This window comes from Lissotriton helveticus, chromosome 3_1 (assembly GCF_964261635.1).
Source record: "Lissotriton helveticus chromosome 3_1, aLisHel1.1, whole genome shotgun sequence".
Taxonomy (NCBI): domain Eukaryota; kingdom Metazoa; phylum Chordata; class Amphibia; order Caudata; family Salamandridae; genus Lissotriton; species Lissotriton helveticus.
In genome coordinates this window covers 32916481-32988569 of record NC_136061.1, presented here as the reverse complement: position 1 = coordinate 32988569, position 72089 = coordinate 32916481, and the positions used below count along the sequence as shown (strand labels likewise).

The window sequence follows — 72089 nt, the reverse complement described above, 5'->3', positions numbered from 1 at the left end:
CCCCAGTTGTTTAATGTTTAAAAAATGTTTGTTTCATTTTATGAGCACCTGATAGTTGCAAACTGCTACTGGATGACTCCTCTCTTTATGATTTGCTTTCAGTGCGGTGCAACTTTTGTCTTAAATGTATTGCTCTAAATTTCGCATTCACCAACGTGGAATGGTAAATTAAAAGCAAACAAGCATTGGCATAGCCAATAGGTCTCACTTTTGGGACTGTATAAGTATTTAGCTATGCAGCACAATATCCTTGGTGCAACAACATCAACTGTTGCATGGCTAAACACTTATTAGGTCCCAAAGGCGAGACCTGTTGGCTATGCCAATGCTTGTTTCTATTTACTTACCTATCCAACTTGGGTCGGGGGGAGAGTGGTGTGAATGGCAAAGCAACACAGGGTATTGGGGGGGCGAACAGCAAAGCAACACAGGAGGGGATGCACAAGCCAAGGGTCTCGCTGTTGAGGTGAAGGGCGCAAAAGCACTTGGAGGCGAGGCTGGGACCAAAATCAGCACATGGGTTGGGGGAAAGAAACACGGAGGACGAGGATGGGGAAAGTAATGAGGAGAAATAGATAGGTGACTGCAAGATGAAGGAGGGCAGGGAGAAGCAGTCGAGTAAAAGAGTTAACACAGGGTGCAGAGGGAGAAAGGTACACAAGGAAGATGGCTCGAAACAATAGGCACACTGATGGAGGGCTTCACACCAAATACCAGCACTGCTTGAAAAGCAAGCCGTGGAAGCAGCAATGCTAACCAAGCAAAGTGACGGTAACGTGGCAATGCTCCATGGGAGGGACATACACAAGACTGACAAGCTGGCACACGAATAAGAGGTAGGAAAATGAGTGTGAGAATCAAAGCCAACCAATGATGATCAATGGGTGATCTCCAACCCTCTCTGTGTTCTTGGTAAGCCGCAATATGACTCGCAACAGACAGCATAAACTGTCAAGTAGGCTCAGCCTCAAAATGTGGGAGCTATTAGGCACGCTAAACTTGATTTTACATCCCAGATAAGCTCAAGCAAAGGCAACTGCGCCTTGAGGTTCCGTTCATCACAAAGGGTCATATCAGACACGGGCAAGGCACGCAGCAACACTACATAAGCAATGATGCTGTTATGTTCTTCAGAGAAACCTGAGTCCACTCTTGTACACCTTTTGGACTTTGTTTTATGTTTTTGTTCCTGAACTTCAGGTGGATGCGTGGGCTGAATCCTCTATACCTTCAGCGAAAGCTCGTGCTGATTGCTCAGCTGATCCCACATCTGTGCCCATGCTGATGCATTGAGAAAGGCTTGGCAGACCAATCCTAAAAGGCCTTGAGGCTTATTTGAATTTTAATTAAAATGATCATCCCTCGACACACAAAGAGATAGCGCCGACTTAGAAAACCGACATCGGAAGGATAACCTTTGCATGTTTGTCCTACTGGAGGGGTCTGAGGAGGATGCAAACGCTTGTGTGTAGAATTTTCTGAGACTTAGCCCCCAAAGACTTTGATCATTTGATTCTACTGAGATTTTAAAGCAGAGAGGGTTTATCGTGTTGCATCCGAAAAACCGAAAGGCACAAAATATCCAAGTGTGCCCATCTTTCACCTGTTAAGATTCCAACTTCCATGAAGGAAAAACAGCATGTCGTCTGCGATGGCTCCAATATCGGTATCTTACCAGATTGGCTAAGGAAACTGAATGACTCACCAAAGATTTCTTTGATCTTCAAAAAAGATTGAGGATATGAACCTTGCTCTGTCCCTTGTGGACCCCTCAAGCTTCAGGGACACATCCGGAGATAAGACCCACTTTCTTCAGAAGACCTGGAGACTTCCCTGAACCACATCTGAGAAACAGTCGCGGTCACAAAAAGAGGAACTGGGAGGTCTGCTCTGAGGTGGGGACATGAACAACACATCTTTTTAGGAATATGTTAATCTGAGTATGTTAAGGCTTTCACACAAAGGTTGCTGCAGGTTAATCCTTCACTGCATGGTTCATCCTCCATCAATGGTTAGGGGACAGCTGGCCACGAGCCAGGGATGAAGCGAGGATCATTGCCAGCTGCATTTGTGGTCTGTTGTGAAGAAGGGAGGGTGCTCCCTCACAGGACTACATAGATCTACATATAATGAGAGGTTTGAGGGGCTGGCTGAGGAACGAAGAAGGGGTTGTGGCTTGTTTACCGTATGTTTGCTGATTTATCTGACCTCTTTGCATTGTTATTTCATTTCAACAGGTCCAGTTGGGTTACACATGGCTTGCATGCACTCTTCGTAGAAGGTCTGGCTGGGTTCACAGCGGAGAGATTTTTGGGAGGGATCTGGCCATGGTCGCCGGATCATAATCTTTGGCCCTTCTTTCAATTAGGTTTTTTCGAGAGCGCCCTATCCACAGTTTCGGTCAATTCTTCGAAGCTTCCATGCCAGGATGTCCTGAATACCCCTTGTAGAAGGGTAGAAACATCTCAGTCATAGTGAAAATTGATTAGTTTTGTATTTTAACCAAACTAATCATCATCAAGCCCCACCCTGCCCCACCGCTCTTACCTGTGCCAGCCGTGCCTGGTGTAACACACGCTTCTCCCCACCAAAGACGGGAACCAGCTCTTGTGGAAGCAGGGTGTAACACACCGTGTATCACCACCAAAGACGGGAACCAGCTCTTGTGGAGGCAGGGTGTAACACACCGCATCTCACCACCAATGGATGGAACCAGCTCTTGTGGAAGCAGGGTGTAACACACCGCATCTCACCACAAAAGACTGGAGCCAGCTCTTGTGGAAGCAGGGTGTAACACACCGCATCTCACCGCCTATGTATAGAATCAGCTCTTGTGGAAGCAGGGTGTAACACATCGCGTCTCACCACCAAAGGCTGGAACCAGCTCTTTTGGAAGCAGGGTGTAATACACAGCATCTCACCACCAAAGACTGGAACCAGCTCTTGTGGAAGCAGAGTTTAACAGACCGCGTCTCACCACCAAAGACTGGATTCAGCTCTTTTGGAAGCAGGGTGTAACACACGCTTCTCCCCACCAAAGACTGGAACCAGCTCTTGTGGAAACAGGGTGTAACACACCGTGTCTCACCACCAATGGATGGAACCAGCTCTTGTGGAAGCAGGGTGTAACACACAGCGTCTCACCACCAAAGACTGGATTCAGCTCTTGTGGAAGCAGGGTGTAACACCCGTCTCACCACCAAAGACTGGATTCAGCTCTTGTGGAAGCAGGGTGTAACACCCGCCTCACCACCAAAGACTGGATTCAGCTCTTGTGGAAGCAGGGTGTAACACACAGCGTCTCACCACCAATGGATGGAACCAGCTCTTGTGGAAGCAGGGTGTAACACACCGTGTCTCACCACCAATGGATGGAACCAGCTCTTGTGGAAGCAGGGTGTAACACACTGCATCTCACCAGCAAAGGCTGGACCCAGCTCTTGTGGAAGCAGGGTGTAACACACAGCGTCTCACCACCAATGGATGGAACCAGCTCTTGTGGAAGCAGGGTATAACACACCGCGTCTCACCACCAAAGACTGGATTCAGCCCTTGTGGAAGCAGGGTGTAACACACAGCGTCTCACCACCAAAGACTGGACCCAGCTCTTGTGGAAGCAGGGTGTAACACACAGCGTCTCACCACCAAAGACTGGACCCAGCTCTTATGGAAGCAGGGTGTAACACACAGCGTCTCACCACCAATGGATGGAACCAGCTCTTGTGGAAGCAGGGTGTAACACACAGCGTCTCACCACCAAAGACTGGAACCAGCTCTTGTGGAAGCAGGGTGTAACACACCGCGTCTCACCACCAAAGACGGGAACCAGCTCTTGTGGAAGCAGGGTGTAACACACCGTGTCTCACCACCAATGGATGGAACCAGCTCTTGTGGAAGCAGGGTGTAACACACCGTGTCTCACCACCAATGGATGGAACCAGCTCTTGTGGAAGCAGGGTGTAACACCCGTCTCACCACCAAAGACTGGATTCAGCTCTTGTGGAAGCAGGGTGTAACACACTGTGCCTCACCACCAATGAATGGAACCAGCTCTTGTGGAAGCAGGGTGTAACACACTGTGCCTCACCACCAATGAATGGAACCAGCTCTTGTGGAAGCAGGGTGTAACACACTGTGCCTCACCACCAATGGATGGAATCAGCTCTTGTGGAAGCAGGGTGTAACACACCGTGTCACACCACCAATGAATGGAACCAGCTCTTGTGGAAGCAGGGTGTAACACACTGTGCCTCACCACCAATGAATGGAACCAGCTCTTGTGGAAGCAGGGTGTAACACACCGCATCTCACCACCAATGAATGGAACCAGCTCTTGTGGAAGCAGGGTGTAACACACTGTGCCTCACCACCAAAGACTGGATTCAGCTCTTGTGGAAGCAGGGTGTAACACACCGCATCTCACCACCAATGGATGGAACCAGCTCTTGTGGAAGTAGGGTATAACACACCGTGTCTCACCACCAATGAATGGAACCAGCTCTTGTGGAAGCAGGGTGTAACACACTGTGCCTCACCACCAATGAATGGAACCAGCTCTTTTGGAAGCAGGGTGTAACACACTGTGCCTCACCACCAATGGATGGAACCAGCTCTTGTGGAAGCAGGGTGTAACACACCGTGTCTCACCACCAATGAATGGAACCAGCTCTTGTGGAAGCAGGGTGTAACACACTGTGCCTCACCACCAATGAATGGAACCAGCTCTTTTGGAAGCAGGGTGTAACACACTGTGCCTCACCACCAATGGATGGAACCAGCTCTTGTGGAAGCAGGGTGTAACACACTGCGTCTCACCAGCAAAGGCTGGACCCAGCTCTTGTGGAAGCAGGGTATAACACACAGCGTCTCACCACCAAAGACTGGATTCAGCTCTTGTGGAAGCAGGGTGTAACACACAGCGTCTCACCACCAATGGATGGAACCAGCTCTTGTGGAAGTAGGGTGTAACACACCGTGCCTCACCACCAATGGATGGAACCAGCCCCTGTGGGAGCAGGCTGTAATAAACTGCGTCCTACCAGCGAAGACTGGGCCCAGCTCTTGTGGAAGCAGGGTGTAACACACCGCGTCTCACCACCGATGGATGGAACCAGCTCCTATGGAAGCAGGGTGTAACACACTGTGCCTCACCACCAATGGATGGAACCAGCTCTTGTGGAAGCAGGGTGTAACACACTGCGTCTCACCAGCAAAGGCTGGACCCAGCTCTTGTGGAAGCAGGGTGTAACACACAGCGTCTCACCACCAATGGATGGAACCAGCTCTTGTGGAAGTAGGGTGTAACACACCGTGCCTCACCACCAATGGATGGAACCAGCTCTTGTGGAAGCAGGGTGTAACACACTGCGTCTCACCACCAAAGACTGGATTCAGCTCTTGTGGAAGCAGGGTGTAACACTCTGCGTCTCACCACCAGTGGCAGGTATCAGCTCTTGTGGAAGCACGGTGTAACACACCGCGTCTCAACACCAAAGACTGGAATCAGCTCTTGTGGAAGCAGGGTGTAACACACTGCATCTCACCACCAATGGATGGAACCAGCTCTTACTGAAGCAGGGTGTAACACGCCGCGTCTCACCACCAAAGGATGGAACCAGCCTCTGTGGGAGCAGGCTGTAATAAACTGCGTCCTACCAGCGAAGACTGGGCCCAGCTCTTGTGGAAGCAGGGTGTAACACACCGCGTCTCACCACCGATGGATGGAACCAGCTCCTATGGAAGCAGGGTGTAACACACTGTGTCTCACCACCAATGGATGGAACCAGCTCTTGTGGAAGCAGGGTGTAACACACCGCATCTCACCACCAATGGATGGGACTAGCTCTTATGGAAGCAGGGTGTAACAGACCGCGTCTCACCAGCAAAGGCTGGACCAGCTCTTGTGGAAGCAGGGTGTAACACACCGCATCTCACCACCAATGGATGGATTCAGCTCTTGAGGAAGCAGGGTGTAACACACCGCATCTCACCACCAATGGATGGACCCAGCTCTTGTGGAAGCAGGGTATAACACACAGCGTCTCACCACCAAAGACTGGATTCAGCTCTTGTGGAAGCAGGGTGTAACACACAGCGTCTCACCACCAATGGATGGAACCAGCTCTTGTGGAAGTAGGGTGTAACACACCGTGCCTCACCACCAATGGATGGAACCAGCTCTTGTGGAAGCAGGGTGTAAAACACTGCGTCTCACCAGCAAAGGCTGGACCCAGCTCTTGTGGAAGCAGGGTGTAACACTCTGCGTCTCACCACCAGTGGCAGGTATCAGCTCTTGTGGAAGCACGGTGTAACACACCGCGTCTCAACACCAAAGACTGGAATCAGCTCTTGTGGAAGCAGGGTGTAACACACAGCGTCTCACCACCAAAGACTGGACCCAGCTCTTACTGAAGCAGGGTGTAACACGCCGCGTCTCACCACCAATGGATGGAACCAGCTCTTACTGAAGCAGGGTGTAACACGCCGCGTCTCACCACCAAAGGATGGAACCAGCCCCTGTGGGAGCAGGCTGTAATAAACTGCGTCCTACCAGCGAAGACTGGGCCCAGCTCTTGTGGAAGCAGGGTGTAACACACCGCGTCTCACCACCGATGGATGGAACCAGCTCCTATGGAAGCAGGGTGTAACACACTGTGTCTCACCACCAATGGATGGAACCAGCTCTTGTGGAAGCAGGGTGTAACAGACCGCGTCTCACCAGCAAAGGCTGGACCAGCTCTTGTGGAAGCAGGGTGTAACACACCGCATCTCACCACCAATGGATGGAACCAGCTCCTATGGAAGCAGGGTGTAACACACCGCGTCTCACCACCAAAGGCTGGAACCATCTCTTGTGGAAACAGGGTGTAACACACCGCGTCTCACCACCAAAGACTGGAACCAGCTCTTGTGGAAGCAGGGTGTAACACACCGCGTCTCACCACCAAAGACTGGAACCAGCTCTTGTGGAAGCAGGGTGTAACACACCGCATCTCACCACCAATGGATGGAACCAGCTCTTGTGGAAGCAGGGTGTAACACACCGCATCTCACCACCAATGGATGGATTCAGCTCTTGAGGAAGCAGGGTGTAACACACCGCATCTCACCACCAATGGATGGAACCAGCTCTTACTGAAGCAGGGTGTAACACGCCGCGTCTCACCACCAATGGATGGAACCAGCTCTTGTGGAAGCAGGGTGTAACACACCGCATCTCACCACCAATGGATGGATTCAGCTCTTGAGGAAGCAGGGTGTAACACACCGCATCTCACCACCAATGGATGGAACCAGCTCTTGTGGAAGCAGGGTGTAACACACCGTGTCTCACCACCAATGGATGGAACCAGCTCTTGTGGAAGCAGGGTGTAACACACCGCGTCTCACCACCTATGGATGGAATCAGCTCTTATGGAAGCAGGGTGTAACACACCGCGTCCTACCAGCGAAGACCGGACCAAGCTCTTGTGGAAACAGGGTGTAACACCCGTCTCACCACCAAAGACTGGATTCAGCTCTTGTGGAAGCAGGGTGTAACACCCGTCTCAGCACCAATGGATGGAACCAGCTCTTGTGGAAGCAGGGTGTAACACACCGCATCTCACCACCAATGAATGGAACCAGCTCTTGTGGAAGCAGGGTGTAACACACTGTGCCTCACCACCAATGGATGGAACCAGCTCTTGTGGAAGCAGGGTGTAACACACTGCGTCTCACCACCAAAGACTGGAACCAGCTCTTGTGGAAGCAGGGTGTAACACACAGCGTCTCACCACCAATGGATGGAACCAGCTCCTATGGAAGCAGGGTGTAACACACCGCGTCTCACCACCAAAGGCTGGAACCATCTCTTGTGGAAACAGGGTGTAACACACCGCGTCTCACCACCAAAGACTGGAACCAGCTCTTGTGGAAGCAGGGTGTAACACACCGCGTCTCACCACCAAAGACTGGAACCAGCTCTTGTGGAAGCAGGGTGTAACACACCGCATCTCACCACCAATGGATGGAACCAGCTCTTGTGGAAGCAGGGTGTAACACACCGCATCTCACCACCAATGGATGGATTCAGCTCTTGAGGAAGCAGGGTGTAACACACCGCATCTCACCACCAATGGATGGAACCAGCTCTTGTGGAAGCAGGGTGTAACACACCGTGTCTCACCACCAATGGATGGAACCAGCTCTTGTGGAAGCAGGGTGTAACACGCCGCGTCTCACCACCAAAGGATGGAACCAGCTCTTGTGGAAACAGGGTGTAACACACCGCGTCTCACCACCTATGGATGGAATCAGCTCTTATGGAAGCAGGGTGTAACACACCGCGTCCTACCAGCGAAGACCGGACCAAGCTCTTGTGGAAACAGGGTGTAACACCCGTCTCACCACCAAAGACTGGATTCAGCTCTTGTGGAAGCAGGGTGTAACACCCGTCTCAGCACCAATGGATGGAACCAGCTCTTGTGGAAGCAGGGTGTAACACACCGTGTCTCACCACCAATGGATGGAACCAGCTCTTGTGGAAGCAGGGTGTAACACCCGTCTCACCACCAAAGACTGGATTCAGCTCTTGTGGAAGCAGGGTGTAACACCCGTCTCAGCACCAATGGATGGAACCAGCTCTTGTGGAAGCAGGGTGTAACACACTGTGCCTCACCACCAATGAATGGAACCAGCTCTTGTGGAAGCAGGGTGTAACACACTGTGCCTCACCACCAATGAATGGAACCAGCTCTTGTGGAAGCAGGGTGTAACACACCGCATCTCACCACCAATGGATGGAACCAGCTCTTGTGGAAGCAGGGTGTAACACACTGCGTCTCACCAGCAAAGGCTGGACCCAGCTCTTGTGGAAGCAGGGTATAACACACAGCGTCTCACCACCAAAGACTGGATTCAGCTCTTGTGGAAGCAGGGTGTAACACACAGCGTCTCACCACCAATGGATGGAACCAGCTCTTGTGGAAGCAGGGTGTAAAACACTGCGTCTCACCAGCAAAGGCTGGACCCAGCTCTTGTGGAAGCAGGGTGTAACACACCGCGTCTCACCACCAAAGACTGGACCCAGCTCTTGTGGAAGCAGGGTGTAACACACAGCGTCTCACCACCAAAGACTGGACCCAGCTCTTGTGGAAGCAGGGTGTAACACACAGCGTCTCACCACCAAAGACTGGAACCAGCTCTTGTGGAAGCAGGGTGTAACACACCGCGTCTCACCACCAAAGACTGGAATCAGCTCTTGTGGAAGCAGGGTGTAACACACCGCGTCTCACCACCGATGGATGGAACCAGCTCTTACTGAAGCAGGGTGTAACACGCCGCGTCTCACCACCAATGGATGGAACCAGCTCTTACTGAAGCAGGGTGTAACACGCCGCGTCTCACCACCAAAGGATGGAACCAGCCCCTGTGGGAGCAGGCTGTAATAAACTGCGTCCTACCAGCGAAGACTGGGCCCAGCTCTTGTGGAAGCAGGGTGTAACACACCGCGTCTCACCACCGATGGATGGAACCAGCTCTTGTGGAAGCAGGGTGTAACACACCGCATCTCACCACCAATGGATGGGACCAGCTCTTGTGGAAGCAGGGTGTAACACACCGCATCTCACCACCAATGGATGGAACCAGCTCTTGTGGAAACAGGGTGTAACACACAGCGTCTCACCACCATTGGATGGAACTAGCTCTTATGGAAGCAGGGTGTAACACACCGCATCTCACCACCGATGGATGGAACCAGCTCTTGTGGAAGCAGGGTGTAACACACCGCATCTCACCACCAATGGATGGAACCAGCTCTTGTGGAAACAGGGTGTAACACACAGCGTCTCACCACCATTGGATGGAACCAGCTCTTATGGAAGCAGGGTGTAACACACCGCATCTCACCACCGATGGATGGAACCAGCTCTTGTGGAAGCAGGGTGTAACACACCGCGTCTCACCACCGATGGATGGAACCAGCTCCTATGGAAGCAGGGTGTAACACACTGTGTCTCACCACCAATGGATGGAACCAGCTCTTGTGGAAGCAGGGTGTAACACACCGCATCTCACCACCAATGGATGGGACTAGCTCTTATGGAAGCAGGGTGTAACAGACCGCGTCTCACCAGCAAAGGCTGGACCAGCTCTTGTGGAAGCAGGGTGTAACACACCGCATCTCACCACCAATGGATGGAACCAGCTCTTGAGGAAGCAGGGTGTAACACACCGCATCTCACCACCAAAGACGGGAACCAGCTCTTATGGAAGCAGGGTGTAACACACCGCATCTCACCACCAATGGATGGAACCAGCTCTTACTGAAGCAGGGTGTAACACACCGTGTCTCACCACCAATGGATGGAACCAGCTCTTGAGGAAGCAGGGTGTAACACACCGCATCTCACCACCAATGGATGGAACCAGCTCTTATGGAAGCAGGGTGTAACACACCGCATCTCACCACCAATGGATGGAACCAGCTCTTACTGAAGCAGGGTGTAACACGCCGCGTCTCACCACCAATGGATGGAACCAGCTCTTGAGGAAGCAGGGTGTAACACACAGCATCTCACCACCAATGGATGGAACCAGCTCTTACTGAAGCAGGGTGTAACACGCCGCGTCTCACCACCAATGGATGGAACCAGCTCTTACTGAAGCAGGGTGTAACACGCCGCGTCTCACCACCAATGGATGGAACCAGCTCTTGTGGAAGCAGGGTGTAACACGCCGCGTCTCACCACCAAAGGATGGAACCAGCCCCTGTGGGAGCAGGCTATAATAAACTGCGTCCTACCAGCGAAGACTGGGCCCAGCTCTTGTGGAAGCAGGGTGTAACACACCGCATTTCACCACCAAAGTCTGGAATCAGCTCTTGTGGAAGCAGGGTGTAACACACCGCGTCTCACCACCATTGGATAGATTCAGCTCGTGGCTAAGCACGGTGAACTCAAAGAGGCAGAGTCCTGGAGCTGCATGGTAACTGGAAACTGGGGGAAGAGGAGAAAATGACAAAGTGCAAGGACTGCAAACAGTGGACGAAAGCTCTCTGCAACCAGAACCACACAGTTAATGAAAGTTGCCCTGATCTCTTACCGATAATCCTAATTACTCTTAGTCCCACTCGTTCTCGACAAAGTTATGACATCATGAGGGTGACTCTGACCTCAGAACAGAAAAAACACTGGAGAATTAAAGTAAGCCCGACCCACCCTTCTGGGTGGCACGGCTTACCCAGAATCCTCCTGAAATATCCAAGTAAAATCAAAGACTCAAAGGAAGGGAGGCAGGGATCGTAATGACTGCGACGCGGACCAGTAAAACGAAGAATAATGAAGGTTACCGGTAAGTAATCGGGGCATTACCTCTACGTCCCTCATCCTCATCCCAGTCATTTCATCATTAGAAGAAAAACACTACCCATCAAAGTATGCAAACCCAACCATTTAATGCACAATGGATCTGGGATAATAATAGTTGCTAAGCAAAGTAATTCACTCCAAAACTGAACTTAAAACCCTGACACCAAACTTTTTCTTCCAGTACAGAACCTTCTTGAGTCTGTAATGTCTCACGAATGTAGACTCCGAAGGCCATGCGGCTGCTCTACAAATCCTTGATGGAGAAACTCCCCTGAGCTCTGCCCAGGAGGCGGCCACACCTCTGATAGACCATCACTGAATCAGGGCACCTCCAGAAGGGACCTGCTGGGCCTGCATGATAGTGTCCTTCAACCACCTCCCTAATGAGGCTCTAGCTGCATTCCTGCCTTGACCTTCTCGTCCAAAAGTCACAAGAAGTTGATCTCTCTTCCTGAATGCTTGAGAACTGTTTAGATGAATGGAGAGAGCTTGTTTAACATCCAAAGAGTGAAGAGCCTCTTCCTCCTCCGAGGAAAGAGAGGAAAAGTAGGAAGAGAGAATCACTTCTTCGGAAATGTTAAAAGAATCGTGTTAACCCCTTGCGTGCTCGTGACGGAACCATTCCGTCACGAGCCACGGTGGGGCTGTGCTGGTGACGGAATGGTTCCGTCACGGCCCGACCGCCGCGCCTGCGCGGTGCTGATTTCGCGCCTGTGCGGCGCGTTCTATTGAGCGGACGGGGCCGTGACGGAACCATTCCGTCACCAGCACAGCCCCAGCGTGGCTCGTGTTGGAATGGTTCCGTCACGAGCATGGCGGCGCTGCGCGGCCCCCACTGCTCCCTAGCACCGCGGCGGAATTACCGCCGCGGCCAAGGGGTTAATCTTAGGTAGGGATGAAGGACCCAGACTGAGAAAACACCCATCCTCAAAAGCTACCAGCAGAGTAAAGCAGAAAGTTCCCCAATCCGTCGAGCAGAAGTGATAGCGACCAGAAAAAAACTTTAGGAGAGTAATTTCAAACCAACCTTCGCTAAAGGTTTAATAGGAGGGGTTTTGTGAAGACCTGAAAAGTGTGGGCAGATCCCAAGTAGGAGAAAACTTAGATAGGCCTCAAAGAGAAGCTCTTCAAGAATCTGTGAATCAAAGCCTTAATTTCACCGTGAGGTTCAGAAAACTCTGTAAAAGCGTTGATAGAGAACCAGTGAGATCCAAGAGTAGAGAGAGAAAGATTAAATTGATGGCCTTTCGCCAAAACTTGCAAGACTGTAGAAAAGGGACAGGAAGAAGCCAAGAGCTTATGCCGGGAACCCCATCTGTGAAATACATCCCAATGTCTAGAGTAGGCTTTGAGAGTTGAGAGCGATCAGGAACTCTGAATGGTCTCGACCGAGGCAGCCGGAAGAGACTCACATAGAAAATGGAAAAACAAGTAGAAATAAACATATTTCTCCTTATTACACCGGCCCTGGAGAGGCGCACAGTTTTGACACATTCTCAGCTTTAGAGATCCTTGTAAATCTGGCAATGCATTAAAACCCATGAGTGTTGCATGGAATCACCCACCGCAATACCTGTGGAACGCCCACCGCAACACCTGTGGAACGCCCACCGCAACACCTGTGGAACGCCCACCGCAACACCTGTGGAATGCCCACCGCAACACCTGTGGAACGCCCACCGCAACACCTGTGGAACGCCCACCGCAACACCTGTGGAACGCCCCCCTGACGCAGTGCAAGGCAAAGCAGCAACTTGCTCTGTGTTGGCTCACAGCATATCTACGATGCAATGAAAAGCCATGTAAAGTGGCTTTGCGTGGCATCGTAGATATGGGTCTGCTCTATGCGCTGCCAGAGCATCATAAAAAGTGACGCACCGGCGGCGCAAGGCGCTGGTAAAGAAGCCCCCTAATGTCCAAGTTTATAGTTGAGGTTTTCACCAAACACTGCTCACTTCCACCTACTAAAGGAATACCACAGCTCCAAAGACAGTTCAGGTATCTCTGACGCTGGACATTATGAGCCGTCATGACCACTTCAAAGTCCACTCCAAAGACAGGTGGCTAGAAACAGCGTACAGTCCCACTCGAGCCCACCAGCTCAAGTGACCAGAGGCACCCCTGTGTCAGGTATAATTCTAAGACTAATGTCACACAACAAACCTGGATCCCCAGCTGGCTTACACCCATCATGGAAGCGGCACAGACGATCTCACGCCACCGGTTCCAAGTCTTTACACCTATCTTCAATGGCTCACGTCTCCAGTTTTGAGTCCTTACATATCATGGAAGCTCCACCTCTTGTGTGTGTAAATCTTGATTTGCGTCTGAGTTAAGCTTGCACTCATACACCCCAGAGCTGTTCCTTGCACTGGTACCGACTCTGAAATGCTGTTTCTTTGTTGTATCTAAGGTAGGCATTAATTCTGGCTCTCCAGTGAAACACTAGTTCTGTGACTTTGAAGGAAGCTTGCACTGATCCTGCAGTGCCGTCCTTGCTCCAGGGCTTTGAAGGAAGCTTGCAGTGGCCCTCCAGTGCCGCACTTGTTCCAGGGCTTTGAAGGAGCTTGCACTGATCCTGCAGTGCCGCACTTGCTCCAGGGCTTTGAAGGAAGCTTGCACTGATCCTGCAGTGCCGCACTTGCTCCAGGGCTTTGAAGGAAGCTTGCACTGATCCTGCAGTGCCGTCCTTGCTCCAGGGCTTTGAAGGAAGCTTGCACTGGCCCTCCAGTGCCGCACTTGTTACAGGGCTTTGAAGGAAGCTTGCAGTGGCCCTCCAGTGCCGCACTTGCTCCAGGGCTTTGAAGGAAGCTTGCAGTGGCCCTCCAGTGCCGCACTTGTTCCAGGGCTTTGAAGGAGCTTGCACTGATCCTGCAGTGCCGCACTTGCTCCAGGGCTTTGACGGAAGCTTGCACTGATCCTGCAGTGCCGCACTTGCTCCAGGGCTTTGAAGGAAGCTTGCACTGATCCTGCAGTGCCGCACTTGCTCCAGGGCTTTGAAGGAAGCTTGCACTGATCCTGCAGTGCCGTCCTTGCTCCAGGGCTTTGAAGGAAGCTTGCAGTGGCCCTCCAGTGCCGCACTTGCTCCAGGGCTTTGAAGGAAGCTTGCACTGATCCTGCAGTGCCGCACTTGCTCCAGGGCTTTGAAGGAAGCTTGCACTGATCCTGCAGTGCCGTCCTTGCTCCAGGGCTTTGAAGGAAGCTTGCACTGGCCCTCCAGTGCCGCACTTGTTACAGGGCTTTGAAGGAAGCTTGCAGTGGCCCTCCAGTGCCGCACTTGCTCCAGGGCTTTGACGGAAGCTTGCACTGGCCCGCCAGTGCCGCACTTGCTCCAGGGCTTTGAAGGAAGCTTGCACTGATCCTGCAGTGCCGCACTTGCTCCAGGGCTTTGACGGAAGCTTGCACTGGCCCTGCAGTGTCACACTTGTTGCAGGGCTTTGAAGGAAGCTTGCACTGATCCTGCAGTGCCGTCCTTGCTCCAGGGCTTTGAAGGAAGCTTGCAGTGGCCCTCCAGTGCCGCACTTGCTCCAGGGCTTTGAAGGAAGCTTGCACTGATCCTGCAGTGCCGCACTTGCTCCAGGGCTTTGACGGAAGCTTGCACTGGCCCTGCAGTGTCACACTTGTTCCAGGGCTTTGAAGGAAGCTTGCACTGATCCTGCAGTGCCGTCCTTGCTCCAGGGCTTTGAAGGAAGCTTGCACTGGCCCTGCAGTGTCACACTTGTTCCAGGGCTTTGACGGAAGCTTCCACTGGCCCTCCAGTGCCGCACTTGCTCCAGGGCTTTGAAGGAAGCTTGCACTGATCCTGCAGTGCCACACTTGCTCCAGGGCTTTGACGGAAGCTTGCACTGGCCCTGCAGTGTCACACTTGTTCCAGGGCTTTGACGGAAGCTTCCACTGGCCCTGCAGTGTCACACTTGTTCCAGGGCTTTGACGGAAGCTTCCACTGGCCCTGCAGTGCCACACTTGCTCCAGGGCTTTGAAGGAAGCTTGCAGTGGCCCTCCAGTGCCGCACTTGCTCCAGGGCTTTGAAGGAAGCTTGCACTGATCCTGCAGTGCCACACTTGCTCCAGGGCTTTGAAGGAAGCTTGCAGTGGCCCTCCAGTGCCGCACTTGCTCCAGGGCTTTGAAGGAAGCTTGCACTGATCCTGCAGTGCCACACTTGCTCCAGGGCTTTGACGGAAGCTTGCACTGGCCCTGCAGTGTCACACTTGCTCCAGGGCTTTGAAGGAAGCTTGCACTGATCCTGCAGTGCCACACTTGCTCCAGGGCTTTGACGGAAGCTTGCACTGGCCCTGCAGTGTCACACTTGTTCCAGGGCTTTGACGGAAGCTTCCACTGGCCCTGCAGTGCCACACTTGCTCCAGGGCTTTGAAGGAAGCTTGCAGTGGCCCTCCAGTGCCGCACTTGCTCCAGGGCTTTGAAGGAAGCTTGCACTGATCCTGCAGTGCCACACTTGCTCCAGGGCTTTGACGGAAGCTTGCACTGGCCCTGCAGTGTCACACTTGTTCCAGGGCTTTGACGGAAGCTTCCACTGGCCCTGCAGTGTCACACTTGTTCCAGGGCTTTGACGGAAGCTTGCACTGGCCCTGCAGTGTCACACTTGTTTCAGGGCTTTGACGGAAGCTTCCACTGGCCCTGCAGTGTCACACTTGTTTCAGGGCTTTGACGGAAGCTTCCACTGGCCCTGCAGTGTCACACTTGCTCCAGGGCTTTGAAGGAAGCTTGCAGTGGCCCTCCAGTGCCGCACTTGCTCCAAGGCTTTGAAGGAAGCCCGCCCTGTAGTGCATTGCAGTACCACACTTGTTCCATGTCTTTCAGGAAAGATTGTAAGGCTCTTGACCAGTGCTGTGTCTTATGAGTGCCAACCAGGAACCCCCTACACGTCTGCACTCTGTGTGTGTTTTAAGACTGAACAAGAGAGTTTTAAATGTCGCACCAACCTCATGTTTTCTCAAAAATACACAATCTTGCTTAAGAGAAAATTGGCTTCAGGTAAGCCCACTTCAATTATTTATCAGACAGAGGTATTCAGATATTAGTCCAGCCCTTCAGCACAGCAGACATACAACTGGGCAGTGGGTCAGCCTTCTTCAGCCAGTGGTTGTTGACAATGTTCGGCTCTGCCTAGTAAACAATCGCTGGTCTTTAGGATGTCAGTTAGTCTGAGTAGCAGCCTTTTGCCCGCTTACTCTGATTCTGAACGAGTCTGACCTCATGAGGTATCTCCTTTATTTCAACCCCCAGCAGCTCACCTGCAAATACAGACTTAGTTGGTAATTGGAGCACCAGTTGTGCCGCTGTCACTGGACCACAACTTTCTTATGCAGAGTGCCAGGCATCACTGCTGCAAGCTTCACAACCATGCCGCCATCTTGAAACAGTATGAGATGGCAGACCAGTGCCGAGCTTTCGGTTTCATAATGAAGCAAATCCTCTTCACGTTCAGTTGGCCTAGGTATTGTTTTTTTTCTTTTAGCATGTGCTTGTGCTGCAAAGAAAACCACCACCTTGTTTTTTAAGAAGGCAAGTGGGACTCTTCCCTCAAACGTCCACAAAGATCAGACTCCTCGCCTGCAGCGCTGGTTCAAGTGGGGCTTATGGGAGATTAGATACCATAGTGGACATTCGAGCTTCAGTGTCGCTCACCTCCACAGCTTTCAATTGCACCAGATGCTCAGCCTGTGTCTCCTATGCACCCATCTGTCCAAACTCTGCTCCTTCCTGGTGAGCGGGTCACCCGTGTGTGAGCAGTGGGCTGGTGTGAGTGCACGACGGCCACCATGTTTGGGGAGTGCACTGTGAGGGCGGTTCCAGTGTGAATGCACGATTAACATTTTCTTTAGTGATTGCACAAAAGAAAATATGAATCCTGTAAGTGATATACAGGTTGAAAGTTGTGCCTGTGTGCATACATCATAATGCATACGTCGGTGTAAGTGCAGCCTGAGGGATGGGCCTATGTGAGGGCAGCAGTGTGAGGTCCCTGCATGTTATGTCTTTGTGTACATGCACTTTACAAGAGCCATACCTACTGGCTTTGGTAATACCTTTTAGGGTTACGGCTCTGACTTGCAGAGATTCAGTGCAGGAAGTGGAAATACACTAGTGATTGTGTAGGAATAGAAATGAGTTTTGATATGGCAGACTGGCGGTGAGAAGGGTCGAGGCAGCTGACAGACCGAGATGTCACCCGAGTGAGGGGGTCTAGATACTTTGCTTGAACCTGGACCCATAGCCACCTAGCTGCACCACAAACCTCACATCCTGCTCAGCTGCCTCCCAATTGTGTCCTTTGCTACCCAGAGTCCCATATAGAACCCAACTCTCCAGAGGCCCCTCTATTCATTGTACTGAGGTTCACCGACACCAGGGTGGGGGTCCCAGAACAATACCCACTGGAGACACCACACTTTAGGTGCCCAGGTCCTGCACCAGGAGAAGAACAGAAGGGAGGCTCATGTTTCCTATTGCCTTTGTGGAAAACTAGCTGCCATGGCTGTTAGCATCAGCTGAAGCCATTTTGTTTTGTGGCAGCCATTTTAGTTAGCCAGCTGCTCGCCATGTGCTTTCTCCCTCTTCACTGTCGACTGCCCTTGTAGTCTGCTTGTGTCATGTGATAGAGTGAACTCCTTCATCACTGAGCCAGAGCCTTGCACATGCTCAGGAAGACCTGTAGCTGCCAATACCCCTGTCCTAGTATGTAACTGTCGATCTATTACTGATGTAAGCAGTAGTCTTTCTTCCCCACTCTGTTGACTAAGCGACTCTTATGTATCCTTATATGTATTTGTGTGCACAGTTGTATTGCCTCTTTCTGAGTCTTCCTGCATACTCAGCGGTAAATGGGGTATAGAAGACCCATGATTTCTGTACTCTACGTGTTGCCTCCTACATTGCCCGAGGACTCTGTATAGACGCAGTTCCACTCATGAGAAATAATAAATACTTCTTTTGATATTGCAGCTTCTGAGCCAATCTCTTCTTTGTTGGTTTAAGGACCTGGTGCATCAGTGAACCCCTTAGAAGGTTTTTATTTCTACAGCTTGAAGGGGATACATCCTAGAAGAGGCTGTCAAAGGGCTGTCACTTCCAACATTTCTCTGTTGAAAAAGATCTTCCAGATGTTTCGCATTCGTTGCATCTGCACAGGACTACACCTGCTCCACTGCATTTCCATGGAGACAATCGTGGTTCAAAAGGCAAACTCCAAATGTCATTTGTAAAAAAAGTATTACACAATTTTAAAATAGTAGTCAATCGTGATTTCAATTATGTGGTCTTAACGGACAAGATTTACAATGAGAACACTTGACTCAAGAACTTTAATGAGTTATTTTATTCGACAAAATAGCTCTATTTAAGTTAATAAAACATTTCTGTTCAGTGCAAATTTATCAGTGAGAACAGTTCATGTTAGCTTAATACTCCTCACCCTCTTCTTCCTCTCCTTCTCCTTCCACGCTGTCCGTTCCCACCTCTTCGTAATCCTTCTCCAGGGCGGCCATGTCCTCCCGGGCCTCCGAGAACTCTCCTTCCTCCATCCCCTCACCCACATACCAGTGGACAAAGGCACGCTTCGCATACATCAGGTCAAACTTGTGGTCCAAGCGAGCCCATGCCTCGGCGATGGCTGTGGTGTTGCTCAACATGCACACGGCACGCTGCACCTTGGCCAGATCCCCACCGGGCACCACAGTGGGAGGCTGGTAGTTAATACCAACTTTAAAGCCAGTCGGGCACCAGTCCACAAACTGGATGGTACGTTTGGTCTTGATGGTTGCGATTGCAGCGTTGACATCTTTGGGCACCACGTCGCCACGGTATAACAGGCAGCAAGCCATGTACTTACCGTGGCGCGGGTCACATTTCACCATCTGGTTTGCCGGCTCAAAGCAAGCATTGGTGATCTCGGAGACTGAAAGCTGCTCGTGGTAGGCTTTTTCTGCAGAGATCACTGGGGCGTAGGTGGCCAGGGGGAAGTGGATACGGGGATAGGGCACCAAGTTGGTCTGAAACTCAGTGAGGTCAACATTGAGGGCACCATCGAATCGAAGGGAGGCTGTGATGGAAGACACGATCTGGCCTATCAAGCGGTTGAGGTTGGTGTAGGTTGGACGCTCAATGTCCAGGTTCCTGCGACAGATGTCATAGATGGCCTCGTTGTCCACCATGAAGGCGCAGTCCGAGTGCTCCAGGGTGGTGTGAGTGGTCAGGATGGCATTATAGGGTTCGACCACAGCGGTTGAGACTTGGGGAGCTGGGTAGATGGCAAATTCCAGCTTGGACTTCTTGCCGTAGTCAACAGACAGACGTTCCATCAGCAGGGAGGTGAAGCCGGAGCCAGTGCCACCGCCGAAGCTGTGGAAGATGAGGAAACCCTGGAGCCCAGTGCACTGGTCAGCCTGTGGGAGTGAGAAGAGGAAGAAGTTAAGATCATGGCAAATTAACAACACTTGTAATGTTACAAACGCTTCTCCACAGATCAGCAAGACCAGAATGGTTCTCATAGAGAACAAAACCAATAGAGGCCAAACCCCCTGGAAGGAGTGGGTTGATGCAACAGGATTCTTGTGATGTTAATAGTGTTCGATACCTGACAAGCTGTAGGCCTTCTCACTACCAGGCGTGCTCACAGATAAAACATTAGGAGTTCCTTGATAGTCAAAGGCTCAAAGAAAATAATTTGCAAACTAAAAAGGCAGTGTAAGGCTGAGGATGCTGTAGAGTCCCTGCCTGAACGAGTGCGAGCCGGGTTGGCTGCAGGCATAGAGTGAAAAACAGAGGCTTCGAAAACGGAGGGTGTTCCTGAACACGGTCATGAGGCCATCAGAAGGGGTGCTGACAAAAACAAGCATTTGCAATGCAATAGGTCTTGTATTTATGAGAGTTTGAGCTACTGGCATTGTAAATTACAATGCCAATAGCTTAAACTCTTGCAAATGTGAGACTTATTGCATCGTAAATGCAATTTGTTTAAAGCACCCCATGCCGCTGTATGGGGCACTTCCACAAAAAAAAGCACCTTTTTGTCAAGTTGACAAACAAATGCTTTTTTTTTGTAAAAGTGCTCTATGCCGCAGAGGCTCTTAAATAAAGCTTTTCCCTGGCTTCCTTCGCTGCCAGGAAAACCCACGTCCAAGCTCTTGTAGTCAGTCACCTCGACTACAGGAATCATTTACTGGTATCTGCAAATGACCCCTTGCTGGCCAAGCTGCAATTTGTGCAGAATACAGCTGCACGATTAATCTTCAACCTTTCTGCATAGTCTCCCTCTAGCCCCATATTGAAGAAATGGCATTGGCCACCTATCAGGAAACGCAGTCTTCAAGCAGTGCCGTCCGACACACAAGGCATTTTATGAATCCCTTTATCCACGACTCAGACATTACAAGCCTCCGAGACAGTTACGGTCTTCTAATAAAGCTCTTCTGCAGACCTATTGCATCCCCTCAGCCAGATTCGGCTGCAGGTCCTTTTTTACAATTGGCCTTTTATTATTGGAACAAACTGCCCCATCATATTTGTACCTGCTCCGATTACCAGGACTGTAAGATGTTGTTAAAAACATGGATGTTCAAAACACTCCTACCCTTGTCTGCAACGCAATCGCCGAGATACTCCTTCGGGAGTGAGTCGTGTCCTATACCAAGAATAAATTAATGTACCACAATACCTGTCATCCTGAAGCCAACTGCCTGCCAATATATGGCTTTTATATGTGGAGGGAGGAAGTGTGTAAGAACAGTTCCAGGTATCGAGGCACTGGTTCTACTTCAGCTGTTGAGCAGCCAATTCTGTCATCATGGACCAGATGTGAACAAATGGAGGAAAATCTAGTTAGCCATCGGGGGACTGGACTAGTTTGCTCAGATGTCACGCAAGAGGTCGGAACATTCTAAAGATCACTGCAGTAGATAGCACACTTGTCACACTGATGGATTTTAAAAATATCAAGCAGGATTCTCTTCTTACGCGCCATGGATGGAGAAAGGCTTTCAGTGTCCAAACGTTGACCATGTCGTTGGCACCTGTCATTGGCCTCATGCGACACATGGCAGAATTTACTCTGTACAATGACTTCTTTTGACCAAGGAAGGATGGAGAAGTCTGTCACTGTAATATTTTACTTTGTCACACCATATTTACATTCAGGTTTCCTCTTTAAGCTAAGGCCCCCCCGAAGACCATTGTACGCCCCAAATATCTGTTAGATGTGGATTCCAAAAACGATAGCAGATATCAATTGCCTCCTGCAGAAGAGACATCTAATAGCTAAAACCTGGAGTTGCAGTCGTCATGACAACAGACACTGGTCACAGGCCACCCTCACACGCCTGCCTCTGGCCACTGACTCACAAAAGGGCGAATCCCCTCATGTGTGCACTGGCCGACTGTCTGCATGAAGAATTGGGTGGGGATTCTCAGAACATAAAATAAGGAATGTCTTCAAGAACCTTACTTCAGCGGTGGCCTGGTCAGCATTGGCACTGGTCAATGACACTGTGACGGTCAGTCGCAGGTGAGACGGGTCGCTGCCCTTCCGACCATTCACAAGCAGAAGTTCTATTTTCCCCACCTACTCTTGGAATAAGCAAGTAAAGCATTTATATAACATGCGAATGCTGAGGTGTCTTGGCACTAAAATATGACGTGTAACGAGTAACTTCTCCAGAGAGGGAAGTATTGCATTTTCACTTGAACAGGAATAGCCAAATCTTGACCATTTTCCAGAACACGAGTCTATTTGGTTGTAACAAGCTGTCCAATGGGAGCAACTTCTCTCCCTCCCCTCCCTCCCAGATACCCCAATCTAGCCTTTCGAATTTGTGGGACCTGACCCAGTCCTTTGTTGGCTGATCTTAGGTCCCATCGCAAGACGTGCCATGAGAAAAGTTTCTATGAGTCCAGATGTCCCCCTACCCATCCCTCCTCTCCCCCCCACCCCCCATCCCATGTAGTGCTTTAAGCACCAGACACAGAGCCTTGAATTCAATTCTTTGCTGGACTGGAAGCCAATGAAAGTTCTTAATACTATTGCAGATAGGATACAATTTTGGAGTGTTAACGGCACCCGTGCTGCGGTGTTCTGCAAAGACTGAAGTTTTAATAGTTGGCGTTTGCCAAGAAAAAGAGCGCTACAGTATTCAAGAAAGAATGAAAGCGACTACTGCAGTTTTTCTGCGTTCTTGGGGAATGAACGGAAGAGGTTTGCGCAGGATCTTTAGGAGGAAGAAGCACGAGGAAGTCAGAAGATTGAGCTGATCTGCAAGCATGACTCCTAAGCTTCTGACCGTTTCAATGGGGTCGGGACAGCGTCCTGCCTCGCCTGGCAAGTGATTCCAGAGTGATTGTTGGACAGGCCACATGAAGGGCCGCTCCCCCCCGGCCCAACCAGGCCCGAACCAGCCACGCAAGTACCACACACCACCATTGCACGTCCACCGTCCCCGCAGGGACCCCTACACTCGAACCTGTTGACCGCGTAGGCCGACCCACTACCGGCCTGCGCGCCCATCCTGGGCGCCATCTTGGACACTCCACCACGAGGCCGCCTGGCCCCCGATCGACCTCAACCCTGGGCCCGGCCAGGCCTCCGACATTCCGGCACCAACATCCACCCAGGAGGTGAGCGGGCTACTTGGTCAGTCAATGGGAGCAGGAGGTGTCGATTGCTCTCCCCCGCCAAGTGCCGCTCGCCCATCGCCTCCCCGGGCGCTGGCTCCACCCCCCTGCTGGGTGTCTGAACCCCCTCATCCCGGACCTCCCGACCTCCAAGTGCGAGGGTCCGGACATCAAAGCACACCAGCCCTATAACTGGGGCAGCTCCAGAGCAGGACGGAGTTGTATCTTGGAGTCGAGAGACGCAAAGAAGAACTCATCCTTGACGGACTACTGGCGCTGCCGTAGCTCTGTCTTGTGCACCCTCGTCTTGCCTGCTGGCGCTGCCGCGGCTTTGGGAACCACCCTATCCTTCATCATCGTCGGGACCTGCTGGCGTGGCCGCGGACCGTTTGTAACCACCACCTTCATCGGGACCTGCTGGCTCTGCCGCGGACCGTCGTCTTCCTTCATCCATCTCGGGACCTGCTGGCCCCGCCGCGGCCCGTTCATCTACACCACCGAGCTCGAGGATTGAGAGCTATTTTCCATCTTTTGGTAACAAGACTGTCCCGCTACCCTTTTCCCAAACAGAGACCAGAATAGAGGGGACCCCTGAGTCCAGACCTCCTTGTACCATTCTACCGTACTTGAAGAATTATCTATAAAGTATCGTGAACTTTATCATTGTGTGGTGTCCGTCTGTGGGGGGGGGAAGTTACTTGTCTGTACGATTCACTGGAGACGGCTCTCCCCGGAGACCTCTCCCCGTATCCTCGGCCGACCCTCCCGGTCCGTCTAACATTGGTGGCCAGCGACGGGATCCGAATCACCGCATAAACCGTACAGAGAGTAGCTCACCCCACGACGAATCACGATGTCAACTAAAGACAGCGGATCAACGGAGAAATTCCAGATGGAGAAATTGGGCGAGTACAGCCATCGTGAACTTAAACAGTTCTGTATCGAATTAGGTATCGCTACCACCGGACTAAATACCAAAGATGACTTTAAGCAGGCCCTGGAATCTTGGGCGGAAACCGGGGCTGCCGGAACCCCCGATCAAGACATCGCAGCACAAACCCCCATGGCCCCTGAAGAACGAAGAACGGGTCTCTCGCCAGACGAGATCCAGGAACGAGAAAGAACCCGACTACACGAGCTGGAAATGGCCCGGCTCAAAATGGACGTTGAACTAAAGTTGGCCGAACAGAAAATCAACTTAGAGCACCTGCGTCTCCGAGAAGAAAGAGAGGAGAAACAGAGACAAAGGGAGCTCGAGGAAAAGAAACTGGCATATGAACATGAGCGGAAATTAGCTGAAATCGACCTACGCAAACAGAATAAAGAAACAGGGGTGCCCGAGCAACCCCACACTCCAGGGGCAACAGAGAAGAAGGTACACATCCCCAAGGATGTCGTTCGAGAATACTTCCGAGAGGACGACATCCAGCAATGGTTTAAGGCCTATGAAATCGCTATGACTGCACACCGGATCGATAGAAGCGATTGGGGGGCCGGTCTGTGGGGGAGATTCCTCAATGAGGGCCGCGACGCCCTGCTGCAACTCCCGGACCAGCAGATGACCTCCTATGACCATATGAAAGCTGCACTCCTCACCCGCTATGGCCTCACACCCGAGATGTACCGTCAGAGGTTCCGAGACTGCACCCGCATCCCAGGTACAACTTGGGTGGACTATGTCAATTACTTTAGCCGAGCCTTCGAGGGCTGGATCAAAGGAAGCAAGGTCACAACCTACGAACAACTGTTCAATCTTATGGTATGGGAGCATCTGTCGAACAATTGCTTCATTGAACTCCGCCAGCACCTCCTCGACAGCAAGTTAACGGATCCCCGGCAGCTCGCAGCCGAAGCAGACCGGTGGGAGATCACCAGAGTGAGCCGAAATGGGTCCTGCGAACAGAACCGGAACAACAATGGTCAGCACCGTCCCCGAGGAGGTGGAGGCCAAGGACGCGGAAGAAGCAACGCTCCGGTCACCCCCACTACCAGCCCCACCCCCCCGGCCAACCGGGGCAGCACCCCAGCGCGACCGGGACATCGAACCAATGTTACCTGCCATCGATGTCAACGAGTCGGACACTATGCAAACGACCCAAACTGCCCCCAGTACCAGAGCCCAAGACCCCGCCAAGTAGCCGCTGCTGCTCTGGGGGAGGAACGGATCTCAGAGGAACAAGAAGAATATGAACAGGAACACCAAGAATGGGAGCCAGCCGCCATGGCTCTCGCCTGCCTAGGGGGGAGAGACATGGTCCCGCGGGTCCCCCTACCCGCTAATACCCAGAAGTACAGCCAATGGGTGGGCATCAATGGACGCCGGGCTGAAGCCCTTCGTGACACTGGGGCCAGTGTAACAGCCGTCCGCTGTCACCTGGTGACCCCCGAACAATACTTACCAAACATTCTCTGCCCTGTACGTTCAGCCGATAACTCAGAAAGTCTGTGTCGGATGGCCTGCGTCCCCTTCGAATGGGGAGGGGTCTCCGGCATGTTGAAGGTGACGGTCCGAGATGATGCCCCCGTAGACTGCCTCCTGGGTAATGACCTGGAAAGCTCTCCATGGGCAGCAGTCGAGCGAAAAGAGCACCTGGGGATGCTGGGCGTCCCGGACTGGGCGTGCGTCACCACCCGGTCCATGACCGCCCGTGCCAACACCCGCCCAGAGGAACTCGAATGGCCGGCGCCACCGCCTCCGGTCGCCCCCGCCGAAACCACCGACCGTGACGTCCCCCCCCGAACCAGCTCAACCTCCAGACCTCGCTAACCTCGACCAGTGGCCTCAAGAGGGGGGGCCCACGCAAGAACAATTTCGCCAAGAACAAAAGACCTGTCCCTCCCTCGAGGGACTCCGCCAGCAAGCGCTAGCCCAAAGCGCAGGGGATACCTCCGGAACTCACTGGGTCTACTGGGACAATGATCTGCTGTACAGTGAGCAAAGAATCGCGGAGCTGGGGGCCAGCCGAGTCCTAGTGGTGCCCCTCCGTTTTAGAGACTTTCTGCTAAACCTGGCCCACGATGTCCCCCTGGCAGGACACTTGGGTCAAGACAAAACCTATAGCCGCCTGGTGACCCACTTCTTCTGGCCCAAGATGAGGGACAATGTACACCAGCATTGCCGATCTTGCCCCACGTGCCAAGCCAGTGGGAAGAGCGGCCGCAAACTGAAAGCCCCCCTGCAACCTTTTCCCGTGGTCACCACCCCGTTCGAGAGGGTCGGAATCGATTTCGTGGGGCCCCTGGACCCGCGCACAAAACAAGGCCATCGATTCATCCTGGTGCTAGTGGACCACGCCACCCGCTACCCGGAGGCTGTTCCCCTGCGGACTGTGACAGCCCCGGTAGTCGGCCGGGCTCTGATGGGGATCTTCTCCCGGGTGGGCTTCCCCCGGGAGGTCGTCAGTGACAGAGGCACGAACTTTATTTCGAAATATATGAAATCTCTCTGGCAACAGTGCGGGGTTACCTACCGGTTCACGACCCCCTATCACCCTCAAGGAAACGGACTCGTTGAGCGGTTCAACCGCACGCTCAAAGGGATGATCGGGGGGTTGGAAGAGCCCCTCCGTCGCCAGTGGGATGTACTGTTGCCGTGCCTTCTCTTCGCATATCGAGAGGTTCCCCAGAAGTCCCTGGGCTTCAGCCCATTTGAACTGCTATATGGACACCCCGTGCGCGGGCCGCTCAGCCTAGTTAAGGAAGGCTGGGAGATGCCCCCTCTAAAGAACCCACCAGATGTTTTCCGCTACCTCCTAACACTCCGCAACCAGACCCGGCGATTCCGAGAACTAGCAAAAGCCAACCTAGAGGCCAGTCAGGAGGACATGAAAAGGTGGTATGACCGGAATGCCTCCTCCATCGAATTTGAACCTGGGCAACAGGTATGGGTGATGTCCCCCACCGAGCCCTGCGCCCTACAAGACAAGTGGACAGGGCCCTTCAAAGTGGTCGAGCGCAAGGGTCCGGCTACCTATCTCATCGACTTGGAATCCTCCCGGAACCCCCTCCGGGTCCTCCACGCTAACAGACTGAAACCGCACTTTGTACGGACAGAACTCAGCCTCCTGATGGCCACAGACAATGGGGCTGAAGAGGACTCCGAGCCCCTCCCGGACCTCCTACGAACGCGGGAGAAAGACGGTTCCGTAGATGGGGTCCGACTCTCAGAGGCCCTCACCCGAGAGCAACACCAGGAGTGCCAAGTTCTCCTGTCACAATTCGCCAGCCTGTTCTCCCTCACCCCAGGTGTCACTTCCTGGTGTACGCACGATGTGGACACGGGGGACAGTCCCCCTATCCGCCACCGGGCCTACCGCGTGCCAGATCGGGTACGGGCCTGCATCCAGGAGGAAGTAGCCAAAATGCTCACGCTCGGGGTCATCGAGCCCTCAGACAGCCCCTGGGCCAGCCCTGTAGTACTGGTCCCCAAAGCAGCTGCCCCCGGCACCACACCAGAACTCCGGTTCTGTGTCGACTACCGGGGCTTGAATGCGGTCACCAGGACAGACGCACATCCCATCCCCCGGGCAGATGAACTAATCGACCGCATGGGAGCTGCCCGCTACCTCAGTATCTTCGACCTGACGGCGGGCTACTGGCAAATCGGCCTCACACCCCGGGCACAAGAACGTTCTGCCTTTTCCACGCCCGATGGCCATTACCATTTCACAGTCATGCCCTTCGGCATGAAGAATGCCCCAGCAACGTTCCAACGGCTCGTCAATCAGGTCCTGGCGGGGCTCGAAGGATTCAGCGCCGCCTACTTAGACGACATCGCTGTGTACAGCAACCAGTGGTCCGAGCACCTCCACCACCTCCGAGCAGTACTGCACGCCCTTCAGCAAGCTGGCCTCACGATCAAGGCCAGCAAATGTCAAATTGGGCAAGGGTCTGTAACCTACCTCGGGCACCAGGTGGGAAGCGGCCTGGTGGCCCCTCTGCAGCTAAAAATTGCCGCCATCCAGTCCTGGCAGCCCCCCACTACCCAGACCGAGGTACGAGCCTTCCTGGGCCTCACAGGCTATTACTGAAGGTTCGTGAAAGACTATGGTACTATCGTGAGGCCCCTCACAGAGCTCACGTCAAAAAATCAGCCCCAGAAAGTCAACTGGACCCCAGAGTGTCAAACTGCATTTGAACAATTGAAAGCCGCCATGTGCTCCGCCCCTGTGCTCCAGGCCCCCGACTACAGCCGGGAGTTCATCGTCCAGACGGATGCCTCCGACCATGGCATTGGGGCAGTCCTGTCCCAAGTGAACACCGAAGGCCATGACCAGCCGGTGGCCTTCATCAGCCGGCGACTCCTACCACGGGAACAACGCTGGAGCACCATAGAGAGGGAGGCCTTCGCGGTGGTATGGGCCCTCAAGAAGCTCCGGCCCTACCTTTTTGGCACACCCTTTCGGGTACAGACCGACCACCGACCCCTGCAGTGGCTGATGCAGATGCGGGGGGAAAACCCGAAGTTACTACGCTGGTCCATCTCCCTACAAGGGATGGACTTCACAGTTGAACATCGGCCTGGGCCCGATCACGCCAACGCAGATGGCCTGTCCCGGTTCTTCCGCCTCGACGAGAAGAGTCCCCAAGAGAATGGGTAGCTCTCCCCGCCTTCAGCTGGGGGGGACGCATGTTGGACAGGCCACATGAAGGGCCGCTCCCCCCCGGCCCAACCAGGCCCGAACCAGCCACGCAAGTACCACACACCACCATTGCACGTCCACCGTCCCCGCAGGGACCCCTACACTCGAACCTGTTGACCGCGTAGGCCGACCCACTACCGGCCTGCGCGCCCATCCTGGGCGCCATCTTGGACACTCCACCACGAGGCCGCCTGGCCCCCGATCGACCTCAACCCTGGGCCCGGCCAGGCCTCCGACATTCCGGCACCAACATCCACCCAGGAGGTGAGCGGGCTACTTGGTCAGTCAATGGGAGCAGGAGGTGTCGATGGCTCTCCCCGCCAAGTGCCGCTCGCCCATCGCCTCCCCGGGCGCTGGCTCCACCCCCCTGCTGGGTGTCTGAACCCCCTCATCCCGGACCTCCCGACCTCCAAGTGCGAGGGTCCGGACATCAAAGCACACCAGCCCTATAACTGGGGCAGCTCCAGAGCAGGACGGAGTTGTATCTTGGAGTCGAGAGACGCAAAGAAGAACTCATCCTTGACGGACTACTGGCGCTGCCGTAGCTCTGTCTTGTGCACCCTCGTCTTGCCTGCTGGCGCTGCCGCGGCTTTGGGAACCACCCTATCCTTCATCATCGTCGGGACCTGCTGGCGTGGCCGCGGACCGTTTGTAACCACCACCTTCATCGGGACCTGCTGGCTCTGCCGCGGACCGTCGTCTTCCTTCATCCATCTCGGGACCTGCTGGCCCCGCCGCGGCCCGTTCATCTACACCACCGAGCTCGAGGATTGAGAGCTATTTTCCATCTTTTGGTAACAAGACTGTCCCGCTACCCTTTTCCCAAACAGAGACCAGAATAGAGGGGACCCCTGAGTCCAGACCTCCTTGTACCATTCTACCGTACTTGAAGAATTATCTATAAAGTATCGTGAACTTTATCATTGTGTGGTGTCCGTCTGTGGGGGGGGGAAGTTACTTGTCTGTACGATTCACTGGAGACGGCTCTCCCCGGAGACCTCTCCCCGTATCCTCGGCCGACCCTCCCGGTCCGTCTAACAGTGATGGTCCCTTTCCGAACTCCACCACCAGTTTTATTTCTGTTCAATGTAAGATCATTCAGGATTCATCCACCCGATGATGTGCTTCACACAGTTGTGAAAAAACCTAGCCACTATTTCTGCACTCGAGGATATAGATCTTATTATCTGAGTGTCGTCGGCGTAAGTAACCAATGAGAAGCCGTGTGCTTTGATCAGCTTAGCCAGAGGAGTAACGTAAATGTTGAACTGGGTTGGTGACAGTGCTGAGCCTTCTGGAACTCCAAACGGGGGAGAAAAAGCCTCCGATGTAAGGTTAACACAGCACGACTACAGTTCGAACCTCTGTTCGAGCCGTCCCCTTAATTCCGACTGCCTTCGGCCTCTGCGTTAGTACCCGATGGTTAACAGTATCAAACGCTGCTGAAATGTCCAGTAGGAGGGGGAGTCACAGCACTTACCATTGTTGAGTGCATGTAACTGTTCCCTTGAGTAGACATGGGGGTGCAGTGGTGCATTAAAAAACACTCGCTATGGCAGAGATTAAAGCTACTTCAGTCTATTTACAAGTATGACTCGTTACACGCTGCACAGTCGCGCTAGCGTGGGCTTTTATTCCCCTGCGTGCAAAAAGAGCGAGTACGCTGACCGTGTAATGGCGGAGTCACTTCTCATCTCACCCTAGCCAGGGGCCATGGATCTAGCAGACCTGTCAGGCCCAGGGCCTCCTCTCAAGAGCCTGATATCTCCATTGGGTGAGTGTCAGGAGATGCATGGCTGATCTGTCTGATTTCTTCGATACAAACAAAGTGATAAAGAGTACGTACCAGTTTCCGAATCCGGTCCAGCACCAAGTCGATGACCTCCTTGCCGATGGTGTAGTGCCCGCGGGCGTAGTTGTTGGCCGCGTCTTCCTTGCCGGTGATGAGCTGCTCGGGGTGGAAGAGCTGGCGGTACGTGCCCGTCCGGACCTCATCTGCAAAAATAATGTTCAGATTTGTTTGAGTTTAGAATAGACCCTGAGCTAAGAAGTCTATGCAACCCGTTATAGAATCCATAGAGTAGGGTAATTGTAAACCAATGACGACACATAACATAACCCAAGAGTAGGGACCAGAGACCCGGGGGCTGCAACAACATGACTGTCAAGGGAGCAGCGATTGAGAAGAAAACGCAAGGGTCAGGTAATGTTAGTTGGTTCTGAGGCAGATGGAAAGTTGTGAGTAAAGGTTCCCAGTCAAAGAAGGAGCCAGCAGTGTGAGTTAGCACTGGACAGTGCAAGGCACCTGGGTGGTTGGTTGGAAAGCAGCTCTGATCTTACGTAGATGATGCCAGGGGCATGGTAGTTGGGCAGGTGTTTAGAATACAAGGATGGCCCTTCACCAGTGTAAGATGAACAGCAATGTAATCTGCGTCCACATAAGACCTAAAGACTAAAAAATACCATAATATTGTTTGGCAGGTTCTGCCGAGCCACTAAGAACTCTTGCTCAAACCCAGATACTGACCGTCTCCCAATGAGATTCATCAACCTCCGAGCAGAGGATGGGGACCTGGAGGCTGCACGACCAGTCAACCAACCTCAGCAGGGTGAAGATCAGGAGAAGACAAGGCCTGGTTAGACAGGAGCAGGGTGTCAGGAGACGCCATGTCCTGCTCACTGACCAAGTGGGGGGAAGGGCAGGAGAAAGCATGGCCAGCCCACAGACCTTAACTGGGTGTGCACCAGAAGACATAGATTCACAGAACTAACTTAAGACAAAATCCTAAACTTAGTACCATTTTGGTATTCACAGAGGCAATTACTCATTTCTGTATTCACAGAAGTTAGGAGTCCTAACTTTACTACTCCTAAACTGAAAAAAATCATAACTTTAAGACTTTCGGTATTCACAGAAGGCATTTAGGAGTCTTAAAGTTAGGACTCTTAACTTCTGTGAATACGGAAATGAGTAAGTGCCTTCTGTGAATACCAAATCTGGTTGTACATCAGGAGAGGACAAGCCCTCCACATATCTCAGACCTTCAGTTGAGACATGAGTGGGGGGGCCAGGAGAAGCCACGCCCTGTTCAGGGAACGAATGCTGGAGACGCTGATCATGCCCATAACTTTGTTACTCACTGATCACTGTGGGCCCCATACCTCACCTATGGAAACCCTGAGCACAGAGAGATGACCACTGCCACACCGAAGACCGTGGGCTCCATACCTCACCTATGGACACCCTGAGATGACCACAGCCACGCCCCATGACTCACCGATGACCGTGGGCTCCAGGTCTACAAAGACGGCCCGGGGCACGTGCTTCCCGGCCCCCGTCTCGCTGAAGAAGGTGTTGAAGGAGTCGTCCCCGCCCCCGATGGTCTTGTCGCTGGGCATCTGTCCGTCCGGCTGGATGCCATGCTCCAGGCAGTACAGCTCCCAGCAGGCATTGCCAATCTGGACTCCGGCCTGGCCAACGTGGACTGAAATACACTCGCGCTGTGGAGGAAAAAAGAGGCCATGATAGAAACTTGAAGACAGAGGCTCATGGGGTGAACACACCCTTATTCGTAAGCCTGCACTCCAGCTGTGTGTGCCTACTACTAGTTCATGGGCACCACAGGCTGCCTTACGCCTCTCTTGGGCAAAGCTGTGATCCCTAACCTGCCCGGTCTCGCCCCCCACCCATGCGGGCAAATGGTTCCCCATTTCACATCTTATGCAGCAAATATAATTATTTATAAAGTTTTATATAGCACGAACCTATCCTCACCCCTGGTATAGCTACACTGCCCCTCCCCTGCATCCCTATGTAGGGCTGCTTTGCCCCTCATGTCCTCCCTGGTACAGTAGTGCCCCTCCCCTGCACCCCCAAGGTGAGACTGCTCTGCCCCTGATTTCTACCCTAGTGCAGCTGTGGCACGTCGATACCACCGAACACAGCTAAACACCTCAAGAGTCAAGGCACCCCACTCTGTACCACCGCGCCAGCACCACAGACCGGACAACTGAAGAAAAAGGGATGCGCCACTGTGCCACCTCCACACCACCCAAGAATCGCTGGCACCCCACTCCCTATCACCCAACAGCACCGCACACACCTAAGCAACACTCCATGCTAATTCCACACACCCCTGAACCCCAGTATCAGTGAACAACTGAAGAATCTGAGAATCACCACTCTGTGCCACTCCACAGCACCGCACACACCTGAACACCACGCTGTGCCACCCCTCAGCTCTGCACACACCTGAACACCACTCTGTGCCACCCCTCAGCATCGCACACACCTGAACACCACTCTGTGCCAGCCCCACACACACCTGCTAATTCCACACACCCCTGAACCCCAGAATCAGTCAACAACTGAAGAATCAGAGAATCACCACTCTGTGCACCCCCACAGCACCGTACACACCTGAACACCTCAAAAATCAGGGCACCCCACTCTGTACCCCCAATAATGGGCACCCCACTCTGTAACACCTCCACAGCACTCAAGAATCATTGCACCCACTCTGTGCTGCCCTCACAGCACTGTAAGCACCTGAACAACTCTAGAACCAGTGCCACCCTAAGCACCGCACACACCTGAACACCACTCTGTGCCACCCTTCAGCACCGCACACACCTGAACACCACTCTGTGCCACCCCTCAGCATCGCACACACCTGAACACCACTCTGTAAGACCCCTCAGCTCTGCACACACCTGAACACCACACTGTGCCACCCCTCAGTACCGCACACACCTGAACACCACTCTGTGCCACCCCTCAGCATCGCACACACCTGAACACCACTCTGTGCCACGCCTCAGCATCGCACACACCTGAACACCACTCTGTGCCACCCTTCAGCACTGCACACACCTGAACACCACTCTGTGCCACCCCTCAGCATCGCACACACCTGAACACCACTCTGTGCCACCCCTCAGCATCGCACACACCTGAACACCACTCTGTGCCACCCTTCAGCACCGCACACACCTGAACACCACTCTGTGCCACCCCTCAGCACCACACACACCTGAACACCACTCTGTGCCACCCCTCACCACCGCACACACCTGAACACCGCTCTGTGCCACCCTCAGCACCGCACACACCTGAACACCGCTCTGTGCCACCCCTCAGCATCGCACACACCTGAACACCACTCTGTGCCACCCTTCAGCACCGCACACACCTGAACACCACTCTGTGCCACCCCTCAGCACCACACACACCTGAACACCACTCTGTGCCACCCCATAGCATCGCACACACCTGAACACCACACTGTAAGACCCCTCAGTACCGCACACACCTGAACACCACTCTGTGCCACCCCCACAGCACCGCACACACCTGAACACCACTCTGTGCCACCCCTCAGCATCGCACACACCTGAACACCACGCTGTGCCACCCTTCAGCACGGCACACACCTGAACACCACGCTGTGCCACCCCTCAGCATTGCACACACCTGAACACCACTCTGTAAGACCCCTCAGCTCTGCACACACCTGAACACCACTCTGTGCCACCCCCACAGCACCGCACACACCTGAACACCACTCTGTGCCACCACAACAGCACCGCACACACCTGAACACCACGCTGTGCCACCCCACAGCACTGCACACACCTGAACACCACTCTGTGCCACCCCTCAGCACCGCACACACCTGAACACCACGCTGTGCCACACCTCAGCACCGCACACACCTGAACACCACGCTGTGCCACCCTCAGCACCGCACACACCTGAACACCACTCTGTGCCACCCCACACACCTGAACACCACTCTGTGCTACCCCCACAGCTCCGTACACACCTGAACACCACTCTGTAAGACCCCACAACACCGCACACACCTGAACACCACTCTGTGCCACCCTCAGCACCGCACACACCTGAACACCGCTCTGTCCCACCCCTCAGCACCGCACACACCTGAACACCACTCTGAGCCACCCCTCAGCTCTGCACACACCTGAACACCACTCTGTGCCACCCCTCAGCATCGCACACACCTGAACACCACTCTGTGCCACCCTCAGCACCGCACACACCTGAACACCACTCTGTGCCAACCCTCAGCATCGCACACACCTGAACACCACGCTGTGCCACCCCACAGCACTGCACACACCTGAACACCACTCTGTGCCACCCCTCAGCACCGCACACACCTGAACACCACGCTGTGCCACCCTCAGCACCGCACACACCTGAACACCACTCTGTGCCACCCTCAGCACCGCACACACCTGAACACCACGCTGTGCCACCCCACAGCACCGCACACACCTGAACACCATGCTGTGCCACCCCACAGCACCGCACACACCTGAACACCACTCTGTGCCACCCCTCAGCACCGCACACACCTGAACACCACCCTGTGCCACACCTCAGCACCGCACACACCTGAACACCACGCTGTGCCACCCTCAGCACCGCACACACCTGAACACCACTCTGTGCCACCCCACACACCTGAACACCACTCTGTGCCACCCCCACAGCTCCGTACACACCTGAACACCACTCTGTAAGACCCCACAACACCGCACACACCTGAACACCACTCTGTGCCACCCTCAGCACCGCACACACCTGAACACCGCTCTGTCCCACCCTCAGCACCGCACACACCTGAACACCGCTCTGTCCCACCCCTCAGCACCGCACACACCTGAACACCGCTCTGTCCCACCCCTCAGCACCGCACACACCTGAACACCGCTCTGTCCCACCCCTCAGCACCGCACACACCTGAACACCACTCTGAGCCACCCCTCAGCTCTGCACACACCTGAACACCACTCTGTGCCACCCTCAGCACCGCACACACCTGAACACCACTCTGTGCCACCCCTCAGCATCGCACACACCTGAACACCACTCTGTGCCACCCCACAGCACTGCACACACCTGAACACCACTCTGTGCCACCCCACAGCACCGTACACACCTGAACACCACTCTGTGCCACCCCTCAGCACCGCACACACCTGAACATCACTCTGTGCCACCCCTCAGCACCGCACACACCTGAACACCACTCTGTGCCACCCCTCAGCTCTGCACACACCTGAACACCACTCTGTGCCACCCCTCAGCACCGCACACACCTGAACACCACTCTGTAAGACCCCTCACCTCCGCACACACCTGAACACCACTCTGTGCCACCCCCACAGCACCGCACACACCTGAACACCACTCTGAGCCACCCCTCAGCTCTGCACACACCTGAACACCACTCTGTGCCACCCCTCAGCATCGCACACACCTGAACACCACTCTGTGCCACCCCACAGCACCGCACACACCTGAACACCACGCTGTGCCACCCCACAGCACCGCACACACCTGAACACCACGCTGTGCCACCCCACAGCACCGCACACACCTGAACACCGCTCTGTGCCACCCTCAGCACCGCACACACCTGAACACCGCTCTGTCCCACCCCTCAGCACCGCACACACCTGAACACCACTCTGAGCCACCCCTCAGCTCTGCACACACCTGAACACCACTCTGTGCCACCCCTCAGCATCGCACACACCTGAACACCACTCTGTGCCACCCTCAGCACCGCACACACCTGAACACCACTCTGTGCCACCCCTCAGCATCGCACACACCTGAACACCACTCTGTGCCACCCCACAGCACTGCACACACCTGAACACCACTCTGTGCCACCCCACAGCACCGTACACACCTGAACACCACTCTGTGCCACCCCTCAGCACCGCACACACCTGAACACCACTCTGTGCCAGCCCCACAGCACCGCACACACCTGAACACCACTCTGTGCCACCCTCAGTACCGCACACACCTGAACACCACTCTGTAAGACCCCTCAGCACCGCACACACCTGAACACCACTCTGTAAGACCCCTCAGCACCGCACACACCTGAACACCACGATGTAAGACCCCTCAGCACCACACACACCTGAACACCACTCTGTGCCAGCCCCACAGCACCGCACACACCTGAACACCACTCTGTGCCACCCTCAGTACCGCACACACCTGAACACCACTCTGTAAGATCCCTCACCACCGCACACACCTGAACACCGCTCTGTCCCACCCCTCAGCACCGCACACACCTGAACACCACTCTGAGCCACCCCTCAGCTCTGCACACACCTGAACACCACTCTGTGCCACCCCTCAGCATCGCACACACCTGAACACCACTCTGTGCCACCCCTCAGCACCGCACACACCTGAACACCACGCTGTGCCACCCTCAGCACCGCACACACCTGAACACCACTCTGTGCCACCCCACAGCACCGTACACACCTGAACACCACTCTGTGCCACCCCACAGCACCGCACACACCTGAACACCACTCTGTGCCACCCCTCAGCATCGCACACACCTGAACACCACTCTGTGCCACCCCTCAGCACCGCACACACCTGAACACCATGCTGTGCCACCCCACAGCACCGCACACACCTGAACACCACTCTGTGCCACCCCTCAGCATCGCACACACCTGAACACCACTCTGTGCCACCCTCAGTACCGCACACACCTGAACACCACTCTGTGCCAGCCCCACAGCGCCGCACACACCTGAACACCACGCTGTGCCACACCTCAGCACCGTACACACCTGAACACCACTCTGTGCCACCCCTCAGCACCGCACACACCTGAACACCACTCTGTGCCACCCCACAGCACCGTACACACCTGAACACCACTCTGTGCCACCCCACAGCACCGTACACACCTGAACACCACTCTGTGCCACCCCACAGCACCGCACACACCTGAACACCACTCTGTGCCACCCCTCAGCATCGCACACACCTGAACACCACTCTGTGCCACCCCTCAGCATCGCACACACCTGAACACCACTCTGTGCCACCCCACAGCACCGCACACACCTGAACACCACTCTGTGCCACCCCTCAGCATCGCACACACCTGAACACCACTCTGTGCCACCCCTCAGCACCGCACACACCTGAACACCATGCTGTGCCACCCCACAGCACTGCACACACCTGAACACCACTCTGTGCCACCCCTCAGCACCGCACACACCTGAACACCATGCTGTGCCACCCCACAGCACCGCACACACCTGAACACCACTCTGTGCCACCCCTCAGCACCGCACACACCTGAACACCACTCTGTGCCACCCCCACAGCACCGTACACACCTGAACACCACTCTGTGCCACCCCTCAGCACCGCACACACCTGAACATCACTCTGTGCCACCCCTCAGCATCGCACACACCTGAACACCATGCTGTGCCACCCCACAGCACCGCACACACCTGAACACCACTCTGTGCCACCCCTCAGCACCGCACACACCTGAACACCACTCTGTGCCACCCCCACAGCACCGTACACACCTGAACACCACTCTGTGCCACCCCTCAGCACCGCACACACCTGAACATCACTCTGTGCCACCCCTCAGCATCGCACACACCTGAACAACACGCTGTGCCACCCTCAGCACCGCACACACCTGAACACCCACTCTGTGCCACCCCCACAGCACCGTACACACCTGAACACCACTCTGTGCCACCTCCACACCACCCAAGAATCGCTGGCACCCCACTCCCTATCACCCCAACAGCACCGCACACACCTGAGCAACACTCCATGCTAATTTCACACACCCCTGAACCCCAGAATCAGTGAACAACTGAAGAATCAGAGAATCACCACTCTGTGCCACTCCACAGCACCGCACACACCTGAACACCACGCTGTGCCACCCCTCAGCTCTGCACACACCTGAACACCACTCTGTGCCACCCCTCAGCATCGCACACACCTGAACACCGCTCTGTGCCAGCCCCACAGCACCGCACACACCTGAACACCACTCTGTGCCAGCCCCACAGCACCGCACACACCTGAACACCACTCTGTGCCACCCCTCAGCTCTGCACACACCTGAACACCACTCTGTGCCACCCCACAGCACCGCACACACCTGAACACCACTCTGTGCCACCCCACAGCACCGCACACACCTGAACACCACTCTGAACTCATGAATCGGTGGCACCCGTGACCCCTCCATGTGGTTAAGAAGCACACGACAAGGGCCCTAGGGTGTTGGTGGAAAGTCACCAAACGCTGCCTTCGACTCAGACCGGAGGTGACCACAACCTGAGTGTTCTTTCCAAGAGACCCGGAACACCCCACCCCAGTGCTTGATTTGAACCGGTGGTTGCAGGTGCCTCCCCCCAACCGCCCCAATGAAATGGATGCCTCGAGCAGCCGGAGGTGTGTGATGAACTTGCCCAGAGTTAAGGTGGATCATACCCTATCCCAACCGTCTACAGTCTCCATGGGGGTCCCACAAGGTTCTGCACTCTCTCTCATACTCCCATTTTCCTGGAACCAGTAACGAAAGCTCTAAAACCCATAAACATTCTTTTTCATATGTATGCAGATGGCACGCAACTTTAACTGAAAATCAATTCCTCTGCAAACTTCATTTCACTCAATTCCTCCTTGACGATCACTCAAAACTGGCTAACTGAAAACCACCCCCTGCTCATCACCGCCAAAACAGAATTCATTCTCATCTCCCCTCCTAAGCACACCCCCAAGACGGACCTCGGAATGAAGCCCCCCTCGGCCTTCAACTGCTCCCCTCTTATCATCGACTCAGCTAAATCTCTTGGAATCACCCTAGACTCGCACTGGAACATGAAGAATCATATCAGTAACATGTGTCTGGGTGCTAACCTCCAAATGAGGATTCTTGGAACCTAAAATCATTCCCACCTCAAGAGGACTTCAAGCAGGTGGTTCAAGCGCTTGTCCTACCGAGGCTAGACTACGGTATCGCGACACTCTGTGGCCTCCCCAAATATACATTGGCCCCGCTCAGGGCTTCGTTGAATGCCGATGCCAGACTGATCACTGATACAAAAAGAACTGAACGCATATCCCCAGCCCTAAGATCTCCGAAGTGGTTACCTTACGAAGCAAAAAATACAACTAGAGATTGCTTGTTTGACGCACAAAGCCCTCCACTTCAAAACCCCTGGGTACCTGGCTCAAAGACTGGAACTATCAGGAGGGGCAGACCACCAAGAGGTGCAAATTCTCTACTACTGAAACCCCAGCCTTTTCACCATAAGAGAACGAGGCTCAGAGCCTACTCTGGCTCGGCACCGAAGATCTGGAACTCTCTCCCACCGGAAATCCGCAGAAACCCCTACACAGCGGCTTTCAAATATGAAGTAAAAACAATCCTAATGAACAAGCTCCTGCCTTAAATGGCCACGGTTCACTGGTTTTCTGAATGTCCTTTGAGTTCACTCTTTGTTTTGGCCCAACAACTGTAATGCCCAGGATTGTCCGCCTTACCCTACACAGTAATGTTTGTTCTCATCCTTGTGCATTCTTATTATAGCCCTATAGCCCGCCGTAGAGGGCTATACCGACTATTAAAGGCCCTCTCCAGCGTTAAAGGCCCGAGCCAAAGGCGAGGGCCTTTAACAAGGGAGAGGGACTTTAATAGCCGGTATAGATCAGCTACGAAGGGCTATAAGGCTATTAGAACATTCTGCCACCAGCGGTCAGAATGTTCTAATGAAAAAAAAGAAAGCCTTATGGGAGCGCGAGGGGATTGGAATCCCCTCCGGCTCCCGAAGCCTTTGTTCACAGCCAGAGCTGTGAACAAAGAATCATTGGAATGTTGGAGCTCCGGGCTTCTACCAGCCATTATAAGCCCGGAGCACTCCATTGTTTTCAATGGAGCTCCCAACATTCCAATGTTCTATTAGTTCATTCCGTTATCCTCTCTTACTCCCCCTGCAGCTTCCCCTTTACTTTGTTCCTCCCCTACCTTCACTGGGAAGCGCTCTGATACCCTTCGGGGTCTTGTTCGTGCTATAAAAAACTTTTTTAATACATTCTGGTACCGGCGGGAAAGGGGCTCCCCCGAGTATGGGAGACACTGGGCCCCCTCAGGGCACAAGCTCGGCAGGGGGGGTGTTTATTAACAACTGCTACTTGACAAGGTACCCTTAACTGACCAGGGTATGGGGAGGGTCAGCGCCCTCCCCATACTCTGCTCCCTGTCGTAAAGCCCGGACAATGTTGACGTTGGGGGACCACGAAAGAGGCGGGCTCAGGGGTACAGGGGGGGGGCGATGGGCTCAGAGGTACAGGAGGGGGAGCGATGGGCTCAGAGGTGTAGGAGGGAGAGCGAGGGGCTCAGAGGTGCAGGAGGGAGAGCAATGGGCTCAGAGGTGCAGGAGGGGGAGCGATGAGCTCAGAGGTGCAGGAGGGGGAGCGATGGGCTTGCAGGTGCAGGAGGGAGAGTGATGGGCTCAGGGGTGCAGGAGGGGGAGCGATGAGCTCAGAGGTGCAGGAGGGGGAGCGATGGGCTCAGAGGTGCAGGAGGGGGCGCGATGGGCTCAGAGGTGCCGGAGGGGGCGCGATGGGCTCAGAGGTGCAGGAGGGGGCGCGATGGGCTCAGAGGTGCAGGAGGGAGAGCGATGGGCTCGCAGGTGCAGGAGGGGGAGCGATGGGCTCAGAGGTGCAGGAGGGAGAGCGATGGGCTCAGAGGTGCAGGAGGGAGAGCGATGGGCTCAGGGGTGCAGGAGGGAGAGCGATGGGCTCAGAGGCGCAGGAGGGAGAGCGATGGGCTCAGAGGCACAGGAGGGAGAGCGATGGGCTCAGGGGTGCAGGAGGGAGAGCGATGGGCTCAGGGGTGCAGGAGGGAGCGATGGGCTCGCAGGTGCAGGAGGGAGAGCGATGGGCTCGCAGGTGCAGGAGGGGGAGCGATGGGCTCAGGGGTGCAGGAGGGGGAGCGATGAGCTCAGAGGTGCAGGAGGGGGAGCGATGGGCTCAGAGGTGCGGGAGGGGGAGCGATGGGTCCAGAGGTACAGGAGGGGGCGCGATGGGCTCAGAGGTGCAGGAGGGGGCGCGATGGGCTCAGAGGTGCAGGAGGGGGCGCGATGGGCTCAGAGGTGCAGGAGGGAGCGATGGGCTCAGAGGTGCAGGAGGGAGCGATGGGCTCAGAGGTGCAGGAGGGAGCGATGGGCTCAGAGGTGCAGGAGGGGGCGCGATGGGCTCAGAGGTGCAGGAGGGGGAGCGATGGGCTCGCAGGTGCAGGAGGGGGAGCGATGGGCTCAGAGGTGCAGGAGGGAGAGCGATGAGCTCAGAGGTGCAGGAGGAGGAGCGATGGGCTCAGAGGTGCAGGAGGGGGCGCGATGGGCTCAGAGGTGCAGGAGGGGGAGCGATGGGCTCGCAGGTGCAGGAGGGGGAGCGATGGGCTCAGAGGTGCAGGAGGGAGAGCGATGGGCTCAGAGGTGCAGGAGGGAGAGCGATGGGCTCAGGGGTGCAGGAGGGAGAGCGATGGGCTCAGAGGCGCAGGATGGAGAGCGATGGGCTCAGAGGCACAGGAGGGAGAGCGATGGGCTCAGGGGTGCAGGAGGGAGAGCGATGGGCTCAGGGGTGCAGGAGGGAGAGCGATGGGCTCGCAGGTGCAGGAGGGAGAGCGATGGGCTCGCAGGTGCAGGAGGGAGAGCGATGGGCTCGCAGGTGCAGGAGGGGGAGCGATGGGCTCAGGGGTGCAGGAGGGGGAGCGATGGGCTCGCAGGTGCAGGAGGGAGAGTGATGGGCTCAGAGGTGCAGGAGGGGGCGCGATGGGCTCAGAGGTGCAGGAGGGGGCGCGATGGGCTCAGAGGTGCAGGAGGGGGAGCGATGGGCTCGGGGGTGCAGGAGGGAGAGCGATAGGGCTCAGAGGTGCAGGAGGGGGCGTGATGGGCTCAGAGGTGCAGGAGGGAGCGATGGGCTCAGAGGTGCAGGAGGGAGCGATGGGCTCGCAGGTGCAGGAGGGAGAGCGATGGGCTCGCAGGTGCAGGAGGGAGAGCGATGGGCTCAGAGGTGCAGGAGGGAGAGCGATGGGCTCAGAGGTGCAGGAGGGAGAGCGATGGGCTCAGAGGTGCAGGAGGGGGAGCGATGGGCTCAGAGGTGCAGGAGGGGGAGCGATGGGCTCAGAGGTGCAGGAGGGGGAGCGATGGGCTCAGAGGCGCAGGAGGGAGAGCGATGGGCTCGCAGGTGCAGGAGGGGGAGCGATGGGCTCAGAGGTGCAGGAAGGGGAGCGATGGGCTCAGGGGTGCAGGAGGGAGAGCGATGGGCTCAGAGGCGCAGGAGGGAGAGCGATGGGCTCAGAGGCACAGGAGGGAGAGCGATGAGCTCAGAGGTGCAGGAGGGAGAGCGATGGGCTCAGAGGTGCAGGAGGGAGAGCGATGGGCTCAGAGGTGCAGGAGGGGGAGCGATGAGCTCAGAGGTGCAGGAGGGAGAGCGATGGGCTCAGAGGTGCAGGAGGGGGAGCGAGGGGCTCAGAGGTGCAGGAGGGAGAGCGATGGGCTCAGAGGTGCAGGAGGGGGAGCAATGGGCTCAGGGGTGCAAGAAGGAGAGCGATGGGCTCAGAGGTGCAGGAGGGAGAGCGATGGGCTCAGAGGCGCAGGAGGGAGAGCGATGGGCTCGCAGGTGCAGGAGGGAGAGCGATAGGCACAGAGGTGCAGGAGGGGGAGCGATGGGCTCAGGGGTGCAGGAGGGAGAGCGATGGGCTCAGGGGTGCAGGAGGGAGAGCGATGGGCTCAGGGGTGCAGGAGGGAGAGCGATGGGCTCAGGGGTGCAGGAGGGAGAGCGATGGGCTCAGAGGTGCAGAAGGGAGAGCGATGGGCTCGCAGGTGCAGGAGAGGGAGCGATGGGCTCAGAGGCACAGGAGGGAGAGCGATTGGCTCAGAGGCACAGGAGGGAGAGCGATGGGCTCGCAGGTGCAGGAGGGGGAGCGATGTGCTCAGGGGTGCAGGAGGGGGAGCGATGGGCTCAGGGGTGCAGGAGGGGGAGCGATGGGCTCAGAGGTGCAGGAGGGGGAGCGATGGGCTTGCAGGTGCAGGAGGGAGAGCGATGGGCTTGCAGGTGCAGGAGGGAGAGCGATGGGCTCGCAGGTGCAGGAGCGAGAGCGATGGGCTCAGAGGTGCAGGAGGGAGAGCGATGGGCTCAGAGGTGCAGGAGGGGGAGCGATGGGCTCGCAGGTGCAGGAGGGAGAGCGATGGGCTCGCAGGTGCAGGAGGGAGAGCGATGGGCTCAGAGGTGCAGGAGGGAGAGCGATGGGCTCAGAGGTGCAGGAGGGGGAGCGATGGGCTCAGAGGTGCAGGAGGGAGAGCGATGGGCTCGCAGGTGCAGGAGGGAGAGCGATGGGCTCGCAGGTGCAGGAGGGGGAGCGATGGGCTCGCAGGTGCAGGAGGGGGAGCGATGGGCTCAGAGGTGCAGGAGGGGGAGCGATGGGCTCAGAGGTGCAGGAGGGGGAGCGATGGGCTCGCAGGTGCAGGAGGGAGAGCGATGGGCTCGCAGGTGCAGGAGGGGGAGCGATGGGCTCAGAGGTGCAGGAGGGAGAGCGATGGGTTCAGAGGTGCAGGAGGGGGCGATGGGCTCAGGGGTGCAGGAGGGAGAGCGATGGGCTCAGGGGTGCAGGAGGGAGAGCGATTGGCTCAGGGGTGCAGGAGGGAGAGCGATGGGCTCAGGGGTGCAGGAGGGAGAGCGATGGGCTCAGGGGTGCAGGAGGGAGAGCGATGGGCTCAGGGGTGCAGGAGGGAGAGTGATGGGCTCAGAGGTGCAGGAGGGGGAGCGATGGGCTCAGGGGTGCAGGAGGGAGAGCGATGGGCTCAGGGGTGCAGGAGGGAGAGCGATGGGCTCAGGGGTGCAGGAGGGAGAGCGATGGGCTCAGGGGTGCAGGAGGGAGAGTGATTGGCTCAGAGGTGCAGGAGGGGGAGCGATGGGCTCAGGGGTGCAGGAGGGGGAGCGATGGGCTCGCAGGTGCAGGAGGGAGAGCGATGGGCTCAGAGGTGCAGGAGGGGGAGCGATGGGCTCAGGGGTGCAGGAGGGGGAGCGATGGGCTCGCAGGTGCAGGAGGGAGAGCGATGGGCTCAGAGGTGCAGGAGGGAGAGCGATGGGCTCAGAGGTGCAGGAGGGAGAGCGATGGGCTCAGGGGTGCAGGAGGGAGAGCGATGGGCTCAGAGGTGCAGGAGGGGGAGCAATGGGCTCGCAGGTGCAGGAGGGAGAGCGATGGGCTCAGAGGTGCAGGAGGGAGAGCGATGGGCTCAGAGGTGCAGGAGGGAGAGCGATGGGCTCAGGGGTGCAGGAGGGAGCGATGGGCTCAGAGGTGCAGGAGGGGGAGCGATGGGCTCGGGGTGCAGGAGGAGGAGGGGGAGCGATGGGCTTGGGGTGCAGGAGGGGGAGCGATGGGCTCGGGGGTGCAGGAGGGAGCGATGGGCTCAGGGGTGCAGGAGGGAGCGATGGGCTCGGATGTACGGGAGAGGTGACGTCAGCGGGCTGAGAGTGGTGCTGAAGCTTTGCAGGGCTGATGGACAGGAGGGTGCAGGAGCGAGGGTGAGTTAGGGGGCGCAGGGGGGGGCTCGGCACAGTACAGCAGGCTCGAAGGTGCAGGGGGTGATGTTCGAGGTGCAGGAGAGGCGATGACGGCGGAGGTTTGGTGATGGACGAGGTACGGGGAGGGGTGATGGGCGAGGTACATGAGGGGCAGCTAGAGCCAAATTTCGGGGGCGCCTGAAAAATATTTCGGGGGGGGGGGGGGAATTCTTCCAACCACATACAGAGTGGCTGTAGGAAGGGGTGAACACAAAACAAACGCCTCTTTTACAAGTAAATGATATTTTAAAGACCTGTTAAGTACTCGGATGCGGCTGCAATGAGATGCTCGGCAGCCCCCGAAAATTGGGGGGGTGGGGGGGGGGCTGAATCCCCGTGAGCCCAATGGGTGTTGCGCGCCTGAGTCATTGAGGGGCGATGGGCGAGGCCCAGGGAGGGGCCATGAGTGCAGAGGGAAGATGCGCTCGGGTGTGCGGGCGGTGACGTCAGCGGTCTCGGAGTGGTCCTGATGCTGCGCAGGGCTGATGGACAGGGGCGGGTCCATGGGGGGGGTAGGGGGGGCGATGGGCGCGGTGGAGCCGCGAGGATGAGTCCGGGGGCGCTGGGGGGGGGGGCAGGCCGTGCCAGATTAGTACTTATTTTTGGGACCTGATAGTATTTCAACTCAACGGCCTTTCATCCAGAGAGAAAAGGCGGGGGGGGGGGGTAAAATAATCCCCTGCAGGGGCGAAGTCATGGGGGGGCGCTAGTGGTGGATGAAAGAGGTCGGGGGAGGGTCCGGATCACCCCGCCCTGGGCTGCGGCCCCTCGCTCCTCCATAGCGCCGGGCGCGGGCTTCAGTGCACAGCGCTTGCCCCCCATCCTTGGGTGAGGGGGACACATAGAGAGGGGCAGGGGGGCTGCGCAGTGGAGGGGGGCAGAGTGGGGGGCCGAGCATCTGTGCCCCAACCCTCTCTTTGTCATATAGGGAGGTGCACGGGGGCTGCACGGTGGGGGGGGGTCGGGTGATGGGCGGGGGGTGCCAGTCTCTGCCCCGGGACCCCCCAGCCTGCCTCCAGGGCCTCTTTGGGCTCGGAGGGGAGGTGGCGGCTGCTCTAGAGGGGCTCTGGGGGGCTGTCTTTGGGTAGGGGCTCATATAGAGAGGTGCAGGGGGGCGCCTTACTATAGAGGGGCGCCCAGCACCCCCCCACCCCTCCGCCATCTTGTCGCCTCTTTTCCCGGGTGAAGCCTCTCTTTCTCTCTCTTTGTGCTCAGGGCGGGAAGGGGTGCGGGGGAGGGGCGCCGCGGTGCCCCGTGTCTTTGGGGGTGCGGGGGGGGCTGCTCGCTATAGAGGGGTCCCGGTGAACGCCCTGGCTTTGCATGGGGGCGGCAGCTCGCTCTAGAGGGGTGCTGGGGGGGTCCCTCTTGTCTCCTGGTCCCCAGTGAACCCCGTCTTTGGGGGTGGGGGCTCCTATAGAGAGGATATGGGGGCCTTCAGCTTGATCTAGGGGTGCTGGGGGGTCCCCCCTCACAATCCTGTCTCCTGTCCGGGGCACCTTCCGTCCGATGGGTGAGGGTGGGGGCTGTCTTTGGGGTGGGGGTTCCTCTAGAGGGGGGGGCGCCTCTCTATAGAGGGGTACTGTGGGGGGGTCCCCTGTACTCACCATCCTGTCTCCGCTCCGGGGGCGCCTTCCGTCCGATGGGTGGGGGCGGGGGGCTGTCTTTGGGGTGGGGGTTCCTCTAGAGAGGGCAGGGGGCGGCAGCTCTCTATAGAGGGGTGCTGGAGGGTGCTGTGGGGGGGTCCCCTGTACTCACCATCCTGTCTCCGCTCCGGGGCGCCTTCCGTCCGATGGGTGGGGGCGGGGGGCTGTCTTTGGGGTGGGGGCTCCTCTATAGAGGGGGGCGGCAGCTCTCTATAGAGGGGTGCTGGGGGGTGCTGTGGGGGGGTCCCCGTACTCACCATCCTGTCTCTGCTCCGGGGGCGCCTTCGGTCCGATGGGTGATGCTCGGCGAGGGCTGCGGTGTCTGCGCCTGGCTCCGCCGCCTCCTCTTTTATAGCGCCCAGAGGTCAGGTGCTGTGTTGTTGGATACGGGGGGCGGTGGATACGGGGCCCCTCCCGCGGCTGTCGTCATGGACACGACGGCTTCCAACAGAGATGGAGGGAGGGAGAGAGGGAGGCGGGAGCAGCCAGGAACAAAGGAGGGGGAGGAGGAAGGCATCATGGCGGCGCCCCCGGGCCATGGAAACCCCAAACACGCCACCGAGGGCCCCAACAAACCGCCCGGGCCCCAGCGACGGCCAGCGTGACCCCAACAAACCGCCCCCGCCCCGGGAAGGGACGCGCCGGGTTTCTATGGCGAGCTCGACGGACTGGTGGGGCAGGAATGAAGGAGCCGCGTCTGCAGGTGCCATGACACCCGGGGCCTCGCAGCGCTATAGGTCAATACAGCTGCTGCAGAGTGCGTGCGGCCAGGGGCTGTGACTCCGACCCAGCGCCGACCCTACTATTCACCCCTTATAAAGCCATACATAAGATGGGGGCCCCTATTGCGTCCTACGGCAGATGGGGACCCGCTTCCACCCCCGTGGGCCTCAGAGGTCCCATCGGAAACAACGAACAGAGAAACCCCGTTGGAGATGGCTCTGTCTCGTTGCAGCGCTGTCCTGGACACACACTCCTGTCTGTGCGCGTTGTCGCCGCGCAGCGCTGTATCCGGGCCCTCGAGGGTCCCCGGGGTCTGCAGCGCATGAGACTGTCGCGTTGTTGACGTTTTGTCATCGACTTCTGTATTTAGCACTTTCAACACCTCGAACGGCCTCGAAGCGCTTACGCAGTCTTGAGCAGGAGTGGTCCGGAGCCAGGCCGTACGCGATGTGCTATAGTACACTGCTGTTCCGTCCAAAACCAGGGCCTACCCAGCCCTTCATCCTTCCGAGCTCGATAAAAACGCCGCCACTCAACTGGGCAGTAACACCAATGTTCGTCTAAACACAAGGGGCGCTTTACTCTCTGTTTGCGTCTCAGTAGCATTTTTTTGAGGTCCTGTGGCAGAACTATAGAGTAATGATAAAGAAAAGGGGTGGGGGGCAATCGACGACCCTCCACCCACGGCCTCCTGCAAGCAGGGCCAATGGACAGCTCTGCGCAGATGAACCCTGTGCGCAGTTTACTGGAACACCTGATGGCAGGGGCAGCTAGACCCCAACTTCGTGGGGGGGGGGGGGGGGGGGGGGGGGGTTCACTTACACTCAGTTCTGTGATCTGCATGGTACATGTTCTTTGCAGCAGGCACGTTAACCCTCCGTGCTAACTTACAATGAGTCTAAACTGCCACCAGACAAACTTCCGAACTCCCAACAGTAACAACATTCATCACCAGGGTTGTCTTGGCATTTTTATTGTTGCCTGAAAACTGTCTGATGCACAAGGAAGGTCATGGGCTTTCAAACCAGAAATAATTTTTAAACCCAGCGCCCCCACGAAAGTCAGCAACAGGTGCGGCTGCACCGGTCGCACCCCCCTAAAGCCAGTCCCGCTGCCAACAATGGGGGAGGAGGACAAGCATTTACAGAAATTGAACCTCATACCCATTATATGAGGGAATCGAAGGGACAAATTGTGCACTTTAACCTATTGGACAAGCCTGATAGTATAACAATCACATCTGTCGTGACGTCACTCTGCTCCTCGGCTTCAACTCATGACAAGCCCAGAACAATGCCCGACTCGTGGTTGTCTGAAGGTGACATTTTAGTTTACCCACTGAGCTGTAAACTATTCATAAGTGAGGATGACCCTGTGTACTAGTATCAAAATATTCGGCTTAGTAGCAGAGCTCAATTTCAGCCGGTGTTTGAAGGTGGAGCCCACGGGCACCAGTGGCGGCTGCCACCAATCGAAACCAGTAGGGCGGCACGGGGAGGGGGTTTGGAAATAAAATTTAAAAAAATCGTACCTGCCACTCTGCACCTCCTGCCGCCCGCCTCATTGGTTCTCGCACACGTGGGTGGGCCGGAAGGCTCAGGCTCCCCACCCAATCCAGACGCTGCTCTTCTAGAATGAGAGGAGCGCCAGGATTGGTCAGAGCGCCCTGGTCTGCCGCTCAGACAGTGCCCAGGAGCCTATGGCATTTCTCGTTGGAGAAACATAAGTGCGCATGTCTGTGTGGTCGGACTGAGACGGCCGCCCAAACTGACATGCGCACTTGTAAGTGTACAGTACTCCTTCCTGCCAGGGTCCAGGCCCGCTCATCCCATTCCGTCTGCGTCAGACGTAAGCAGCTCAGACAGAGATAAATAAAACCATAATAACAATGTTTTATTATTGTTTTATTTATCATCTGCTTAGAGTGGACCAAGGCTCCTCCGCCAATACAGGAAAGCCACCCCTGACCAACACTCATTTTCTGGATCACACACAGACTTTTTTTAAGACTAGAGGGTTGTAAGAGAGGAACAATACTACAGGCTGGGTGTAGGAAGGTTGACCCCTGACTATGGTTGCCCCCAACTTTTTGCCTTGTGTTTAGCTGGTTTTCTGACTTAGTTGACCTGGGACCCTCCTATTCAGTACCCCAGGCCTACTGCTCTCTCTGTAAAATGGATTCCATGTACCTTAGGTACCTATCTAAATTGGATACTGAGTCACCTTACCAGTCCCTGTACAGTGTACCTTAGGTACCCAGGGCATAGGTGTACCCAGGGCCTACCAGGGGCTGCAGCATGTATTATGCCACCCCTGGCTGGCCATCCAAATCTGACACAACTGGCTGCTTGACAGCTGGGGCAAGGTCGTGTAATCACCCCTTGCTGTAGATATAGTATACCTATATCTAACCCTAAAATGGACACACAGATCTCCTATCAGTCACTCCTATGGCAGGCCTTAACAATCCTGAAGGCAGAGTGCTTGGAATCGTGTGAGATGGTGCTCTGGCATGAGCTGAGCCTGTCTGCGGCTTTCGGGATCCATCCCTTAGCCGTTTCCATGATATCGCATACCATATACTCTTAAGTGCATTATAATCCTTGCGGTTATGTGCCAACTCTGGTATCGCTTTATCAAAACATGTCGAGTAAGGTGTCATACGAATTGGAATACTAACCCCTCGCCAATTCTGGCGACGGGGTTAGCATTCCACCCTTCTAGAGGGACACGACATGTATGTAACCCCTAACCCCGGTTAAAGTCAGACAGAGCCTTAGCATCCACAAAATGGATGCTGCCACCGAGACACAAGTCTGCCCTCCTGCTGCTGGGAGTCCTCCCAGAGCAGGAGATAAGGACAAAGGGTTTCCTGCCAGGGGCGGTGCCAGCACCGTCCCAGACAGGGTTTTGTGTATTGTAGGTAGGCAGGGCTTTAGAGGAAGGTGACTGCACGTGGCACCCCGGTGCTCACTGTGCATAGGCTGGCTGGAACCAGTTCCAGGGTCACTCCAGACCCTGTGCTGGGGAAAAGCCCGCCAAGGAAGTGGGTGTAACCACCCCCCTCCTAGTCCCACCCATAGGGCAGGACTTAGTCGCGTGCCAGCCCCCTTTTACAGGATAAAGGTAGAGACTGGCCCCCTTCCAAATCAGATCATCTTTGGAATCAAGATACCACTTTCCACGAAAGGACTTCACGATTTCTTCCTCAAGATTCTCCCTTGTGGCTAAGGAGTAGTCACCCTGCATCCGCAGGCACCATCTAAGAACACTGCGGTCTGCTGCACGTCCTTCCTCCGGAATCCGACTGCCCAGCTCGACGAGACCCGGCTTCCCTGGCACCTCTGACCTCTACCCACCTCTACAGCACAGCTGAGAACCGTGGGTGCGACGAGACCTCGAGGGACCGGCCATCGCCAAGACTGCACGACTTCTGCACAGCAAGCCCACCGAGTAATTTCCTGGTGAGTGCTTTGGGGTCCGAGAAGCCCCCACCCTGAGCAGCTCCAGCACCGAAGAGCAGCCCCCCAGCATCTCCACGATCGGCGTGGGGCCCTTCTGCCTTCTGCTGCTCACCGCGTTGTTGGGCTACTAGCCCGTTGGCTTGTGGCCTTCCTGACGACGCCCGACGACATTTCTGCTGCTGGTCTGGTTGCTCCAGACTGGCCCTTGCTCCCTCCCAGAAGAGGAGCACCCTGGACCCTCCTGGTCCACTCAAGACGCCATTTTGAGTCCACCGCGTGGGCTTGAATTAGCCAAGGCTTGTTGCCCAATCCTGGGTAACTTCGACGCCAACGACTTCATCCTTCGTGGGACAGCTCGCACCTCCATCCTGGTCGCCGACAACGCCTCCTGGTCCGAGAGACTGCAGAGCCCAGCAGCGCCCACTCACCTGACTGCGGTGACTTCGCCCGGTGCCATCCTGGTGCCCACTTAATCACTGGCTAGTGATTCAAGAACTTGGTCCCCTCTGCTTTCAGGTTTTCTTCTTCCTTGATCCAGGCTTGGATCCATCGAACTTTCCTTCACTGGTCGCCTGCCAGCAACTTCTTCCTTCCAGGCTCCTGGTCCGGCAACGAGATCCCCGACGTCTTTTCAGACCTATGCAGCTGCAGCCCCTGGGCTAGGTAACTTCGGCACTTCGGTGTCCCAGCATAGCCTCACTATCCTAGGGTCAGGATCCACTGTCGTTTTCTTCCTACCAGGTCGGGTTCGCCCGTGAACACTAACTTTGCCTTTACTAGCCTCCATAGACTTTGTCCCGCATCCCGCGTGAGAGTGCACACTCTGCACCCGAGTCCCCTGGGCCTCCTAGTAGTAATCTAACGATTCCCTAGTCCAGTCCTAGCGATTCCAAAGCCTATTAGAACTGTTACTTACCTGCTAGTAATTCGCATTCCACTTTTAGTGTATATGGTTTTTCGTGCCCCTCGGGCATTTGTGTAACGTGCTAACTTAAAAGTATTTTCGTAAGAGTTTTGTTGTGTGCCTAGCACTCTGTCCTCATAAAGAGTACAGGGTTGTTGTGATTCTAATAAATACACTGTTTATTTTCATAACACTTGTGTGGTGTCCTTTCACTGGGTGTTCAAGGGGTAATGTGATGGTAAAACAGCTGGCTTAACACGCCCTCTAGAGTCTTAGCCTTAGACTGCTCGTATCCATGCTACTAGGATAGCTGGTCTATAAGGTTGACTTACAACCAATCATCAATAAGGGTTGTTTGGACTGATATATAGTGATCACTAGAATAGTGAACACTGCACATCAGGCCAACTTCTCACATTGGTGAGCAGCGGTTGGGATTTGAGCTTGCTGTTGTTTTACCACACATGCCCTAAGAATATCTTGTGAAAGATCACATAAGTACTAAAGGTACATATAACTTAGCTTAGAATACTCTGAGTTCTACTGAACCAGCTGTTGTAGCTCCTAGGGCCTAGCACACCCTAAACTACAACTCTAGCAAGGGATCAGTAGGCAAACATATAGTGTAGGTAAGTGCACCACTTACACCTCACTAGAAAAGCATGTCGACTCAGGGGGACTCTACTGAGACTCCCCTGGTCAGTGTTGACCCTCCACAGGTCACTTCAAGATATGCAGCTCTCAATTTTCAGGAGATGAGGCAACTCTGTGTCTCCAGGAAACTGAAGCAGGGGTCTAACCCCACCATTCCCTTTCTGATAGGTCTCTTAGAGACATATGATGCCAGAAAGCTCTCTCAGTTACATGAGAGCATGCCAGCCTTAGAGGGAACCTCTGGGGATCCAGACCTCCCCAACACTGATTCAGCAGTTGAGGAGGAGGATCAGGAGGTACTCTCTGGGGATGAGGTAGACAAAGGTCTTGAGGTAGTCAGAAGGCTAACTAGGACCAACTTAGACTTACTTGGGCTAGGATCTGGGGGACCCCCAGTACTGACCCGAAGTGGGCCTAACCTTGGAGTTAGGAGAGATAGATCTCTTTCTAGGGACTCCAATAGATCTCTGCACTCTAATGCCTCTTCTCAGGGGAGAAGGAATCCTCCACAGAGGAGATTTACTTCCCCTCAGAGAAAGGAGCATGAAGCTAGGATGAGACAAGCTGAACTGAGGATTGAAAGGGAAGAAATTGCCCTGGCCAAAGAGAAGCTTGCCCTGGCAAGAGAGCAGCAGATGAGTGGGCTAGCTCCCACTGGTGGCAGCAATCTCCCAAGAGATAGAGAGAAGGGTTTAGATACTAAACACCTGACTAAAATAGTGCCCCCCTTTAAGCAAGGGGATGATATCCAGAAATGGATGGCTGCTCTGGAGAGGGCCTGCACTGTGCAGTGCATTCCCCAGAGTCAGTGGGCAGCTATACTGTGGCTCTCCTTTGATGGTAAAGGTAGAGATAAGCTCCTCACTACAAGAGTGGATGATGCTAATGATTACCAGGTCCTGAAAAATGCACTGGTTGATGGGTTTGGCTTAACCACTGAGCAGTACAGGTTGCTGTTCAGAGACACCCAGAAAACTCAGTCTCAGGACTGGTCAGACTTTGTTGATTGTGCCACTAAGGCTTTGGAAGGCTGGCTACTGGGTAGCAAGGTTACTGACTTCACAGGATTGTATAATCTTATTATGAGAGAGCAAGTCTTAAATAATTGTCAGAACCAGTTATTACACCAGCACCTGGTAGACTCTGATCTGACCTCTCCACAAGAATTGGGTAAGAGGGCAGACAAATGGGTCAGAACCAGGATTAGGCCCAAGAACCAAGGTGGTGACCAGAAAAAGGAATCAACCAAGCCTCAAGAGAAGGGTGGGAATAAATCTACAGATCAAGCCACATCAGGGCCCCAAAAATCCTCTGAGGGGGGTGGGTCCCAGAATCCTTCCAACAACCAGAAGAAACCTTATTGTTATCCCTGTAAACAGGTGGGTCATTTAAAAACTGACAGCAGTTGCCCCAAGAATAACAATAAGGAAAACATACCCCCAAGTAACATTCCCAAACCTCCTGTTACTACTAGTAGTAATCCCCCAGGTGGTGGGAGTGCCCCCAAGAATTTGGGTGCATTTACTTTGGGAGTTCCTGGGGACTCTGGCCTAACCAGGTCCCCAAACTTAGACACTCTTGTCTGTGAGACTGGCATGGGGTTTGCCAACTTCACAACTTGTCCCAACAGTTTGGGCAAGTACAGACAGGAGCCCCTCATCAATGGTATAAAAGTTGAGGCCTATAGAGATACAGGGGCTAGCATCACTATGGTGACTGAGAGTCTAGTCCCCTCAAGGCAACTTTTACCTGGTGCCACATACCAGGTGACCAATATTGATGGAGTGCAGAGAGATCATCCCATGGCAGTGGTCAATCTCAGCTGGGGAGGTGTCACTGGCCACAAGAGAGTGGCAGTGTCACCAAACTTGCCTGTAGATTGCCTACTGGGGAATGATTTAGAGCTCTCAGCCTGGGCTGAAGTAGAGCAAGAAACCCATTCTAGAATGGTAAACATCCATGGTAAGGTTAGTGGGGCAGTGGTAGCCACAGCCCCAGTCCAAGATATCCTCCCTGAACAGGTCAGGAGGGTTGTGCCAGTCACAACCCAATCTCAGACAACTTCCTTCCCAGAACAGGTTGTCAAGGCTGTCATGGTAACAGCCCACACCCAAACTGAGCCCCCTCCTGAAAAGGTTGGGAGAGTTGTGATGGCCACAGCTCAAACTCAGACAGATGATAGTGTTGTGAAGCCTGAAACTATGGATCACTCCACTCAGACAGAGAGCATTGAGGAGGAAGAGAAATCTCCCTCCCACCAGACTTTAGGAACAGATCAGCCTCCTCAGGGAACTGATCTGACCCCTTGTGAAGCAACTGCCACAGAGGTAGTCAGGCCTAGCCTGGCAGAACCCCTGATGTCAGTGGACCCTTCCAAGGTGGGACCCAGTCTGGAGCAGGTAACCTGCCCCTCTCTACCCTGCCTCAGTCAGCCCAGGGCTGTAGAGGTCAGGGAGGCCAGTGTTGGACCCCAAAGGGCCCCCTGTCCAAAATAATTTCCCAATCAGCAGATTAAGGGCACTGAAGCTAGTAGTCCTAGCCAAGTGAAAATAAAACATACTCCTGAGGGATCCCCCTTAAAATTAGTTAGGGACCTCCCACAGATGGACACTGTTGGGCACAGCCAAACTTGGGACCTGAGGGCCCCAGACCTGACCTGTCCCTCCAGTAAGCCAAACAGAGGGACCCAACCTCCAGCTGTAGGTAGCCAGAGGTTGACCCTGAGAGCCCAAAACAACTCAGTCTTGGAAAGAAAGGCCTATATGGTGGAAAATGATTGGAGGAAGCTGAGCCCACAATTAGTGGAGCCTCACTTCAGTACTCCATTTCAGCACCAGCCTTTTTCTTTGACAAAACACACCACAGGTAGAGATTCCCTATGGTGGAGACCCTCAGACACCCTTAGGGTGAGGGATTGCTTAGTGGACCATGACATAGGGGGTAACCATGCCAGTGCTGGTACTTCCTTAAATGGCCACTTAGGCAATATAGGCTTACCTGGACAAGGATAGCCTTATCTCCTTTCGTTTGGGGGGGGTTTATGTAGGAAGGTTGACCCCTGACTATGGTTGCCCCCAACTTTTTGCCTGGTGTTTTGCTGGTTTTCTGACTTAGTTGACCTGGGGCCCTGCTATTCAGGACCACAGGCCTACTGCTCTCTCTGTAAAATGGATTCCATGTACCTTAGGTACCTATCTAAATTGGATACTGAGTCACCTTACCAGTCCCTGTACAGTGTACCTTAGGTACCCAGGGCATAGGTGTACCCAGGGCCTACCAGGGGCTGCAGCATGTATTATGCCACCCCTGGCTGGCCATCCAAATCTGACACAACTGGCTGCTTGACAGCTGGGGCAAGGTGGTGTAATCACCCTTTGCTTTAGATATAGTATACCTATATCTAACCCTAAAATGGACACACAGATCTCCTATCAGTCACTCCTATGGCAGGCCTTAACAATCCTGAAGGCAGAGTGCTTGGAATCGTGTGAGATGGTGCTCTGGCATGAGCTGAGCCTGTCTGCGGCTTTCGGGATCCATCCCTTAGCCGTTTCCATGATATCGCATACCATATACTCTTAAGTGCATTATAATCCTCGCGGTTATGTGCCAACTCTGGTATCGCTTTATCAAAACATGTCGAGTAAGGTGTCATACGAATTGGAATACTAACCCCTCGCCAATTCTGGCGACGGGGTTAGCATTCCACCCTTCTAGAGGGACACGACATGTATGTAACCCCTAACCCCGGTTAAAGTCAGACAGAGCCTTAGCATCCACAAAATGGATGCTGCCACCGAGACACAAGTCTGCCCTCCTGCTGCTGGGAGTCCTCCCAGAGCAGGAGATAAGGACAAAGGGTTTCCTGCCAGGGGCGGTGCCAGCACCGTCCCAGACAGGGTTTTGTGTATTGTAGGTAGGCAGGGCTTTAGAGGAAGGTGACTGCACGTGGCACCCCGGTGCTCACTGTGCATAGGCTGGCTGGAACCAGTTCCAGGGTCACTCCAGACCCTGTGCTGGGGAAAAGCCCGCCAAGGAAGTGGGTGTAACCACCCCCCTCCTAGTCCCACCCATAGGGCAGGACTTAGTCGCGTGCCAGCCCCCTTTTACAGGATAAAGGTAGAGACTGGCCCCCTTCCAAATCAGATCATCTTTGGAATCAAGATACCACTTTCCACGAAAGGACTTCACGATTTCTTCCTCAAGATTCTCCCTTGTGGCTAAGGAGTAGTCACCCTGCATCCGCAGGCACCATCTAAGAACACTGCGGTCTGCTGCACGTCCTTCCTCCGGAATCCGACTGCCCAGCTCGACGAGACCCGGCTTCCCTGGCACCTCTGACCTCTACCCACCTCTACAGCACAGCTGAGAACCGTGGGTGCGACGAGACCTCGAGGGACCGGCCATCGCCAAGACTGCACGACTTCTGCACAGCAAGCCCACCGAGTAATTTCCTGGTGAGTGCTTTGGGGTCCGAGAAGCCCCCACCCTGAGCAGCTCCAGCACCGAAGAGCAGCCCCCCAGCATCTCCACGATCGGCGTGGGGCCCTTCTGCCTTCTGCTGCTCACCGCGTTGTTGGGCTACTAGCCCGTTGGCTTGTGGCCTTCCTGACGACGCCCGACGACATTTCTGCTGCTGGTCTGGTTGCTCCAGACTGGCCCTTGCTCCCTCCCAGAAGAGGAGCACCCTGGACCCTCCTGGTCCACTCAAGACGCCATTTTGAGTCCACCGCGTGGGCTTGAATTAGCCAAGGCTTGTTGCCCAATCCTGGGTAACTTCGACGCCAACGACTTCATCCTTCGTGGGACAGCTCGCACCTCCATCCTGGTCGCCGACAACGCCTCCTGGTCCGAGAGACTGCAGAGCCCAGCAGCGCCCACTCACCTGACTGCGGTGACTTCGCCCGGTGCCATCCTGGTGCCCACTTAATCACTGGCTAGTGATTCAAGAACTTGGTCCCCTCTGCTTTCAGGTTTTCTTCTTCCTTGATCCAGGCTTGGATCCATCGAACTTTCCTTCACTGGTCGCCTGCCAGCAACTTCTTCCTTCCAGGCTCCTGGTCCGGCAACGAGATCCCGACGTCTTTTCAGACCTATGCAGCTGCAGCCCCTGGGCTAGGTAACTTCGGCACTTCGGTGTCCCAGCATAGCCTCACTATCCTAGGGTCAGGATCCACTGTCGTTTTCTTCCTACCAGGTCGGGTTCGCCCGTGAACACTAACTTTGCCTTTACTAGCCTCCATAGACTTTGTCCCGCATCCCGCGTGAGAGTGCACACTCTGCACCCGAGTCCCCTGGGCCTCCTAGTAGTAATCTAACGATTCCCTAGTCCAGTCCTAGCGATTCCAAAGCCTATTAGAACTGTTACTTACCTGCTAGTAATTCGCATTCCACTTTTAGTGTATATGGTTTTTCGTGCCCCTCGGGCATTTGTGTAACGTGCTAACTTAAAAGTATTTTCGTAAGAGTTTTGTTGTGTGCCTAGCACTCTGTCCTCATAAAGAGTACAGGGTTGTTGTGATTCTAATAAATACACTGTTTATTTTCATAACACTTGTGTGGTGTCCTTTCACTGGGTGTTCAAGGGGTAATGTGATGGTAAAACAGCTGGCTTAACACGCCCTCTAGAGTCTTAGCCTTAGACTGCTCGTATCCATGCTACTAGGATAGCTGGTCTATAAGGTTGACTTACAACCAATCATCAATAAGGGTTGTTTGGACTGATATATAGTGATCACTAGAATAGTGAACACTGCACATCAGGCCAACTTCTCACACTGGGTGATCACCAAAAAGCAAGAATATTGTAAGAAAGGAAAAATACTACAGGCTGAGTGATCATCTTAATACAAGAGGGTTGTGAGAGAGGAACGATGCTACACTACAGGCTGGGTGATCACCTTAAAACAAAAGGGTTGTAAGAGAGGAACAATACTACAGGCTGAGTGATCATCTTAATACAAGAGGGTTGTAAGAGAGAACAATACTACAGGCTGGGCGATCAACTTAAAACAAGAGGGTTGTGAGAGAGGAACAATTCTACAGTCTAGGTGATCACCTTAAGACAAGCGGGTTGTGAGAGAGGAACAATACTACAGACAGGGGGATCACCTTAAAACAAGAGGGTTGTAAGAGAGGAACAATACTACAGGCTGGGTGATCACCTTAAAACAAGAGGGTTGTAAGAGAGAACAATACTACAGGCTGGGCAATCAACTTAAAACAAGAGTGTTGTGAGAGAGGAACAATTCTACAGGCTGGGTGATCACCTTAAAACCAGCAGGTTGTGAGAGAGGAACAATACTACAGACTGGGTGATCACCTTAAAACAAAAGGGTTGTAAGAGAGAAACAATTCTACAGGCTGGGTGATCACCTTAAAACAAGCGGGTTGTGAGAGAGGAACAATACAACAGGCTGGGTGATCACCTTAAAACAAGAGGGTTGTAAGAGAGGAACAATACTACAGGCTGGGTGATCACCTTAAAACAAGAGGGTTGTAAGAGAGAACAATACTACAGGCTGGGCGATCAACTTAAAACAAGAGGGTTGTGAGAGAGGAACAATTCTACAGTCTAGGTGATCACCTTAAGACAAGCGGGTTGTGAGAGAGGAACAATACTACAGACAGGGGGATCACCTTAAAACAAGAGGGTTGTAAGAGAGGAACAATACTACAGGCTGGGTGATCACCTTAAAACAAGAGGGTTGTAAGAGAGAACAATACTACAGGCTGGGCAATCAACTTAAAACAAGAGTGTTGTGAGAGAGGAACAATTCTACAGGCTGGGTGATCACCTTAAAACCAGCAGGTTGTGAGAGAGGAACAATACTACAGACTGGGTGATCACCTTAAAACAAAAGGGTTGTAAGAGAGAAACAATTCTACAGGCTGGGTGATCACCTTAAAACAAGCGGGTTGTGAGAGAGGAACAATACAACAGGCTGGGTGATCACCTTAAAACAAGAGGGTTGTAAGAGAGGAACAATACTACAGGCTGGGTGATCACCTTAAAACAAGAGGGTTGTAAGAGAGAACAATACTACAGGCTGGGCGATCAACTTAAAACAAGAGGGTTGTGAGAGAGGAACAATTCTACAGTCTAGGTGATCACCTTAAGACAAGCGGGTTGTGAGAGAGGAACAATACTACAGACAGGGGGATCACCTTAAAACAAGAGGTTTGTAAGAGAGGAACAATACTACAGGCTGGGTGATCACCTTAAAACAAGAGGGTTGTAAGAGAGAACAATACTACAGGCTGGGCAATCAACTTAAAACAAGAGTGTTGTGAGAGAGGAACAATTCTACAGGCTGGGTGATCACCTTAAAACCAGCAGGTTGTGAGAGAGGAACAATACTACAGACTGGGTGATCACCTTAAAACAAAAGGGTTGTAAGAGAGAAACAATTCTACAGGCTGGGTGATCACCTTAAAACAAGCGGGTTGTGAGAGAGGAACAATACAACAGGCTGGGTGATCACCTTAAACAAGAGGGTTGTAAGAGAGAACAATACTACAGGTTGGGCGATCAACTTAAAACAAGAGGGTTGTGAGAGAGGAACAATTCTACAGGCTGGGTGATCACCTTAAAACAAGCGGGTTGTGAGAGAGGAACAATACTACAGACAGGGTGATCACCTTAAAACAAAAGGGTTGTAAGAAAGGAACATTTCTACAGGCTGGGTGATCACCTTAAAACAAGCGGGTTGTGAGAGAGGAACAATACTACAGACTGGGTGATCACCTTAAAACAAGAGGGTTGTAAGTGAGGAACAATACTACAGGCTGGGTGATCACCTTAAAACAAGAGGGTTGTAAGAGAGGAACAATACTACAGGCTGGGCGATCAACTTAAAACAAGAGGATTGTGAGAGAGGAACAATTCTACAGGCTGGGTGATCACCTTAAAACAAGAGGGTTGTAAGAGAGGAACAATACTACAGGTTGGGTGATCACCTTAAAACAAGAGGGTTGTAAGAGAGAACAATACTTCAGGCAGGGTGATCACCTTAAAACAAGAGAGTTTTAAGAGAGGAACAATACAACAGGCTGGGTGATCCCGGTAATACAAGAGGGCTGTGAGCGAGGAACAAAACAACAGGCTGGGCGATCCCCGTACTACAAGAGGGTTGTGATAGAGGAACAATACTACATGCAGGGTGATCACCATAAAGCAAGAATATTGTAAGAAAGGAACAGTACTACAAGCTGGATGATCACCTTAAAACAAGAGGGTTGTGAGAGAGGAACAATGCTACAGTCTTGATGATCACCTTAAAACAAGAGGGTTTTAAGAGAGAAACAATACTACAGACTGGGTGATCACCTTAAAACAAAAGGGTTGTAAGAGAGGAACAATTCTACAGGCTGGGTGATCACCTTAAAACAAGCGGGTTGGGGGAGGAGCCGCGCCAGCGATCAAGATGGCCGCTTGAGCATCGGCTCTGCCGGCCGCCACATCCCGACCGCCTATCCGGCTTAATATCCTGTACCCCGTCCTCACTATCTTGTGGGGGACCGTCACCTGAGTCAAGAGGTGAAATTTGGGCTCGATCGGCCGCTTCGGCGACCGAATAACGTCGTCGGAAGAATTGGGGCCTGTGACGTCGAAGACCGGGACCCTGGGTGTGCCACAGTCCGGGACGTAGTGCGACAACATCGGACGCCGCGGCCGGAAGTGCCCGGTCGGATCATCATTTGTCGCACCCGGGTGGCGATCGGAGTGCCCCTGCCCTCGCTGCTGTACCCTACAGACTATCCTCGCAAGATCCCCTTCCGCTCGAGTGAGGAGTGGTGGGTTTCTCCCGCTTTTGCGGTCGAGATGGCGAATCGAGACCCCGAAAAGAACTTGCCGAAGACCCAGAGATCGAACCGTCCAGTCCAATCAAACCGGATCGACAAATATGCAATCTCCAAGGGATCTCCGTCGGAGGTGAAGCGTTCCCCGGCCCGAGCCCCTGAGGGAGGTCCGATCGGCGACGATCCGACCATGAAGGAGCTGATGGCGGCCATTAACGGGGTTCAATCCTCCTTGGGGACAATCGATATGAAGCTGGACACGGTCACTATTGAGGTGGGTCTAGACAGAGCCGACCTCACCAAAACTTCTGAGAAGGTCAAGGACTTGGAATTGAAAACCGGGAGCCTCATTGAAGATGTCTCTGAACTACAGAGAGAAGTGTCGGATCTCAGGATGGCCCGTAATCAGTTTGATCGTAAGCTCGATGAGTACGAAGGTCGGGCGAGACGGAATAACATTCGCATCCTTGGGGTCCCGGAGCGAGCGGAGGGGGCTACCCCTGACCTCTTTGTCGAGGACCTTATCCTGCAACATCTGAAGCCCAAGGGGTTATCCAAGTTCTTCACGGTGGAGAGGGCACACAGGGTACCCGGTGGTCGCCCGAACACTGGTGCACTTCCCCGACCCATTATTGCCCAAGTCCTGAATTACCGGGACAGAGACGCCATTTTACAGTCTGCGAGAACATCGGGCCCGTTGGCCTACGAAAACGCTTCCCTGCTGTTTTTTCCAGACTTTACCCGGATGGTGCAGAGACAGCGGCAGGGATTCGTGGCTATAAAAAAGAGGCTTCGAGATTGGGACATCAAGTATTCGATGATGTATCCTGCCCGCCTACGAATAGAACATTCTGGCAAACCTTGGTTCTTTGACTCGCCAGAGGTGGCGGCAGACTGGCTAGACCGACTCGGGGACCCTGGTCCCGATGGACATACCCAGACGGAGGACGAGGAATGATGCCCTGCTGGACCAAGGCTGCGTACTTCACCTTATTGGCGTTGAGGGACTGACGGGGGGTTTGTTGATCCTTGACTTTCTCCCCCTGGCAACTTATTATTCCTGAGTCATGGTTCTGTGAGGCGTTTGCGGGGGGGATCCGGGCGGTCTGGGGTGGTGGGGGCTGGCGACCTGTAGTAAGGTCCTCCTCCGTTTTTCTACGTTTAGATCTTAGTTTGTGGGGGCGACAGGCACACTGCGAGTTGGGGATGTGTACACGTTACATGCAGGGGTGCAGGGTGGGGGGTTTCCGAATGCCGGGTTGGGGGGGAGGGGATGTTGTTTTGTTTGTGGTTTGTGACCGAAAATTGCAAGGGGATCCCTTGATATGTACTCGATTATTCTTGAACAATGGCTTCATCTAGACAGGGCCTGGGATTCACGGTCCTTAGTTGGAACGTTAATGGCCTGGGAGACAGGATAAAGCGCACTGCAGTGAATCAATTTATCAGATGACGTGCACCAGATGTAGTTCTGTTACAGGAGACCCACTTGCTGGGGAAACGTTGTATGGCTCTACACAGGGGTGGATACAAGCTTGTGGCACATGCCGGTTTCACCTCGGGATCCAGGGGAGTGGGTATACTGGTCAGGAACTCATTTCCATTCACTATCCAATCCACTTGGTCTGACAATCGGGGGCGCTACATTGCTGTCTCTGGTGCTTGGGAGGGTAGAACGGTGTCATTTCTCTCTGTTTATGTCCCCCCTTCGCTACAGACTGATACATTCTGTGATTTGGGTCGAGTGTTCCTTGCTTTGCCCATGGGCCTCATGGTGATTGGTGGTGATTTTAACGCTGTCATGGATGGTGAATTGGATAGACTCCCCTCCCGGGCGCTCTTGCCCTCTCGCAGGTGGTTGCCTGACTTTCTCTCGGTTTCTGGCTTGATGGATGGCTGGCGACTGCGACATCCGGGAGTAGTGGAATATACGCACGCGTCTGCGGCGCACCGTTCCCTCTCCCGTATTGACTATGTTCTGGTACCGGCGGCCCATGCGGCCACGGTCAGCGAGGTAGCGCACCTGGTGCGGGGGGTTTCTGACCACTCGCCAGTGTGGTTACGTTTGAGTGTGGGACAGGGAGATGTGGGTAGGATTGCTCCCATCCCCGCCTGGCGCTTGCGAGACCCAGTAGTGAAGAGGGAACTGGGGCGTGTGACTGAGAGGTATTTCAGAGAAAATGAGGACTCGGTTGCGTCCAGATGCTCCCTGTGGGAGGCCTACAAGACAGTTGTTCGGGGGGAGGTTCTTTCGCTTGTTGCTGACCAGAAAAGGAAGAGAAGGGCCGAGCTGGACATGGTGGAGGCGGAGCTATTGACCCTAGAGACTGCTGTTTCCTCCGGGGGCGACCCGTGGGCGGATCACCGCCTCGGGCTGCTCAGGGATGAATATAAAACTTTAACTTGTGATACCGCTAGGGCACAGCTCGATACCACTCAGGATAGGATTTACGAGCACGGAGATAAGGCCGGCAAACTGATTGCTTGGCTGGAAAAGGGCGACTGGGGCTCTAGGTTGGTCCCGGAGCTGCACATTGCGGGCTCTGCGGACACGACGGACCCCCAGTTGATTGTAGAGGAGTTTTCCCGTTATTATGCTGGGATTTATACATCTGCGGGTGTGTTTTCTGAGGCCGACAACTCGGATATGCTACGTGATATTCTCTTGCCGGTGTTGTCGGACGACGATAGGAGTTACCTGGACTCCGCTCTTACCAATGACGAGGTGGCAATGGCCATTCGGGGTGTACATTCTGGTAGGGCCTCTGGCCCTAACAGTCTCCCGATAGAATTGTTTAAACCTTACGCCGACAGACTGGCCCCGTATATGAAGAGCATGTTCTTAGAGAGCTTGGAGTGTGGTCAGTTGCCTTACGACCAGCGTGTGGCCAATATTGTCGTCATTCATAAGGAGGGTAAGCCTCGGTTGGAATGCTCTTCATACCGCCCGATCTCGCTTTTAAATGTGGAACCTAAGGTGTTGGCGAAGCTTCTCGCCACGCGGCTTGTGAAGGTTATCTCCACCCTGATACACCCTGATCAATCTGGCTTCATGCCTAGGAGGAACACTGCCCTCAATCTTAGGCGCCTCCACGGGGTCTTGGCCAGTGCCGCTTATATTCACGAGCCTGCCATCTTGCTGTCCCTGGACGCCACTATGGCCTTCGACCAAGTGGAATGGCCCTATCTTTTTGCGGTGTTGGCCAAATTGGGATTCGGTCCCGGCTTCATTGGCTGGGTGTGCCTCCTTTACTCTGCTCCCTTGTCGCGGGTCGTTGTGAACAATCATAGATCTGGTGACTTTTCTCTCGGGCGTGGCACTCGTCAGGGGTGCCCCCTTTCACCGTTGTTGTTCGCCCTTGCCTTGGAACCCCTCGCGGCCTGGGTGCGCTGGGACCGCTCGATAAAGGGATTGCGTTGGACCCCGGAGTGGGAAGACAAGATTTCGCTTTACGCGGATGACGTCTTGTTGTATCTGACCTCCCCACGGGCTCCATTGATTGTGTTTATGGATGTTCTCGCCATCTTCAGCAGGTATTCTGGCTTCTTAATAAACTGGGCAAAGTCGGTGCTGTTTGTACTGAGCGGAGATCCGCCTAGGGTGGCCGGGAACTGTCCAGTGAGAGTGGAATCGACTAGTTTTTGTTACTTGGGGATTCATGTCTCCCTAGACCCCACGGTGCGCTATCGTCTAAATTTGTTGCCCCCTTTGGTCAGGCTTCGGGCGGACACGGTGCGGTGGAAGGCGTTGCCTCTCTCCATGCTGGGTCGCGCTACTCTTTTTAAAATGATGGCCCTTCCGCGCTTTTTATATGCTCTCCAAAACTCTTTTGATCCTGTGCCCCCCTCGTATTTCCGCGAGATAGAGTCGCTCCAGCGCGGCCTTCTGTGGGAGGGAAGGTCGCGTATAGCTCTTTCCAAATTGATGTTGCCCTGGTACGATGGTGGGATCGGCTTGCCGAATGTCCGCAAATATTATTGGGCATCACAGCTGGCTCCCATTAATCAGGCAATATATGGCTCCCCGAGTGACCCCGGTCACGCTATGGATCGTGGCCAGCTGCCAGGGGGTGACTTCACCCGAGTGTTGTATGCCCGACGTGGCCGTTTTCCGCTGAAGGGGCCTACGTTGTGCTCCACGAGGGTGTGGCATGAGGCTAATGGTTCCCTTCGATGGGCCGGTCGGCTGACTTTGTCTACGCCGTTGTGGAGCTATGAAAAGCTTGGGATGCTCTGGAAGTCGAAGGGGTTCGATCGGTGGGATCTAATTGGCATTTCGCAGATTCGGGATTTATGGGGCAAGGACAGACTTTTGACCTTTGAGGAGCTGCAGGCCAGGTACCAATTGAGCGACACCGAACGGTTTCGATACATGCACATCAGTCATGCGTTGAAAGCGGCGGTGCCCAGTGGAGAAGCGTTGCTGGAGTTCTCCCCTTTGGAGGATCGCCTGCTTGATGGCCTATTACCCACCAAAGCGATCTCCCTCACGTATCGTAAATTGGTTAACCACTCGGATGACCCGCTGGTGCGCCTCCGCGCGCAGTGGATCACCGATGGTCTAGTTCTAGATGATGAGGATTGGAAGGAGGCGGTGGCATCCCCTAGGGAGGTGGCAGTGCCAACGAGGCTCCGACTGATCCAACTCCGAATCTTGCATCGCTCATATGTGATGGGCCTAGACCTGCAGAGGATGGGCTTGACTGACTCGGCCGCGTGCCGCAGGGGGTGTGGGCTGCCGGGGTCGTTCATGCACATTCTTTGGGAGTGCCAGGAGGTCCTTGAGTTCTGGAACCGTATACATGCTAAGATGAGTGAAGTGTGAGAGATGCGAGTTGACCCTGAGGCGCGGCGATGTTTGTTAAATGTGTGGGAACCCACGGACCTGCCGATTCATGATAGGGTGTGGGTGACTCTGGCGTGTACGATTGCAAAACGCAACATTGCGCAGCTTTGGGGGGTGGCTCGGGCACCCAGGGTAGTCAAATGGATGGAGGATCTTGAATGGTGCATGTTTCGTGAGAAGTCCGTATATGTGTCTAGGGGGCGACCCCGCAAATGGGTCAAGATATGGAGCGCATGAAATGCTTATCGTGGGGATATCTGCGAACCCCCTGAATTGGAGCCGATAACGGAGGAACTGGGGAATTCTTAGGCCTGTTTTCTACTATCCGTACTGTATTATTGTACACTCAGAGTCATTGTCCGAACTTTGCTATTGTGATTCCTGCATTTCGGTCACTGTTAGAATGTGTTTGTTTCTAATGAAAAGAATTATAAAAAAAAAAAAACAAGCGGGTTGTGAGAGAGGAACAATACTACAGACTGGGTGATCACCTTAAAACAAGAGGGTTGTAAGAGAGGAACAATACTACAGGCTGGGTGATCACCTTAAAACAAGAGGCTTGTGAGAGAGAACAATACTACAGGCTGGGCGATCAACTTAAAACAAGAGGGTTGTGAGAGAGGAACAATTCTACAGGCTGGGTGATCACCTTAAAACACGCGGGTTGTGAGAGAGGAACAATACTACAGACTGGGTGATCACCTTAAAACAAAAGGGTGGTAAGAGAGGAACAATTCTACAGGCTGGGTGATCACCTTAAAACAAGCGGGTTGTGAGAGAGGAACAATATTACAGACTGGGTGATCACCTTAAAACAAGAGGGTTGTAAGAGAGGAACAATACTACAGGCTGGGTGATCACCTTAAAACAAGAGGGTTGTAAGAGAGAACAATACTACAGGCTGGGCGATCAACTTAAAACAACAGGGTTGTGAGAGAGGAACAATTCTACAGGCTGGGTGATCACCTTAAAACAAGCGGGTTGTGGGAGAGGAACAATACAACAGACTGGGTGATCTCCTTAAAACAAGAGGGTTGTAGGAGAGGAACAATACTATAGGCTGTGCGATCACCTGAATACAAGAGGGTTGTAAGAGACAGCAATATTACAGGCTGGATGATCAACTTACAACAGGAGGGTTGTGAGAGAGGAACAATACAACAGGCTGGGTGATCCCCGTAATGCAAGAGGGTTGTAAGAGAGGAACAATACAAAAGGCTGGTTGATCCCCGTAATAAAAGAGGGTTGTAAGAGAGGAACAATTATACAAACTGGGTGATCACCTTAAAACAAGAGGGTTGTAAGAGAGGAACAATTCTACAGGCTGGGTGATCACCTTAAAACACACGGGTTGTGAGAGAGGAACAATACTACAGACTGGGTGATCACCTTAAAACAATAGGGTTGTAAGAGAGGAACAATTCTACAGGCTGGGTGATCACCTTAACACATGCGGGTTGTGAGAGAGGAACAATTCTACAGGCTAGGTGATCACCTTAAGACAAGCGGGTTGTGAGAGAGGAACAATACTACAGACTGGGGGATCACCTTAAAACAAGAGGGTTGTAAGAGAGGAACAATACTACAGGCTGGGTGATCACCTTAAAACAAGAGGGTTGTAAGAGAGAACAATACTACAGGCTGGGCGATCAACTTAAAACAAGAGTGTTGTGAGAGAGGAACAATTCTACAGGCTGGGTGATCACCTTAAAACAAGCGGGTTGTGAGAGAGGAACAATACAACAGGCTGGGTGATCACCTTAAAACAAGAGGGTTGTAAGAGAGAACAATACTACAGGTTAGGCGATCAACCTCAAATAAGAGGGTTGTGAGAGAGGAACAATTCTACAGGCTGGGTGATCACCTTAAAATAAGCGGGTTGTGAGAGAGGAACAATACTATAGACCGGGTGATCACCTTAAAACAAGCGGGTTGTGAGAGAGGAACAATACTACAGACTGGGTGATCACCTTAAAACAAGAGGGTTGTAAGTGAGGAACAATACTACAGGCTGGGTGATCACCTTAAAACAAGAGGGTTGTAAGAGAGGAACAATACTACAGGCTGGGCGATCAACTTAAAACAAGAGGATTGTGAGAGAGGAACAATTCTACAGGCTGGGTGATCACCTTAAAACAAGAGGGTTGTAAGAGAAGAACAATACTACAGGTTGGGTGATGACCTTAAAACAAGAGGGTTGTAAGAGAGAGCAATACTTCTAGCAGGGTGAACACCTTAAAACAAGAGAGTTTTAAGAGAGGAACAATACAACAGGCTGGGTGATCCCGGTAATACAAGAGGGTTGTGAGCGAGGAACAAAACAACAGGCTGGGCGATCCCCGTACTACAAGAGGGTTGTGAGAGAGGAACAATACTACATGCAGGGTGATCACCATAAAGCAAGAATATTGTAAGAAAGGAACAGTACTACAAGCTGGATGATCACCTTAAAACAAGAGGGTTGTGAGAGAGGAACAATGCTACAGGCTAGGTGATCACCTTAAAACAAGAGGGTTTTAAAAGAGAAACAATACTACAGTCTGGGTGATCACCTTAAAACAAAAGGGTTGTAAGAGAGGAACAATTCTACAGGCTGGGTGATCACCTTAAAACAAGCGGGTTGTGAGAGAGGAACAATACTACAGACTGGGTGATCACCTTAAAACAAGAGGGTTGTAAGAGAGGAACAATACTACAGGCTGGGTGATCACTTTAAAACACGTGGGTTGTGAGAGAGGAAGAATACTACAGACTGGGTGGTCACCTTAAAACAAAAGGGTTGTAAGAAAGGAACAATTCTACAGGCTGGGTGATCACCTTAAAACAAGCGGGTTGTGAGAGAGGAACAATACTACAGACTGGGTGATCACCTTAAAACAAGAGGGTTGTAAGATAGGAACAATACTACAGGCTGGGTGATCACCTTAAAACAAGAGGGTTGTAAGAGAGAACAATACTACAGGCTGGGCGATCAACTTAAAACAAGAGGGTTGTGAGAGAGGAACAATTCTACAGGCTGGGTGATCACCTTAAAACAAGCGGGTTGTGGGAGAGGAACAATACTACAGACTGGGTGATCTCCTTAAAACAAGAGGGATGTAAGAGAGGAACAATACTACAGGTTGGGTGATCACCTTAAAACAAGAGGGTTGTAAGAGAGAACAATACTTCAGGCAGGGTGATCACCTTAAAACAAGAGAGTTTTAAGAGAGGAACAATACAACAGACTGGGTGATCACCTTAAATCAAGAGGGTTGTGAGAGAGGAACAATACTACAGGCTGGGTGATCACCTTAAATCAAGAGGGTTGTGAGAGAGGAACAATACTACAGGCTGGGTGATCACCTTAAATCATGAGGGTTGTGAGAGAGTAACAATACTACAGACTGGGTGATCTCCGTAATACAAGAGGTTTGTAAGAGAAGAACAATTATACAGACTGGGTGATCACCTTAATACAAGAGGGTTTTACCAGAGAAAACATTACAGACTGGGCGATCAACTTAAAATAAGAGGGTTGTGAGAGAGGAACAATACTATAGGCTGGGCTATCACCTGAACACAAGAGGGTTGTAAGAGACAGCAATATTACAGGCTGGATGATCACCTTACAACAGGAGGGTTGTGTGAGAGGAACAATACAACAGGCCGGGTGATCCCCGTAATACAAGAGGGTTGTAAGAGAGGAACAATACAAAAGGCTGGTTGATCCCCGTAATACAAGAGGGTTGTAAGAGAGGAACAATTATACAAACTGGGTGATCAACTTAAAACAAGAGGGTTGTAAGAGAGGAACAATTCTACAGGCTGGGTGATCACCTTAAAACAAGCGGGTTGTGAGAGAGGAACAATATTACAGACTGGGTGATCACCTTAAAACAAGAGGGTTGTAAGAGAGGAACAATACTACAGGCTGGGTGATCACCTTAAAACAAGAGGGTTGTAAGAGAGAACAATACTACAGGCTGGGCGATCAACTTAAAACAAGAGGGTTGTGAGAGAGGAACAATTCTACAGGCTGAGAGATCACCTTAAAACAAGCGGGTTGTGAGAGAGGAACAATACTACAGACTGGGTGATCTCCTTAAAACAAGAGGATTGTAAGAGAGGAACAATACTACAGGTTGGGTGATCACCTTAAAACAAGAGGGTTGTAAGAGAGAACAATACTTCAGGCAAGGTGATCACCTTAAAACAAGAGAGTTTTAAGAGAGAAACAATACTACAGACTGGGTGATCACCTTAAATCAAGAGGGTTGTGAGAGAGGAACAATATTACAGGCTGGATGATCACCTTACAATAGGAGGGTTGTGAGAGAGGAACAATACAACAGGCCGGGTGATCCCCGTAATACAAGAGGGTTGTAAGAGAGGAACAATACAAAAGGCTGGTTGATCCCTGTAATACAAGATGGTTGTAAGAGAGGAACAATTATACAAACTGGGCGATCAACTTAAAACAAGAGGGTTGTAAGAGAGGAACAATTCTACAGGCTGGGTGATCACCTTAAAACACGCGGGTTGTGAGAGAGGAACAATACTACAGACTGGGTGATCACCTTAAAACAAGAGGGTTGTAAGAGAGGAACAATACTACAGAATAGTTGTTCACCTTAAAACAAGAAGGTTGTAAGAGAAGAACAATACTACAGGCTGGGTGATCACCTTAAAACAAGAAGGTTGTACGAGAGGAACAATACTACAGGCTGGGTGATCTCCTAAATACAAGAGGGTTGTGAGAGAGGAACAATACTACAGACTGGGTGATCACCTTAAAACGAGAGGGTTGTAAGAGAGGAACAATACTTCGGGCTGGGTGATCCCCTTAAAACAAGAGGGTTGTAAGAGAGGAACAATACTAAAGGCTAGGTGATCACCTTAAAACAAGAGCGTTTTAAGAGAGAACAATACTACCGACTGGGTGATCACCTTAAACCAAGAGGGTTGTAAGAAAGGAACAATACAACAGGCTGGGAGATCTCCGTAATACAAGAGGGGTATAAGAGAGGAACAATTATACAGACTGGGTGATCACCTTAATACAAGAGCGTTGTAAGAGAGGAACTATACTAAAGGCTGGGTGATCACCTTAAAACAAGAGGATTTTAAGCAAGAACAATACCACAGACTGAGTGATCACCTCAAAACAAGCGGGTTGTGAGAGAGGAACAATACTACAGACTGGGTGATAACCTTAAATCAAGAGGGTTGTAACAGAGGAACAATACTACAGGCTGAGTGATCACCTTAAAATAAGAGAGTTTTAAGAGAGAAAAATACTACAGGCTCGATGATCACCTCAATTAAAGAGGGCTGTAAGAGAGAAACAATACTACAGACTGGGTGATCACGTTAAAACAAGAGGGTTGTAAGAGAGGAACAATACAACAGGCTGGGTGATCACCTTAAAACAAGAGGGTTGTAAGAGAGGAACAATACTACAGAATAGTTGTTCACCTTAAAACAAGAAGGTTGTAAGAGAAGAACAATACTACAGGCTGGGTGATCACCTTAAAACAAGAAGGTTGTACGAGAGGAACAATACTACAGGCTGGGTGATCTCCTAAATACAAGAGGGTTGTGAGAGAGGAACAATACTACAGACTGGGTGATCATCTTAATACAAGAGGGTTGAGAGAGAGGAACAATACTACAGACTGGGTGATCACCTTAAAACAAGAGGGTTTTAAGAGAGAGCAATACTACAGACTAGGTGATCACCTTAAAACATGAGGGTTGTGAGAGAGGAACAATACTACAGACTGGGTGATCACCTTAAAGCAAGCGGGTTCTGAGAAAGGAACAATACTACAGGCTGGCTGATCACCTTAAAACAAAAGGGTTGTGAGAGAGGAACAATACTACAGACTGGGTGATCTCCTTAAAACAAGAGGGTTGTATGAGAGGAACAATACTACAGGTTGGGTGATCACCTTAAAACAAGAGGGTTGTAAGAGAGCA

At 53.6% G+C, this 72089-nt stretch overlaps 1 protein-coding gene across 2 annotated transcripts; it reads right to left on the bottom strand.

The window, feature by feature from the left end:
* Positions 1-18672: 18672 nt before the first annotated feature.
* Positions 18673-47199, bottom strand: LOC144822076 (tubulin alpha-1D chain). 2 transcript variants are annotated; one of them, XM_078679163.1, is made up of 4 exons: positions 46993-47199; positions 31894-32116; positions 30462-30610; positions 18673-19753 (listed from the first exon to the last, which is right to left on the bottom strand). In XM_078679163.1, exons 1-4 carry the CDS (start codon positions 46993-46995, stop codon positions 18770-18772), a joined length of 1359 nt encoding a protein of 452 aa, XP_078535289.1. In that variant the 5' UTR covers positions 46996-47199; the 3' UTR covers positions 18673-18769. The 2 variants fall into 2 exon arrangements, with proteins under 2 accessions (XP_078535289.1, XP_078535291.1); XM_078679165.1 differs by lacking the exon at positions 46993-47199 and adding an exon at positions 46697-46746.
* Positions 47200-72089: the final 24890 nt, after the last annotated feature.

Bases quoted from the DNA above. Each gene is read 5' to 3' on its own strand.
- LOC144822076 (XM_078679163.1), bottom strand. The intron at 30,611-31,893 runs GTGAGTCATGGG...TTATTTTTGCAG, and splicing joins CCTGGAGCCCACGGTCATCG to ATGAGGTCCGGACGGGCACG. The intron at 19,754-30,461 runs GTACGTACTCTT...TCACTCCCACAG, and splicing joins TGGACCGGATTCGGAAACTG to GCTGACCAGTGCACTGGGCT.